The sequence below is a fragment of the Psittacula echo genome, assembly GCF_963264785.1.
Source record: "Psittacula echo genome assembly, chromosome: 18".
Classification (NCBI taxonomy): domain Eukaryota; kingdom Metazoa; phylum Chordata; class Aves; order Psittaciformes; family Psittacidae; genus Psittacula; species Psittacula echo.
In genome coordinates, this window is record NC_137754.1 from 7053651 (window position 1) to 7124833 (window position 71183).

The window sequence follows — 71183 nt, forward strand, 5'->3', positions numbered from 1 at the left end:
TGAAAAGCAAATCAAGCCGAGCTTTTCCTTAGTGGAACCATCCATTTCGGCAGAGCTTCCAATGCAAAAGAAGCAGAGCTCCCAGTTTTGCTTAGCACACAGTAACTTTCTGCTTTCAAAACAGACATCACTTCTGATTCTAAAGTGCAATAAAACACTTCAGAAGTTTCCAAAGTTTGATATCCAGAGATCCTGAAAACACACCAGAATGAAAACATCCCCCTTACAAGCAAAGCACTCACAAGGGCGGCAGCGGATACAGCTCCTGCAAGTGACGCTCAGGCACCAGCTACCCGGGTACCTGGCACTGAAAAGCCCCAAGGACCACAGTTTACAGCCCAACTGTGAACCTGTTGCTTTATGGACAAGCCAATACAACCCCCCTGGCCCTTGCAATGCTGTTTGCACATCCCTGGAATATTCACTGGGAAAACACTTCAAGATTCCACAGCATTTTGGGTTCGGATCCCGAGCAGGAACAAAGGGAAGGAGCTGCTATGAAATGCGGTTCCTGGCTCCTCTGCATTAAAGCAAAGCTCTCCCTTCCCTGCATCCAAAGAGGCAATTCGCTGCCTTTTACAGGCTAAAATGCATGGTGCTTCCCCTGGCTACTGCAGCCCCAACTCAGGGCTGTTGCCAGTGGGAATGGGAGCAGAAATCCACCTGGAATTGTGTGGGCCTGCAAATATCTTATTGTAAGGAACCCTGTGCATGGGAGCAGATGGTGCAGGATGGAGCTGGGGGGTCATCGATATCAGGTTTATGGAAATCAGCTTTATAACAATATCAAGATTTGCAGGGAAAACATCTCATTTCCTTCCAAATATCTCATTTTTGCATGGAAAAGGCAAGCAGGGGCAGTTCCCATTTCTAAAGTCAGTATTTCCTGCAAGGAATTTCAATAGGAATTATTTCCCCCTCCCCAAAAGAGCTTTTCTAACCAAGTTTCCCAGGGGGACAGGCACATTTGTAGCAGGCAACAAAGTGTTGCTAATCTCCTGCACATCCAAAATGGAAAACACCACTTCCTGGTGGGATTTCTGCTGTTTCCACTTTAATCTCCCCATCCCTCCTGCTACTGTTTGTATTTTTGGTGTGTCTATTTGAAAAGCAAACAGCATTGCCTGCTCCTGCAGCTCCCTGCCTTTGGCTTTGCTTTGCGTCTATTTGTTTTGCTCAACAGTTTAAATGATGAGTCCCTCACCCTGCAAATACCTTCTTGCACATGGATGCATGGGGGACGTGCCATGGTGCAAGAAGAGCCCTCGAGACCCTAAATTGCAGCCAAATTCATCTCAACCCCATCTTCAGCCATTGAAGAATGGACCTTCCTGGTACCCCATCCCAGCACAATGACCCATTTGCTCCAGGCCCAAAGGTACCAGTTCACATCAAGGCTGGTGAAGTTGGAAATGGGATGGGGAAGGGATGGGAAGAGGTTCAGCACATCTGGCGGAAGCCAGAGGCTGTTTCCATGCCTGGGAAGGGAAAGGATGCTGACATCAGGGAAGGGGAAGGAAAAATCCCCTCCTGCTCCATCCCAGCTTCCACCCCACCAACCATCACTGGTTTAGGGTCCAGACATGAAAGTGCTGGTTTGCACCAAGCTGAAACACTTCCAAAAGGCAAACACTAAAAGGAATCACCAACCAAACCTCATTTACTTACCTTCAATGGAAACCTAAAGAAAACAGGGCATTCCTGATCCCTGGATTTATAGCGATTAAAGGGCTCCAGTGTGAACCCAAATATAGGATGCTTGGGGTGCGATCCCAAAACCAGAGGGTGACCTATAGCCAAAATGCTGCCACATCACAAAAGGAACACAGGGAACTGGGAGGAAGAGGGGCAAAATCCACCCCACTGTACACCCAGAGCTGACCCGGCAGGGTGCAGTGGGTCACACATAGGACCCTCACAGAGGTAAAAGGCACCCAAAGCCGCACCAGGAGGGATGCTGTGTTGCCGTTTGGGATGCAGCCTTTGTGTGGCTCAGGAAAAACAAAAGGCCTGAAGAAAGGCAATTAAAATATTATAATTATTGGCAGTGGAGTATTTGCTTTTATCGGCTCCTGTTGGAAAAGATGCAAATCGAAGGGATTTTAGCATTCCAGTCAGCCCGGCTCCCTCCTGCAGGGCTGGAAACACTTGCTTCAGTCAACTTAGTGATGCTGGGTCCCTGGTTCCCTCTTATTTTTGCCTTTCTTGATGATGAATATACTCACACTCCTTCCCTGGTAGCTGAGCCCCCTTTGTTTGCCCCATCTTCTCCCCCTTCTCATCCCAAGTCCTGTACTGGGATGGAGATACCCCTTTCTTTGCTCTACCTTCTCCCTGTGCTCATCCCAGGTCCCATACTGGGATGGGGATACCCTTTTCTTTGCTCCATCTTCTCTCCCTGCTCATTCCAAGTCCCATACTGGGATGCGGATACCCCTTCCTTTGCTCCATCTTCTCTCCCTGCTCATTCCAAGTCCCATACTGGGATGGGGATACCCTTTTCTTTGCTCCATCTTCTCCCCCTTCTCATCCCAAGTCCTGTACTGGGATGGGGATACCCCTTCCTTTGCTCCATCTTCTCTCCCTGCTCATCCCAAGTCCCATACTGGGATGGGGATACCCCTTCCTTTGCTCCATCTTCTCTCCCTGCTTATCACAAGCAGAGCCCCATAGTGGAATAGGAACGTTCCCTTCTTTTGCTGTATCGGCTCCCCCTGCTCATCCCATGTAGGGCCCCGTACTGGGATCGGGATGTTCCCTTCATTTGCTTTACCTTCATCCCATGCTCATCCCAAGTCGCACACTGCGATGGGGATGCTGGAGGGGGGGGGGGGGTTACAAGGAGATTGACACCTCCCTTGTCCAAAGCACCCGGGCTGGAGGGAAGGCAGCAGGACCCCTCTGCACCGGGACCTTGTAGGGTGCTGCAAGGTGTTTGCAGCGGAATCAAGGCAGAGGCTGGGGTAATTCTAAGCCGAGAGCACCCTCCTCTGGCCAAATCGTGGCTGGTGATGCCCAGATCCCCCATTCTATGTAAGGAGCGATGACACCGTGTGGTACAGCCCAGCCAGGGGTGGGATGGGTGCTCGGGGATGATGAACACGGATGCAGCTCATTGCCGTTATCACCATGTCTATTAAACCGAGATTAATGCGCTTTGTGGACGGAGTGATGCAGTACGAGCGGCGTAAGCTCTGAGCAAGGCAGTGTATGTGATCCAAAACACATTCTGCTGCAAATCACTGCAGCTTTCCTACTATTTCATTTCCCTGCACCTCTTAACCCAGGTGGGACATCACCCCTATCCCTGCAGGAATACAGACCCCCCTAGCACTAAGGCAAGGGCCCTGGGACATCCCAAACTGGGGTTGCACAACACTTCACCCATGTAAATGAGGCAAATTGGTGCGAAATTCTGCTCTTTGGAGCTCAAAAAGTAGAAAAAATATATATTAAAGGAATCAGCAAAAAGAAAGGACTTTGTCCTTTATTACGCTCCCAAAACAGCTTCATCCCATGTCCAAGCACCCCTCACAAGGCAGTACAGAGCTACAGAGGTTTATTAAACTCTGAGTAAGGATTAGAGCACTGTTGGTGGTGTCTTTTCCCCCTTTTCCCTGTCTTTAAAACAGGGACAGTCTTAAATGCAACCTTGTTAAGCATTCTACAAAGTCATAGTAGTGACTTCAGACGCTGGGTTTGGGTTTAGGAAGAGCATCGCGAATACGGCGAATGGGCACACACTCCTATTCCTTGCTTTTAGCGCTTGTTTTGGGAAAGCAGGGAGCAAACGGAAGGCAAAAGACAGGGAAAATAGTTGTGTGGTCCATGGGGAAAAATCCTGGCTGCATCATTCCCAAGCTGTAGCTTAGGGAGAAAAAGGGGCAGCACAGCCTGGCTCCAGTGGGTCCCAGCAGCACCTCCCCATGCCCCACAGTGCTCCCCCAGCCCCTATATCCTTGCATAGCCTCAGGGCAGCACTGAATAAGGCTCTTGTCCCACATTCAGTTTACTTTGACTGTATATGATCAAAATGCAAAGAAAACCCATTTGCTCTTCACCTCCTTCTTCCTTTAGGTCGCATTTTCCATCACTTTCCACAAGAGCCGATTCATTTCCCTTGTTTCTAACCCATTTCGCTGCTGGGCTCTCTGCAGGAAGAGCCAACCCTGACCTTCGAATTGGGGGAGCCCACCCCAAACCCCACTTTCCTCCTCAAACTAACCCCTATATTAGGGCAGAAGCACCGGGTTGAGGATGCTTTCCCAGCAGAAGCAGCCCAACTCAAGCCCTAAGAGCTACCAAAGCAGCAGGCTGCTGGAAATGAACCAAACCAAGTCTTTCTTATTATTATTTCTCTATTGTTTGCCCTTGTTGTGGAGAAATCTCTATTTTAACCCTAATTGTCTCCCGGTGGTCGTGATTAAGGCATGGCTGGGTGATTTGCATTACAAATGCCATAGGGCTTTTGGTCCAGCCCTGATGAAGCCCATTAACACACACTTAGCTTGTGAATGTCTCACTGCAGACAGCTTCTTGCTCCTCCTGTGGTCACCAGCTCACCTTCCCCATCAGAGCAGCAGTGAAAAGGGGCAAGGCAGACACTCATGGGGGTTTATTTAGCCCTCGGGGCAAAATGAAGCAGCCTGGAGCTGTTTTCTTATCCTGGGAGTGGAAACGGGGATGGCTCAGCCCATCCTCAGCTGGCTTTGGTCATTGTTCCAAGTGTTCTCACAGGTTGGAAGCAGCTGTAGTAATTCAGGAGCTGAATCTCTATTTAGGGAACAAAGCAGCTAACACAGAGTGAGGTGATGTGCTCTGAAGTCACCCCCATCGACTTCTTCCTTCATCCCCAACCCCATTATTCATCCCAATTCATATCGGAGCATAATGCCAGCTAGCTACAAGCCCTCTTAGCATCACCTATAAAGAACCATCAGCATCACCTGTGAGGAGCCATCAGCTCTCAACTACAGCTTGCAGAGGGCTGGAAGCACAGCAGCGCCTGCATGCAGGTCTCACACATAGCTGTGATTAATACAACCACCCCGGTAGGGAAAACCCAAAATACAGCCATAGTTTGGGGAATTTAAAAGTTATATTTGGCCTTAAACACAATAGAAAGGGATAATTACACAGCCAAAATACCCACCTTTGAAATATTTTAGATGAAATCTGCATATTAAAAGAATCCCCACGAGAAATCACATAAAATGGCAAAAATTCAAGTGGAAACAAGTTGGTAAATAATGAATATGTATTAGAAAACATGAAATATAGTTTCACTTCCAAAGTAAAGGAGTTGCTAGGCTGGTAAATACCAGCCTATAAAGAGCACATCGCAGCGGAGCCTTAGTGTATTTAGTCTTAGGTGAGGTTTCGTGAAGGCTCAATCCAACCCACTCAGAAGCTCCATAAATGGCCTTTTCCATGGTTGTTTTGCAGATTAAAACACAGGGATAAGGACATCACCCTTATTTTCCTTATTACTTTGTATAAAGCTGCATTACCAGTTGCATTATAGCCTCAAACCTTGATGAAATGAGCAGTTTCAGTGGGATTCCCCCATTCCTCTTGCAGCATAGGGAACTTGGTGTGGTTATAGGTTATGAGAGCCCAGCACCAAGTGTCAGAGCAGGTTTAGCTCTTTTCTTTTGTCCAAAAGACATATTTACCCCCAGAAACCATGAAAAGCAGTACACACATACAAGAAAACATGGGAGTTGGAATGAGCTAAAGAGGGTGATGCAAATCCCGCTGCAAATCACCAGTTGGAAAAGCAAGGGGGGAAAAATGATGTCTTCATGGCATTAAGAGCTGAAAACTCATCCCCACCTCTAATTCATCTTGGATTCACTGCCTCGCACACATGCAGGGCTGCCTAAAGCCTGTATCCCCCCAAGTCACGTTGCCTGCTGCAGCCCTGAAGCTCTCCTGACGCCCCCTTCCCACATGGAAGCAAATCTCAGCTCTCACCAAAAACACCCATTCCCACCAGTAAATACCATCAGCACCCAACCCAAGCGAGCCTTAAGGCTTGCTAAAACCAGCGAGGAAAGGCAAACGCATACATACATTTTAAATAACATGAGTCTGGGGCTATTTTCTCACACCAACAGCCTCTCCAGCACAACTCACCACATCCCCCCTGCCTCCCCAGCAATCCTCCCCGAGCCAAGCTCTGCCTGGCAAAGAAACACCTCCCAAAAGTTGGTTTTCTTGCCCGAACAGAGCCAAAAACACCAAAGATCCAAGCCAAAGCACTGCAGCAGCAAGGAGCAAGATCCCCTGCACACAACCATGCCTAAGAGCATCCCACCCAGAAAGGTGAAGAGGAGCTTCCACCATTCCCAAATGCAGCTGGTGAGTGTGAGCCCTCTGAATAGCCAATGGGCCCCTGCCTGCACCTGGGTTGGGTCTCTGCCTATTGCTCCAATGGTGATTTGGGCTCACCCAAGTCCTGGTTTGGGATAGTGGAGAAGCAAAGCATCACCCAAAGAGCTAGAGGGGAGCAGCGAGTGCAGGATGCGAGGAGATTTGCACCCCTCCATTGGTTCACCACACTTTCTGCTCTTTTTTACCCTAAAATACAGAGCCTTTGGGACCACAGGGAATAAAGGGACGTAGTTTTGGGTTCATGGGTTTCATAAGTGGACAAAATCTCCCCTCTGACCCCAGGGCTCCAAAATGAAATGGAGCTTGGTTTCATCAAAGGTCTGAGCATCCAGAGCCCTGAACAGGGAGGGAATAGGGGAAAACAGGGCTCTGATGTGTATTTCTTGATTGTATTTCAAACAACATCTCATAGTTAGCATAGTAATGAAGTTCAGACCTCTCTGAGCCCATGGAGAGGAGCTGGCTCTTCCCACTGCTGGTAGCAAGAGGCAGAAGAAGCGATAGCTCTGCACAGGGAGCATCCATGCAGACACATCTGGAAGTGAAGCATCACTGGAGAAAGCAGGAGGCCGAGCCAAGCCCATCTCATGCCACAGCTTTAGGGCTTGGTGTGTTGTTGGTGGTGAGTGTTAAGGGCAGGTCTGATATCCATAAATCACCATATTACTCATTTCGAAGCATTGCAGGCTGACAGCTGTTACATGAGCACATTGTTAGGAGCTGTCAGGCAGTGATACATAGTGCCTTTTACAACATATGTTGACTCTTATCTAATGTTGTTCCATAATTAGCCCCAGGGAGCAGGAATCTGGGCTGGGTGATCTCGGTTTAACCTTTCCTGCCTTGGGGAAAAGGGCAGAGCCGGGAGGGACAGGGACAGTTCCATGGATGCAGGAGGAAGCGGGTGGAGTGCGGATGTGAGTGGTACCCACAACCCATCCACCTGCAGATGGAGCAGCTCCCAGTGTGTTCCCATGTCCCTGAGCATTCCAGAGCCATCAGAAGAGGTAAAATAAAGCTCCCAGGGACATGGGAGCTTTCCTCCTGAATTCCAAGCTCAAAACATGGTCCTGGGGGTCCGGGATGAGAAAGAAACCCAAAGGTACTCCCATGCATGAATGGAAGGGGAAGGCAGGGGTGATTTATTGCTGGGGATAGCAGATGAATGAAGGAGCAGATGGTGGAGTTAATGAGTTGAAAGGGTAGACGGATGGACACAGAGACCATAACAGATGGTTGTGCTTCTACCCGGATGAGGACAAACACACTCATGTGTCCTCTCAGCCATGATGATGCCACCCATGGTTCTCAGAGCAAACTACTGGGAAAATGGGGAATGGGACCCCTCCAGCTGAGTGGGAGCAGGGTTTGGTCCCCCTGCCTCAGCACAGCCGTGCCCAGCATCTCCTCTTGGTCCAAGCATGGTGCAATAAGACTGGAGACAGGGACAGCTCCAGCTTCCCAACCCAGCTGCAACGATTCTCCTGCATCCCATGGCTGCGTTGCTCATACACGCACAAAGAACCACCAGTCACCAGCCTGTTCACACCCCCTCCATCCAAATCACCCTTCATGAGCATCTTTGCTGTCACCAACCATGACAAACCCCTCTCTTTGAACCATTCCCAGCCTCCTGCTCCACCAAACCAAGCCTCAGAGTACTCCGAAGACGCTCTCAGCACTCAGCTTGGTGGTTTCATCCTGCAAGGAGTCAAACCCAAAGGGACCCTTGGCTCCAATGGGGACATGATCCGACTGCAGCAGCCTCTTGGACTGTTTTCCCTCCCTTGCTGCAGCTGCTGGAGCTTGAAATGCAGGAGAGAGGAAATAAATCAATAAGACAACGAAGTCAAAGGCACTTTTCAGTGCTCGCATGTCGCAGCCGGTCCTCTGGTCGTGCATAAACTCACCAGTAACATGCGAATGGTGCTGGTCCTGCCACATTGGCCTCAGTGGCATCTCCTATGGATTGTTTTGGGGGTGTTGCAGGAGACACTGCTCCCCCTGACATCCAGAAGGATGCTTATTCCCACTCAGGATGCAGAAATCCGCCTTTTGGGGTGCGAAGCATTCATGGACCCACGAGAGAGTGAAAGCTGAGGTCTGGAGACCTCAAGTGCCCATCAGAATCGCTCCCTGGGGATTATAATCCTGGCAGCCCCATGGCTGAGCACAGACCTCTCCTGTTCCTCCATCACCCACTTCCACATCTTCATCTCCACCCCACACATCCATGGATGTCTCTGGGAAGAAACCCCAGCCAGGCTTGGATAAGCTCTTACAAAGCAAAGGAGCAAAGCCTGGAGAAATAGATTTTTCCCAGTGTTTTTTCTCCCTGCAAACACCATGGACGGGTTTGAGCTGGGATTTTACAAAGGGAGATTTGAGGCCCATTATCTTCCCATCTCTCAGACGAACACAACAGTGAAGGAAAGCACCGGGCTAAGATCTGCTTTTATGAGAGATTAGGGCAAACTTAGTTGTGTTTTAAGCTACTAAAAGCTTATAAAGCCCCCAAAGAACAGACTGTACGCCTTGGAGCAACCTCCCAGGGCTCTGCTAAGAGAAAGTCAATGTGAAGTTAATGTGCAGCTTGCTTGGCTTTGTAAACAGCAAGACTGGACTGCCTGGAGAGGAGAGTTTAGGGGAGAGAAAAGGGGTTTGGGTCCTCTGCATGGAGCCATGGTGCAGCTCTGCTCACCCAGGAGTAAATCCCATCCATTGTTGAATATAAACCACCGGCTTCTCAGCTGGAAAAATACTTTATGAGGCATCACAGAGCCATCAAGGACTTGTTTCAGGCGGTGTGTGGAAGCCAAGGAGCTGGCTGGCAGCAGCCCCATTAAGGATGCTGCGGTTGGTACCCTCCTCACTCAGACCCAGCTGAGCTTCTCCTCATCCCAGGGGCTGCCAACAGCCTTTCCTTGTCCCTCCTTCATCCTGACATCCGTGTTTCCTAGGATAACACCGTAGAAGCGGCTGCTTTTCCCACATAAATAGCTTAATTTCTGTTCTATTGACTCCAGCAAACACAGTCCTCAGGCAGCGGCTGGTAGAGGAAAAGCAGTGAGGCCTCAGAGACCAGATCCTGCACCCAGCAGTACAGTGAGAAGGGCTCCAAGCTGCCACCCTGGGGGGGTTAGAAAAGGTCTTTGCCTCGTCTTGCCCCATGGAATCATAGTTGGACCAAGAAGGGCAGATCCAGCCCCGGGCGGGGGGGGGGTTCTGTTCTGCACATGAGCATCCATGCGAGCATCCATCCCTCGAGTTAACTCCATCCTGTATCCACCCCGCAAAGGGTGAGATGTGGCAGGAGCAGCATCTGCCCTGAGCAAAGCTTCTGGTTTGTGGTCCAAGGCCCCTGTGCTGCTCGCTGATCAGCGGCCCTCCCCAGTGAACCCCATGGGCAAACCTTTTTCCCTGCCAGGTTTGATGCCACCCACAGGGAATGACAAACAACAATCTCCCATGAGCAACAAGCCCCAAAGATGTGCACCAGCCCCATCCATTAAAGCGATGGAGGATGCTGTCCACCTCAACCAGGCACCAGCTCCAGTGCAGGGGAGGGATTCCAGGAGCTCAATTTGTGTTTGCTTGAGCCAAGGAGGACAATGTAATTAAACATGGTGCTGGGGCTTGAAGGAGCTGGGGATGGGGCTGGAATATAAAGCATGGCTGCTTCCTGCAGATCAGAGGGCAATATTAATAAACCCACTGAGGGGGACTGGAGGATCAGCTGGTAATATTGATGAGTGTAAAGCAAAGACAAAGCAGACGGGGAATATTGGATGCTAAAGCTGATAACAAAGCAAAAGGGATCACCTTGAGCAGGCTGCACACAGCCTTGTGTCCTGCGTCCCAGGCATGGGGTGGCCTCAAGAGCTCCACAGCTTAGAATGAGGTGGATTTGGGCCTGATGGGCTGCTACCCCCATTGCTGCACACCCAAACCTGCGCAACACAGAGCCAGGTCATGATCTGGCATCAAGCTGGGGCTAGGAGCAAAGGGATGTGCATGGGATGGGGATGCACAGGAGATAAGGATGCACAGGGCATGGGGATGTGCAGGAGATGGGGAACAGGAACAGCAACAGTCAGCGGCTGTGTGGGATAGCAAAGCAGGGTACCCTGGGGTACATAGCACTGGAGATGCCCACTGCTTGCTCCATCAGCTGCAGGGATGGAGTGGACAGAGTTGGAGGGCAGAAGGACAGGGACCCCTCAGAGCCTGCCTGGGTGCTTGGTTTAGAGCTACTCCCTCCCAGACACAGAAAGAGTCCCCAAGTGCATGTTAAATGAAAGACCATGTCTTCTGGAGTGACTGGAGTGACGGTTTCAACATGAAACACCAGGAATGGTGCCAGAGTGTTAATTCCAGTCAGGAATTCAGTGCTAGGCAGTAACTGCTTCCAGCCAGACCTACCTGCGAAAGGCAGGGTGCTTCCCCCTGGGGTGGGAGCTACATCCCCATCCCCCTGCCATCACCACCAAGGCTACCCAGGAGCATCCCTCATCCCGGGACCCTCCCACCCTTAATGAGCTCCTGCAGCTACACAAGCACCAGAACATCCCAACAGCTTCATCCCTAAACACCCCCCAACCCCACTGTAACCTCAGAGTGACACCATCACACAGGACCCCTATTACACTCCATGCGATGCTCAGGGCAGACAGAAGCCCGGCGTCCTTCCCGCATCCCAAGGAAGCAGCATCCTCTCCGCAACCATCTCCACAGGCAAATCCAAACCAATGACAGCAAAAAAAGCCTCATTTTTTTTTTTTTTTAGCAAATGTTTATTTATATCAAAATACAAAACATTTCTGAAGCAGGGTAATGTTACATGAGGAGCAAGTTAATCGATTCCAAAACCCATCGTTCTCCTACAGCATGGCTACTTGTACGTAACATTGCAACACTGCCAGAACTTCTCTCATCGTGGGGACATTGAAAGAAAACCAACGTAAAAAGTCAGTCTAGGAACATGCAATGGGACCGGCGAGAAAATCAAGTGCTCAGGAGGCCTTAAAATGCCAACAGGCAGAGACCGAGGGACCAGTATTCCCAGTAAGGCAGGGCTTCAAACTCACGTTGTCCAATTGGTGTTGGCTTTGAGCCTTTACTCATTAACTGACAACAGTCCAAGAGCCAAAGGGACCCAACTTTCTTGGCAGAGTGGGATTATTGCTTAGAGCTATCAAAGCAGCCCCAGCTCCCCGTCCATCCCCAAGGGAAGATGGGGAAGGGCAGGGATAGGGCTCGCAGGGCGAGAGCAAGGAGAAGATCTGCCTTGGCCAAGCCCTGCTTAGGTTGGGCTGAGCTGGAAGATGTAAAACCCCCATGGCAAAGGGTCTCGATGGGTTGTTATCCCCTTGGAGATGAGCTCGGAGGTTGCCCAGGAGGAGCCATCAGTGCTCCCAGCGAGGTCTCAGTTACCTGCCCAGGGCAGGCTTAGCACCCAGTGGGAAAGAGAGTTTGGGGTGAGGGACCCCCACTTGTGCCCCTCATCACGTACCTGGGGAGTGATGCTGCAATTTGGCTTCCCCTCCCTGCGGTCCCAGCCCAGCTCCAGGTAGGAAGCCGGGTATTCCCGGGAATGCTGAGCATGCCGCTGCCGTCGGTCCCTCCTGCTAGCATTTTAGTGGCCTCCGTGAGCACAGAGGCCGAGAGCAACAATTACAGATACAGAGAGATTATATAGAGCACGGAATAAGTTTCATATAAGGCTTTGGTACAGCACCATCATGTCAGATTTCTTTGTAAATCCTTTACAGAAAAAAAAAGCTGACTGAAAAAATAGTGGTTTGTTTCTCTATTTTATTATTATTCTTTTTATTATTATTAATTATTATTATTTTTCTCTTGAGGAACATACCTGAAAGTTCAACAATTAACCCCCTAGTTGCCATCCGGGCTCCCCTCCAATGCTCTTTTTGCTGTGTGCAATTGCAAACCGAAGCGACTCGACCCCAACTCCTCCATGGAGTCTCCTTGGGATCCTCTTGCATCCCAAGGGGTGATACAGCCCACCCGGCTCGCAGCATCCATCCTGCCCATGCAGGCAGCAGGTCGCAGTGCACAAGGCAGTAGAATCAACACCACAAAGCTCCAGCTGCTGAGAGCTACTCATTGTTTAGTAAAAACCCAAAAGAACCCCCCCAAAAGAGCTAACAAAGAGGAAAGAAAAGTCACGACGACGAACAGGATGGAACCAGCGGTCCTAAAGATTCCTTTATTGTTATGGGGCGAAAAAAAAAGGCAGTTCCACTGGTTCCCATTGAAACAGCACCAAAGAGCACCCTAATGTGTGTTATAGATCGGAACACTGGACATTCAAGAAATGGGAATGAGGTTGGATGGTCTTAGTCTTTCTATCCACAGGCAAGAAGTTCTTCCTAAAGAAGAGGGAAAAGATGTTGCAAGCAACCAGAGACCTGGTGGGTCCAGAAGAAAATCCTGCCTTAGGGAAAACACCATGGAGTTAGGAGGGAATGAAATCAAGAGCTACCTAAGGGAGGTCTATGAGGGTTCAGAGACTCTACAAACCTAGCAAAGGGGAATAAAGAGTCTGGGCTCTCCAGGAGAGACAGGGATGCACCTCCGGGAGAGGTGGAGATGTTCCCCATGGGACCCAGGGATGCTCCCCTTGGAGAGCTGGAGATGCTCCCCTGGAGCTCCAAGGATGCTCCCCAGGAGATCCAAGGATGCTCTCCTTGGAGAGCTGGAGATGCTCGCCAGGGGAGCCAAGGATGCTCCCCTGGGAGAGGTGAAGATGCTTCCCTGGAGATCCAGGGATGCTCCCCCAGGATCCAGGGACGCTCCCCCAGGATCCAGGGACTGCACATGTGCTATCTCTGAAAGCCCAAAAGGATGGCTCGAGTAACTTAGGGCAACCTAGATGTGTCCAGAAGGATTTCTATTTCTATGGGGCTTTTCCAAGCAGGAGAGGCAAAGGAACCAGAGCCTGCACAGCCTAGGGAAGGTCCTGCAGCCCCTCAGGACCACAGGAGCATCCTCTGCCTGCTCTCTACCAGCCCCATAGATAAGAAAAAGGAGGAGTTTGGCCTTAAAGTGCATCTGGGAGGGCAGGAAGCAGGTCCAGCGCCTCCCGCCGAGCCAAAACCTCCCCGAGTGGAGACAGGCGCTTTCCCACTGCTCCCAAAGCCGAGCAGGAAGAGCCTGGAAAGGGGGCAGGAACCAAACCCCCCCCCCCCCCCAAAAAAAAAGCAAGCTCCTGCCAGCAGATGGATGGAGGAAGCAGGGTTGAGTGTACCAAAGGAAAAGATACGATCAGAGTAAATGATCCCAAGGGAAGCAGGACGATGGCGTTGGCGCGGCCACCCCTCCATCCCACGGCACGTGGGGAGGAGCAGCTCTTGACGTGTCTGTTTGGCATCCAGAGGGTTAACGGTGGCAAATGTGCTTTGTAAACATCTGAGTTTTGTGTTTCCTTCTTCTTTTTCCTGTTTTTTTTCTGTAAGTGATTCCAGGGGAAACAGGGAAAGGAGAAAGCTGCCCCCCCCCCCCCCCCAACCCACCCCAGCACTACCCCAAAGCCCCACTGCTTGGAGGTGACGCAGCCCCTCGAACCAGTGAGAAATCTCATTCCTCCTCTTCCTCCTCCCATCCTTTGCCTTGTTTTAACATAGAAAATACTCACTTATGTATTTACCTCTAATAAATGCAAGTTAGTCCCATCAAACATGCTTTTGCTTCGATATCAAGAATTGGTGCTGAACAACTCTTGGCTTGATATTAGAAACATCCCAATCCCCCCTCCCAAACCCTCCCCATCCCCATCCCGACAAAGAAGACAGAAATATCATGGAAAATACAGGTGACACCTACGGAGGACATGAGGGGACCAGCTCCTGGGCATTACATTCGTGCCTCAGCCCGTGACAACAGTGAGGGGTCCTCTGCCTGGTCCCAGAGGCATGAAGCACCCAGGGTCTGCCCCACCATCCCCTGTCTCCATGCAGAGACATCTGAGCCCCCAAAACAGCATCTGGGTCCCCCCCATAGTGCTAAGGACCATGGGACCAAGCTGGAGGGGAGCAGAAGCACCGCTGCCCCAAGGCAATCCCCAAATGCTGCCCTAAAGGAGGCAGAGGGGATGGTTTGCTGCTCCTTGGCATCGCTCAGTCCCAAAACTGGCTCTTCTTCCCCTCACCACACAGGGAAAGAGGATGGCGGGTCCATACAGCTTTGCAGGAAGGGCCCTGAGCACCCCAGCACCTTCTCCATGGTGCCTGCTACCCACCGAGCCGGGGCTCCATGCCATTCCACACACTGGGAATGGAGCTTCGCATCCCGCCCCGGGTACCAGCAGCCTGCACGGCACCAGTAAAACCCTGATGCTTGGAGATGTTTAGTTTGTGATAGAGGTATTGACGTGCCTACAGAGAAGGTGCCCTGCTCCAGCCGGGCATGGGGACCTATGGGGACCTCACCACGGCCACCCGGGCAGCTCCATAAACCATGGGATCCATAAGGATTAACTCCAAGGCGGCGAGGATGGGTGCCCAATGGCACCCAGCGAGGTAGCGGTGTGGGGAGCCTGTCCCCACAGCGTGGCCCCCTGTCCTGTGCCACCCTACGGGCCTCATCCTTCCCATTGAAAACAGCACCCCTGGAGCTGGAATTCAGCTGGAAAAGCAATAAAATCCAAGCAAGACACAGCCCTCAGTGGGAAAACCACTTCCTTACTGGCAAGCCGGCAGCAAACGGGGTGCCCAGGCTCCCCCCATCCCAGGGATTTTTCCCTTTTCCCTCCCTTTTCCATGTTTTTCCCTATCGAAACAGCAAACAGCAGCGATGCTGGGACGGCAGCCAGAGCCAATGGAGCCCTCTGAGCCCCCCCCAGCCTTACCCAACCCTCCTCTCCTTGGCCACCGTATTGCTCAAACAGCACTAGGCATGGATACAAAAATAAAACAGCTATGTGACTTAGATATATAGAATTTATATATATATATATAGATAGATAGATTTGTATATATATCTTTTTGTCTATTTATAGGTGGATGGAGAAGCAGAGAAGCCAAAGCGCAAGAGGATGGCAAACTACTCGCTCTGCTCCCGCTGTCCCCACTCTCCCCACCTCTGCCAGCCTCTCTCCCACTGCACAGAGGTTTCCGACACCTATGTCTGAGGAATTCACTTAAATATTCCCTCTTCCCCCCCTTCTAAAATAGAAAGCAACTATTTATTTGTTTCAGGTTTGTATATACAATGCAGGTTCCAGACACCAATATCGTTTCTTTAGATTAAGAGATACTGGGGCTCAGTAGTTCTTCTGGTTTATAATAGAAGTGCTGAGGGGAAGGGGTGGAAATCAGAGGAGCTTCCAGACCACAGGAATGCCTTATCCTGGCAAGATGGACACCCCCTTTGCGGCCCTCTTGGTCCCCTGGAACCTCAGGAGAACAAGAATAAAAGCCTCCCCTAGGAGAGAAATTGGTATTTTTGATGGTAAAGCAAAAATCTGGGCAAAGTCCCCTCCATAGCACGTGTCCCACCCCATTCCAACCAGTATAAATCCTTAGCTACCACTACAGCACCTGCTTTCCATGTCCAACCCCCCCTGCAGCCTGGACCAGTCCGCCTGCGCCTGTTTCTCCTGCCCATCCCCTCCCCAGTATGGTCCTTTATCCATCCATGCATGTATCAAAAAGCAGCAAGAGCCTTGGGATTGGGGACGCAGCCCTGGGATTGGGGATGCTCACTGGCGCACGGCCCCGAGGTCACCCAGCAAGATGCTCACTGCCAACACGAGTGATGAGGAACTGCCAGCTTAGCAGAAACCTGCCCAGTCAAAGCACATATAAATAGGGAAAAACAGGGAAACACGGCACTGGGAGGCCCCCACTCATCCCAGTTGCTTGGGAAGGGGAACAGGCTCCCACCTCCAACCTTTTCCCGGGAAGCAGCAGCTCCACATCACTGACGGGAATGGAGTTTAACATCAAGGTTCCTCTTTTGCTGCCAGATTGGAGGTGATATCCCTGCTCCTGCAGCCTCCAGCTCAGGGAGGAGCAAACTGCACTTCCCAGCCAACCCAGGCAGGGAGGAGTAAAGATACTCAGCCAAAAAGACAACCAAGGTGAAGAGGGGTAATGGGAGCAAGCATCTCATTGTCTTTAACAGCCCACACAGCACGGGGATGGGCTCCCGCAGAGCATCCAGCCTGAATTCAGCCAGCCCCGTGGTGCCAGTACAGGCTCTGCTCTCATTACAGAACAGATATTAACAGTCCTGCTCATGAGGTTTAAAAAAGCAAAAAGGAAAGAAAAGCCACCGATAAGAACATCTTGTGCCAGCGAGGAGCCGCTGCCGGGCCCGCCTGGCACCGCGTTCCTCATCCCGAGTGACAAATTTAGCCGTATCCCTTCTCATCCCTTCTGACTCATGCTTTTTCTGGGAAGAACAGATGCTTCCGCATCAGTAACCGGAGAGCAGCATCTAGAGGGACTTAAGGGAAGGGTTCCTGTGTGGTGCTGCCTCTGCTTCAAGGGTCTGCATCAACGTGATGGCCCTTCCCCATGCCATGCACACGCAGAGGGGAGGACCTGGCACTCCTGATTCTCAATGTCACGGCCTGGGGCGAGCCACATACAACGAATAAAGCACCAAAAACAAACGGGGAGGGGGGTAATGAATATTAAAAGCAGGATTTGGTTGTGTGCAGCAGGGCTGCAGTGCCTGGTCCATTCCCAAATCCCATTGCTCCCAACCCCTCCACCCAGCTTTGCCCATCCCGATCCCCCCCATCTAGCACGGCTCTAAACACTCTCCCCTAAAGACAAACATACCCCAACATGCAAATCTACTGGACTTCTGCATACATCTACCTTTGTCCTACGCTTCTCTATGTATTTATAGCTCATATATACAGTGTGTTTGACTCCAGCTCCTTGGAAAGATTTCCTGCCACAAAAAGCATCGACTCCGCCACATGGGACATGTGGAAATGCCTGAAGGCAGCCAGCAGCTGGTCCAGCCCCGCTGAAGAACACCCCAAACCAAGAACCACAGCTGAAACCAGCCCAGAACTCCAGAGAACTCCCAAATCTGCATCACTGCCAAGGACAGGCTGCAGGGGACAAGCACATCTCAAATGCATGTGTCATGCCCAGATGCCGTCACTAAGCCCTGCAGGACTATGCCTACTGTGACAGCACACCTCCACCCCCGGAGGTAGGTCCAGCAAAGTTGATATTCCCTTTATATTCCCTATACATCCATATATCCAAACACCATCACCTCCAAAGGAAGGGCTGAACCTCCAAAGGGTGGCACTGAGGAGACAGCACCAGATCAGCAACCTGGAGCCCATCAGCGACCAAACCCAGCCTCCAAATCACATGCGACCAACGTACGGCAGCAGCAGTGAGTAACCTGCCCTGGGAAAACCATCACCTGAGCTCACGGGGACCACTCTGCTCAGGGAGCATCTACACATGGACCCAGTGAGGCCACAAACCATGCCTCCTGCCACGGTCTCCATCCCAGGCCCATGGCAGGGCTGGGAACAGACCCTGAGACCTTCCATCCTACAACCCCATCACTCCTGTGGAGGCAGTTAATGGCAGGCACAGAAACAGGGCCCCATAAGCGGGCCATAAACGTCCCCTCTCTCCCATTTACACCAACGTGCATTTCCCTTCACAACAATGCTGCAAAACCAAGACCACCAGTGGGTTTGCATAGCAAAGTCAACTTAAAAATCCATGGCTGATTGCTCAGCAGCTCCTGCTGGAAAAGCAATGGGACAGCACGGGATTGATGGAGAGGGTGTGAGGAACAGCATCCCATAACTACCCCCTCTTCCCGAGGGATCTCAGCGACATTCCCGTACCTACCTCTCAGTGTGACCCGGCAGCTGAATCCTGCACCCCGATGGTGATGGAGAACAGCACCGGAGCATCCCCACCATGGCCACCTCGCAGCAAGAACCACCTAAAGCCAGGTTGGTGCCCACTGCAGTGACACCTTGATGGAGCCCGGGGCCAAATATTCCTGTGATTCAGAGGCATCTCTTCACTTTTGGCCCAGGATTTGCCAAAGGACCTAATGAAATGCATCAAGTTCAGAACGTGCAAGGAGGAATCGAGTGCTTACTGCTAAAGGAAGAGCCGTCTACCTCAGACAAGCTTAGCAAATAAGAGAGTTGGGCCCAGGGAGATAAAAAACATGATATATTTTGCAGCATGAAGGAGAAAAATGAAAGGAAGGAGATGAAGCAGCAGCAGCAGCAGCTGTGTTTGCAAACCACCAAAGCGAAACGGAGTTCAAACGGGGATGAAATGGGGGAAGCGTTTGGCATCGTCTGACACAGCTTCGATGTCCCAGGTCCACGGGAGGAGAGAGGGGAAACCAGAGGGCTGGGAGAAGCCAGGAGGTTGCCAAAGCAAGAGGTGAGCCCATCTGCCAAAGCACAGCCCGAGTCTATCGGAAGGTAGCTCGGTCTAGCAGGGAAAGGAGTTAAGGATGGTTTTTAGGGAAGAGCCGCTTCCATGAGGCGCCCGGGCGGGATTTCCCACTCCAGCAGCATGGCTGAAAGAGAGAGGGCTGCAGCTCCAGCCTCTAAAGGTCGAAGACCATGAAAAGCAGGGGGCCCAGTGGCTCAAAACACCTGCAAAAGGAAAACAACTCTCAAAAAGACTGACCCAGCAAGCCGGCGCGCTCCATCAACCTTCCAAAGCCTCTAGAGCTCCTTAAGACGGGACAGGGGCGCAGTCCCGAGGTAGCGACCTCAAGAGCCCGAAGACATCACCTTGCCCATAGGAACGGGCGTCATAAACAGCTTGGAAAGCACTCAAAGGATAAAAACACCCCAACCTTCTGTTAGAGAGGTTGAGGCAACAAGAGCAAAAGGAAGAGCAAGTCAGCACGAAGCCTCCCCCCGGCCCCCATTGTCACCTGTCCATCAGGAGCAGCCCACTGACGTTGCCGGCGAGCTGAAGTTACCCAGGCAGAGTGTTCCCGCTGGCGAGCGGGTGAATGGCATTAAATCAATTCAGATCCGAGCGGATTCTAGGGAAAACCCCCTAAAAACACACTCAAAGCAAAGCAATTGGCAGTCATACCGTTAGCGAGGTTGAATTCTCACTCTGATCGTTGAGGTTCTTAACATCACGTACTCAATAGGAAGCCCTGGTGGAGGCTGGAAGGAGAGGGGCATTCCTACAACACCCTCCCTCCTTCCCAAGACAAACCTGCTCACGGTTTGAAGACCACCTACACGATGTTAAAGCTCCGAGATATCACGTTATCGAGTTAGAGGATTCATTGTCAAGTGGTTCAAACCTAAGTGAGGGCTTTGAGACCGGAAAAGACACAGCGCTCTGCTTTCTGGGGTCGCAGGGAGCCGAGTGTCCTGCTGGAAGAGGAAGCACAACCTCCGAACCCAGGTATTTCTAGGCAGGAGGATCAGTGCACTCCAACCTAAAAGCTCCCGGGGAGTGTGGCGTGGTTGGAGTGCTGTAGCCCAGCTGAGAGCTCACGTCTTTGTCCAAACATCTAAGCCCTTGGAGGTTCAACCAGCAGCAAGAGCAATAACCAAGGCAAAGCAGAATTAAAGGCGAGATTGTGGAGAATCTCTTGGCAATTCTACCTGGGAATAAACAAAAGTTTCGGATGCAAATGGAGAGCCTGGGGCATAAAAACCATGCCTAAAGGCTCTTGGATTCTCCCAATGCTTCTTCTAGACAGCCCGAATCCGCTGGAAGCAAGAATATCCACATGAAACACTCGGTGGTTTATTCCCAGGCAGGCTGGAGGGTTTAGCACTCAGAGGAAGAAGTGTGCAAATCTGGATGCAGTGGTTGATTTTACCACTTCAAAACCCCCAAAACCTCTAAATCTCTTGAAGGGAGGGATCACTTGGTACTAGCACTCGGCATCTAGGCAGCACTTGCAGTCTGGAGGTGACCAAAGTGCTTGTTCAAAGTGCTCAAATATGACTTATCCCCATTTTACAGATGGGAGAACTGAGGCACAGAAAGGTTGAGTGACTTGCCCAAGGCCACGCAGTCAGAGAGTGGAGGCAGAGCAGGAAAGGGAGCCTGGTTGTTCTCGGAGTCAGGCTACGCCTTGCCTGCTAAAGGGAAAACAAAAGGCCTATGCAATCCAGAAAACCACCAGCCGCCAAACCTACCCTACGTGTGGTGAAATACATTCTGGTGAAGAGAGACAACAGCATTACCAAGAGGGGAACAGCAGGTCTCCTCGGATGGAGCAAAGGGAGGGACACAACCCTGGTGGGGCTCACAGCCTCCACGGCCAGGCTGGAGCAGGAGAAAGAAGTGGGAAAAGAGTGAAACCAGCAGCAATGTGTTTCAAGCCAACGCGAAAGGCCGGGCTTAGCTTCGCACAGATGCTCCAAGGAGCCATCATCCATCTCCATCTGCAGAGCTGGGGGTTTTCCAGCTGCTTGCACTGGGTTCAGCATCTGCTGATGGAGGCTTTTGGGGACCCCGTGGCCAAACCCCCTTGGTCTGCATGCCTGCGTCCCCCCCGTTTGGCAGTTGTGAGTCAGGATTACAGACGTTACCGCAGGAAGAAATGACATTACTACATAGCTCTGAGTGCACCAGTGATAACACAAAGTGTCAGGAAGAATAAATCAAAACCGCCCTCATCAAAGCTGAGGGACACCAGACCTGGGGGGCAAAGACCCTTGGCTGACAGCAGTCCCATACCTGCGCGCTCACACACGTTAACAGCGTTCAGACACACAGAGAAATGGTGATTCCTCACATCTGGAACAGGCTGCCAAAGGAAGCCGTGGCTGCCCCATCCCTGGCAATGTCCAAGGCCAGGCTGGACAAGGCTTGGAGCAACCTGCTCTAGTGGAACGTGTCCCTGCTCATGGCAGGGGGTTGGAACTGGATGAGCTTTCTTTCCAACCCAAACCAGTCTGGGATTCTATCTCAGACCAGTTCAAAGGCTCAGGGTCTTTCTGGTTTTCCCTTTCAGAGACAGGTAAGGAAAGATGTCACGGATGGTTTTGTTGCTGTTATCTTCACACAAAAGGAGGCTGGGAAGGGGGAGGCAGGGCGATTTTCACAATTCCAGCTTTCCTGGGATTATCTGGTCATGGTTTTATCATAATCAGATTCATGGGATTACCAGTTCCCGGCCGGGTTCTTGGCTTCTTGTCAACTAATTACACTCTGTGCCATATAATTTCTTCCAGCAACCGAGCTGCTCAGTCCCACACTTCCTCCCTAACCTCACACTATGGAAGCGATGTCAAAAGCTCCATCGATGCCTTTTAAGCCTAAAGAATCTTTCCTGAAACCGAGGTGCAACGCCTCCCCCTTCCCATCCTACCAAAGCCATCCGGAGCAGTGGGGGAAAAGCAGATCCCAGGCATCCTCTCCACTCCCCCAACCTGCCCCAAGACGCCCCCAGCTCGTCCCCACCACAAGCCACCAGCATAGGGGCGTCCCCCCACCATGTCCCCCATCACCTCCATCCCCCGGCGGCGCGATGTTGGCTCCCTCCACCCCGTCCTGTTTAACCACGTGGGGCCGGCGCTAGGCTAAAGCAAGGTGGCGTGGCCGCTGGTGTCGTCGTGGTCCACGCTGTTGAGGATGGCTGTCTGGTCTTCGGGGAGCTGCCGGTGGCAGAGGTCGTCCTTCAGCGCCGAGAGGCGGGCGAAGGGGTCCTGACGAGGGTGTCTCTTCTTCTTGCGGAGGCAGACAGCTTCGTCAGGCCACAGTACCTGAGAGTTGGGAAGGTGCTGAACCTGGGAGGCAGAGCCGTCTGTGGGGGAAGAGAAGCATGGAATCATAGAAGCATGGAATCAACGGGGTTGGAAAAGACCCTTAAGATCAAGTCCAACTGCATCACTAACCCATAGGGCCTTGTCTACATGGTTTGTGAACGCTTCCAGGGATGGTGATTCCACCACTTCCCTGGAAGCCTGTTCCAGTGCCTGACACCCAAGATGGATGGGACCAGAGGCAGCACCAGCAGCAAGAGGAGTGCTTTGCATGCTGTAAAAGAGAGGTTACAACAAGCCCGGCCCTGAATCTAGTCACTTGGTGAGAAGGGCATCATGGAAAATTAACACTCAGAATCCAAACCAGACCGGAGATGTATGGAAGGGGAACTCGGTTTGGAGGTAGGGAGGAGCAGCGGAGGGACCGTGTGAGCATGGGAGCCATCCCTGTAGGGACAAGGGGTGAGGGCATCATCCAGGGACGGGTTTGGAGCCAGCAGGGACCTGCCTGGGCTTTGCCCATGAGAGCACAGAGGGGATGCTGATGGGGACCGCGGCGCCCTCGCACTCACTGGATTGTTTCCTGGATTTCGAGGAGCCCTTGGATGACTTTTTGGGCTTCTTTATCCGCTGGTATTTCAGAGCTTCAAGCCTCTCAGGTGCAGCAGCGTCCCCGGGCGGAGATGGACAGTTTCTAGGGAGCAAAAAGCAGACAGGCACTGTCAGTGGCTCTCGGCCACGCTCCGGCCTCTGGATGTCCCCGGTGGGGGATCGGTTGACCCCAGCCAGCTGTGCCATGGAAAAGGAAAAGGTGAGAAACCTGGGGCCTCGCCGGCCCCCGACATCTCGTCCACGTTGCGTGTTGCCAGTCCCACCGGCACCGTCCAGCAAGAGCGTTGCCAGCACCCCCAGCTCACCTGCCTGCCATGCCAGCACAGCTAAACCAAAAAGGACGGGGCAGATCCTATGTCCGATAAGGTATTGCTGGGAAGCGGTGGGGGAAACCCCTTGGGATGGAAAGAGAGGAAGAAGACAGGCAGAAGCGGCACGGCAGCATCGAGACGGGCACCACGAGCCACCCGGGGTGGACAACACCAGCGCCACGAGCAGCAGGGATGCTGCTCCCATGGCCGGGATAACTGAGTGCCACACGACAGACAGGGACACGAAGGGCACACGCTGACAGCCGGGAACCTCATTCCCAGGTCCCTGCTATAAGCGACAACAGAAACGCAACAGCACAGGAGCATCTACTCCTTTCCCAGCCAGAGCTGGGTTTTCCTGCCCTGTGGGACAGGATGTTGGAATGGTAAGGTTTTACCGTCAGGGACAAGGAGGGGATTTGCAAATAGGTATTTCCTGCAGGACAGCAAGAAGCTGTAAGTGATAGTTTTCCAGCTCCAGCCCCTGAGTAACTCTCCTACAGGAACCAGCTCAAGGTTAAGTGGTCTCCCCTTTGCAAAGGGATCTTCTGCTCTATTTTCTTCACTGTACCTGTTTTCCCACCCAAGGGCTGCAAAGCTCACTGCTGTCAGCAGGGTAGCGAGGAAAACCTTTCCCTTTGGACAATAGTCAGCCCAGCTCTTTCCTATAACACATCCCAGCATCCCCCCCCCCTCGCTGCTTTCCCATTTCCCTCTTTTATTTTACTTCCAGGACCCTCCATGTTGCACCAGCACCTGCAGAAGGAGAAGCCTGAGGCCACAGGTAACAACCTGGGATCAACTCGAGTCGTCACAGAGCAACCTGCATGCAAGGTGTCCAGAGATGACAGGGAAAGCACCCGCAAAGCACCCTTCATCGCAATAGAGCCAGTGCTCAAAGCCAGGCTCCAGAGAGGAGATTTAAACCAGCGTGCATCAAGCAAGCCTGTCCTACCCTGCAAAGGAAGAGATAACACTCTGCTGCTCTCACAACTGGAGGTCAGCGACCAAACCTTTTCCAAACAGCCACGCAGAGCATGGCAACTCCTGCATCTTCAGGTGTCTGTGATGGGGTTGGGATGAGCAGACCCCACAAGGCACATGCCCTGCACCCAGCACCATGTGGAGGAGCTGCCTCGGTGTATCCAGACTCCTGCTCTGTCCCCAAGAAGCTGTAGATGAAATCCTCCTGGTGGGTCATAATGATGGGACCCATCCAGCATCGCCAAAACACTGTGTGTGCCAGCGGCAGGGAATGGGTAAGCACAGAGCCCCAGCACAAGCTGTGGTACAAGAACACATCCCCCTGCGATGGGTTTGAAGCTTCTCATCTCCATTAGATTTCAGGAGGAGCCTGAAAACACCCCGCAGGACTTCCTCCGCAAGCCTTCCGCTGCTGTGGAGCCCGATGTGCCAGCAACACTTCATGTCTGAGATCCCAAGAGACTGATGCTTCAGCTGGAGCGGCACAGGCAGAGAGCTCCCAAGGGATTTTTCCCCTTGAGGAGCAGGAGGGGTTGGTTTTGAAGCTGGTTTCTGAAGGTACGTGTGATTGCAAAGCCTCTCAGATCTTCCAGCCGCGTTGGAGAGCAGTGAGAAAAGCGCAGTGCGAATTGATGCAGCAGCTGGGGCACAGCAGATGCAACAGAAACCCAAACACTGGGTATGAAGAGCTGCTTTTCATGTTTCCCATCAACATCAAGGCACGGAATGCTCCTGGAGAGCCTCTGTTCCAGCTCCCAGCAGAGCAGCACGTCAACAGAAGATGAAGCAACTTGTCAGACAAGCTGGTAGTGCTGCTGGCTGGATCCAAGTGAGAGCTTTCCCTCATAGGAAAGATGACATTTACGAGCCCAGAGAGTTGTAGTTCTTCAACATCATCTTCCCAAGGGCAACCAGATGCTGCAAGTGGCAGCTCCAAGCTCCACTGGGGCATTACCCACTGAGCTGCACTAACACCAACAGCCATTGGGCTGTACACCACACACATAGGATGGTTCAGAGTAACACCACATTGACCCAGAAGGCCAACAACATGGGACTGCCTGCAGTAATTCCCCCCTGAATAGTCAATAAGAGGCTTTTCTCACTTATATCCACCATTCTCTGGTTTGCACAATACATTCATGCAGGTACTTGGCTAATGGCGACCTCAATTCCTCCGGCCCCACTCCATCTCCCATGAACTCATGTGTGCCACCATCCTGCCCATCAGCATCTCTACCTTGTACTGCCTGTTCCCACCACCCGAATAACTTTGCTGCTTCTAGTAATGCCCAACTTATAAAAGGCTCTTGCTCTTTCCATGCTCTTTTTCCTTCTAGGAAGATGTTCCTGTGGCACGTTGACAAAATGAGACAGATTTACGCGAGGGATTAGGAGGAAATTGCCTGAAGCTCATTTCCACTTTCTCTCCATAATTGGGCTTGTATTTATACACACAAACATAAGCAACTGAACCCATGTGTCACCATAAATAGTCTGACCTCTGGCAAGGAAGAGATACAGAGGAGGACGAGACGATGCTACTCACCAGCCAAATTGTATCTGCTCTACCCACCCTCTATTTCTTCCAAGGACTCCAATTCTTTCACATTCATTTGCATTTTAAGCTCAGCCAAAAGTCTGTTCCTGCCCACAGAGTTCATATCTTGGGCAGCTGCCCATGCACCAGAAGTCTCTTGAACACATGATGATGAGGTTCAGGAAGGTGGGTGAAATTCTCCACTGCAGAGCCAAGGAAAGGAGCTTCAAGAAGCCCACGTGAATTCCAGGTCAAGGCACCACAAACACCCAGAGCAGAAGCTTTCTCAAGTCTTCAAAGGACAACCCTTCTGAATGAGCAAGGGTCTGAACTGCATAGGCAGGGAAGTACTGGAGAGACCAGAAAGGTACTGAGGGACCTCAGAGAGCCCCAGGACAGGAGGAGGTAGCTAAGGGAAAAGAGCTATCCAACCCAACACACAGCTGCTCTTCTTCAAACCTCCTTCCACATACGAAGCAAAGACACAAGGGAAAAGGCCCATGAAAGCATCACTAAGCTCTTTCCACCCAAAAAGGGGAACCCATATAAAGGAAGAGTCCAGCAGATTCAAGGCACAATACATGTATTTCACCTGGGGGAGGTCTCAATACACATTCCCTGTCTCCTCCTCTCCTTAAGTCAAGACGTTGACATCCAGGAATAGTTTGGACATGTTAGAGCATCCACTTGGACCAGAGCGAGCATCCACTTGGACCAGAGCGAGCAACCACTTGGACCAGAGCCCACCACGTTCTTCAACCCTTCAGCCTCCTCAGATGAAGAGCTCAATTCAAGGCTCCATCTCACGCCCAAAGTCCAGCATGATCCAATAAGATGTCCTGCAAGTTGGAATGCCCCCTCTGTCCCGAGGCTGCTGCCTCCATCCCGGAATGCCATCATGCAACACTTGAGATCCTTCGGCACAAGAGGCGCTAGAGAAACACAGCGGTGACGGCCCCTTGCCAAGGCACCACAATGAGGGAGGAAGAGGCTGGGAACACACCAGAGAAGGGTGTCCCCTTCTCCAGGTCTGCAGACACCACAACTCATCTACACAACGGACTTCACCATGCTGACGGGAGAGGAGAGAGGGTGAGGGAAAGGGGGCCGGACTGGAGAGGAAGAGGAGGGAATAAAGTCACGGGGCAAGGGAAGAGAGGAAGAGAAATGAAAAACGGGAGTGAGAAAATATAGAAGGAACTTAAAAGAGACTGAAAAGAAGGAAATCATAGTAATAATCCAGAAAGAAAAGAGAAAAAAAACGCACTCAGACAAGCGGACTCACAACTTCTCCAAGCGGGAGGAGGCATGGAACACATGCAGAGGAGCAGCACATGGACAGTCTTTAAAGGGGAACCTGGTTTCTTTCAAGCGGGGAGCGAGGGGTGACCTCCTCCCGCACGCCTGGCACCCACGTCCCTTCGTCACTCAACGCTACGCCATGGCCGAGCCTCCCAAATCCTGGCATCAGCAGCACTGCCCTGGAAAAGGGGGGGCCTGAGGGGATCAGCCAGGGCAGGCTGTGGTGCTGAGGGGCATGGGTGCTTGGTGCTTTGTCTGTGGTTTTTGGGTTTCCCTCTGCATGGAGGCGACAGCCCCGCTTTAGCCCATTAGGAGATGCATCCGGAGAGAAGAGGATGGGAAAACTGCTTGTGCTGACTCGGGAATGGCATTGTTTATCCCTGCCCTTCACCCAGGGAAAAGCCACTCGTGCTGCAACCACCACCGAGCCCACAAACCATAGAATCCCAGCCTGGTTTGGGTTGGAAGGGACCTTAAAGCTCATCCAGTTCCAATGTCCACGGTCACCTTCCACTAGAGCAGCTTGCTCCAAGCCCCGGCGTCCAACCTGGCCTTGAACACTGCCAGGGATGAGGCATCCCCAAGGAATGGCCTCTCCCTCTCCTTCCCTCAGCTTTTATTACTGCAGCACAGCCATCCGGCTGGTCTGGTGAGAAATCCCTGTGCTCTGCACGCACTGACAATTTTATGACCCCAAATCGTCAAGAAATTACTTGGCTGGGCTCTTTACAGGATTCCTTGCTTATTAAAGGGAGATTTATCCTTCTGGCTTCCCCTTTTGGGGGAATAACGACTCTGGAGTCGCTCCTGCAGCTCCAGTCCCCTGCAGCATCTTGGAATAAGATGCATGGCTGCTCCTCAGGAAGCATCCTGCTCGGCAATGTGACCCTGCTCCTAAAAACCCATCAGCCCACAGCATCTGGAGACAGGAGCCCACCAGGATCTGTGCAAGAGCCACACCAAACCAGCCTGGATCCATCTCTGCTGTATTAAAGCCGTGTTACTTGTGTCCCTAATGCTCCCGGAGCAGGAGAAGGAAGAGTGGAAACAGCCACGTCCTCACTGAGGGCTTCTTTATTACTCCAGAAGCCTGGCACAGCCCAGATCTCACCAAGGCTTGGTCTCAGCTTTGTTCCTCATGGGATACCCTGCTCTGGGATCAGCAGGGGAAAACAGAAGAAGGTGGCCAAGCACTCCAGAGCTTTGGAAGCTGCAAGGCTCAAACTAGAGAATGGTTCCTCCATGGAGCACATATGCTGTACGTGCTCCCCTCACCGTGCCCAGATACTCCTCCCTCACCTCTCCTGCTCTGCCCACCCCACAACAACCCTCCAGGTCAGCTAGAGGAATTCTCCTCTCCTGGAAACATGTCCCCGATCCCATCTCTCTCTCACGAGGCTCTTTTCCAGCCCAACAAGGCTCCTCAGCCTGTTTGAAGAGCGTCAGCCAAGACCTTGACTCTGCCAATCCAAGGCAGAAAAGCTTTGTAAGACCTGTGCTAAAGAAGCCTGGGCACAGCCAAGCCCTAGAACCTGACCCACCATGTGCAATCCAACCTCTCCTTTCACAACCAGGCTGGGTGACAGCCAAAGGGGTCAGCATTCCCAGTCCTTGTGGTCAGGAATATTATCCCATCTGCCTTTAGCAGCTTTAGTGACATTCTCTGCTTCTAAGGTCTGAAAGCCATCTCCCAATTACTCCATCCCAGTTCCAGGGGTGCCCACGGTCATCCAGGAAACAGGGCCCATGAAGGCAGCCTCTCTCTTGGGAGAGTCTTCCAAGGTCTGCTTAGGGCTGTTTAATTACAGCTGGATCAGAAGAAGTCATCAAGGTTTCCCAATGGGAATGAGGAACCACCTCCCCAGCAGCCTGAAACTGCAGTCACGCTGCTGCCAACCACACAGCCCATCTCAGCTTCTCCTCTTCTCCGTGACTGAGGGGACTTCAGGAAAGCAAAACAGGTCCAGGTACTGATGGGAACAGAATTCCCCATGTCCTGGACTGCAACTGGAGACTGCCTTGTGGAACCCTATTCCAGGAGCGCTGTCTGCTCCAGCTGTGCCTTCTACCTGGCTTCAGGAGGTGGCCCTGAGCTCCTCTTGGTTCGGATCATCCGGACAACCTCACCTCAGCACACACCTCCCTAACACTGCACAACCAACACCGGGGTCGAGGGTGCCATCCTCCAGGAAAGGAACGGTGGCCATGGGAAGACAACAGCTTGGCTCATCCCGAACCCCACCGTGAAGATATTGCTGCCACCACCGGGTTCTCCAGCCCAAAGGCAGGGGAGCAGCGGCGTGCTGCTCGAGGGGAAACCCAAAAGCCACAGAGACTGTGTGTCCAGAGGTGTTTCCTAGTGATTTCGGATTCCTTATTCCCCTTTAAAGGAAGAGATGGTATTGGAAAAGCCCCTTCCGTGTCCCCCTTCTCATGCCCCGCTCCCAGCCACCCTCCACAGCGCCCACACCATCCTTTCGGACATGGATCACCCTTACCTATTGAGCTGAGGAGAAGCTTGTCTCGACAACACTGCCCAGATAGCTGAGATTAATCAAAAACAAAGCAGTTATCAACACCCGCAAGGAGCCGAGCTCCGCAACACATCAGCACGTCAACAACTCCAAAGGAAAAAAGGAGGGAAAGAAACCAAACGGAAACCACAAACGAAACGAGGCTGGAGAATAAAGGGGGAAAGAAACAGAAGAAGAAAGGAAACAAAGAAGAAACCAAAACAATACTCAACGAAGCGAATGGATACACTGCGTAAAAGCACGGACAACAGTGCTGGCTCTAACACGGATCTGTCCTGGAGCTGGCTCTCCTTAGGGCGGCCCTGGCTTGGAGACGTGGACCTATATATGCTTAACTGCATCACTCCGGAGCTGTGCTTCCCAGAAGGCACACAGAAGTCATTTCAGGCTCGTTGAGCTCCTCTCCCTCCCCATCCTCTCCCCCGAGCCCTCCATCCTTCCCCCTGCGCAGTGCCAGAGGGGTTTTCTAAGGCCATAACGCTTCCAGGTACCAGAGGGAGGGAGTGAAATGTGGGAAGTGGTGGAACGCTGCCTCCCCCCTCCCCAAAACACATTCCTCTTCTCCGTACGCCTCCGACCGCGTCGGCTCCGTGGGGCTGGGTGCCCCGGCCCCCCAAGTCCTCTCTGCCACAAGAGGAAGGGGGTTCAAACCCCACCAGACAACAAGCCAAAATGAAGCGAGACGAAAGGATGGGACGAAAGCACGGCTACGGGGTCTGAGGAGCTGGGAAAGACGGAGGGAAAGAGGAGGAATACAGAGAGGAAAGGAGAAAGAGAGAGACGCTTTTTGCCTGGAGCAACCCTGGTACCTGGAAAACCAGCCGCTACTGTCTAGTGCAGCCACATCCCTCTCTTAGGGCAGGATCTGAGCGTGCCGGCAGCCTCCCGATCTCCGCTGGGGTTACTTTACTGTTTCTATGTCCTCCTCTCCTGACATGCTGCTGCTGCGGCTAAAAGTCCTCGAGCTCTCCCTGCCCGCGTCCTGGGGCTGCAGCATCCCTTTTGCAGGTGGGGCGGTGACCGTGTCATGCATTAAAGCTCTCTAGACTCCGCGGGGAGGAAGAGGAAGAGGAAGGAAGACAGAGGCGCGGCGGCGGCGGCCCTAACGTTCGAAGAAAGCCAAGAGCCAGCAGCTAGAAGAGGAAACAACCGCCAGTGACACCAGGACACTTACCTATGCGAGCCGGGAGCCAGGTCATTGCACGCCTGGGAGACAGCCCATAGTCCTCACGGCGCTCCCACATTCCCAAGGGAGCAGCCAGGGAGGAGGAAGGTCGCCTAAACCCCAGCTCTCTTGGGCAGTGGCCATGCAACCCCTCGGTGCCACCAAGCTTCTTCCTAGCAAAGCCCGCGAGACGCCATCTCCAAAAGGGATGCTGCAGCACGCCCAAGAGAGTCCCTACGAGTTGGGATGGTGATGGCGGGGAGGGAATCAGAGGGAATGGGTGAGGCAGGGTCAGGGAAGCAGGGAAGGGGCTGGGGGCAGGCACCACGGGGCTCACACACTTACCCCGTGGCGGCTACCGTGGTGGATGTCGGCTCCGGTTGGAGGATCTCCTCGCCGGCCCTCCTCGGAGAAGGGATGTCTCCGAAAACATCCATGGTATCCACGGGCAAGGAGGAGCCTTGGGAAGCGGAGTAGCCGGCGGTGGCCAGGGAGGTGAAGGCAGTGGTAGGTCGGAAGCTGGGGCTGTCGCCCCGGCTGCTTGGCGCCGGGGATCCCGTCGATGATGGTGTGGACTTGCGGGAGAAGCTCACGGCCGTGGGGGGCTGCAGGGTGATCTCCGACACCTCAGCCTGCTGGATGAGACCCGGCCGGGGCCGGGCACGGGCGGTCAGCTCCGGGGAGCTGTTCCGGGAGCTGAGGGGGCTTTGGGTCAGAGGAGAAAGCCTCGAAGGTTGTAGCACCACCTGATGTAAACTGGGCTCGGCCCTCCTGACCTGCCGAGGGCTTGGCCGAGGTCGGGGTTGGGGCTCGTACCACCTGGTATCCAGGCTGAATGTGCTTGTGCCGCTGGGAACGCCGGGCTCGGACGGTTCGTGGTAAGGCAACACGGGTATGCCCATACCTTGGCTGGTATGTCTTAGCTGCCCTTGACATCCCATGGGTTGCATAGGTTTGTCCTGCCACTTGGTGGTGGTGGGCACAGAAGGCTGTCCCCTGCCCGGTGACTTGCCGGTCCAGCTCTTTGGTGCCTCCAAGGGCAAGATGCCCGGGTAGGATGCGGGGACCACCTGAAGGGAGGAAGGGGGTGGCCCCCGAGGAAGGCAACCGGTGGGCTGGGTGCCCTCGCCCCCCTCGCAGGGCTGGAGCTGGTGGGGGAACGGCGCAGGGGCCAGCTCCAGGCTGCCGAAGGGGAACTCAGCCCTGCCCCACGACTCAGGGGACCGGCCCCCCGTAGGTGTCTGGGCCAGGGGCAGCGTGCTGTTGGAGGCGTTCTCGCCGTTCTCCTCGGGGATGGTGGGGTGTCCGAAGGGCCCCTCGGGGGGCAGCGGTGGGGAGGACATGACCGAGCTCAACGGGCTGACTTCTGGCATGTAGAAGGGTGGTGGGTCCACCTCCCCGGGGCTGCTGCTGCTGAGGTAACCGTAAAACTGGTGGTGGAAAGCCCGTGGGGCTGGCGGGCGAGCCTGGCCGGTGGGCTGCAGGGCGCCGGGCCCCTCCAGCGCCCGGTGGAACCGGGGGCTGTATGCTGGTGGCTGAAGGTAGGACTCTTGGCTGGAGGACAGAGGGGTGAGCTGGGTTTTCAGGGCGCTGACGGAGGTGGGGACGACGGGGTCGTCGTTCTCCTCGTCCGACTGCCTGAACTCGGGGTACATGTCCGTCTCCTCCACGAAGGGGAAGCCCTCGATGCGCCGCGTCTTCAAGGAGGGCTCCATCTCCGATGGGTCCATGACGAAGCGGCCGTCCGGCCCGCGGCTGATGAGCTCGATGGGGGTGGTGGCCTCGGCTTCGGCCTCCGCCTTGGAGACGCTGTACTTCTTGCTGCTGATGGCTCGCTTGGTCTTCTTGTAAAGGGAAAGCTCCTTCTCCTTGGTGGGGCTCAGCATCCGCTTGGCCTGCGGGCCCTGGTCATCAGAGGACTCCGAAGGGGGACGGAGAGTGCGGATGCTCTCGGGACTCACCTTGCCGGAAGACAACCTGGACCACAAGGGAGAAAAACCAAGAGGGGACTGTCACCTGGAGGGGAAAGGAGGTCTTCTCGCACAGAAGAACCACCAGCTGGATCCAGAGAACAAAGTGCTACCAGCTCTCCAAAGAGGAACCGCTGGGAGAAACCAGGATGGCAAAGTCTTGCCCTGCCACAGGACCAGCAGCAATGCCCATCATCCTGCTTCGCTGTAACAGAGCTCAGCACCCTCGCCAAGGCAACCATCTCCACCAACACCCTGCAACCATCTCCACCAACACCCTGCAACCATCTCCACCAACACCCTGCAACCATCTCCACCAACACCCTGCAACCATCTCCACCAACACCCTGCAACCATCTCCACCAACACCCTGCAACCATCTCCACCAACACCCTGCAACCAGCTCCACCAACACCCTGCAACCAGCTCCACCAACACCCTGCAACCAGCTCCACCAACACCCTGCAACCAGCTCCACCAACACCCTGCAACCAGCTCCACCAACACCCTACAACCATCTCCACCAACACCCTGCAACCAGTTCCACCAACACCCTGCAACCATCTCCACCAACACCCTGCAACCGGCTCCACCAACACCCTGCAACCGGCTCCACCAACACCCTGCAACCGGCTCCATAGCCCCAGAAGGACAAAAGACAGATCCAGAGCTCACTTCCAACTCCTCCAAAGGTTTCCTATGTCCACCTGAGCTATCAACACAGAGAAAGCCCCTGAGAGGGACATCAGGCAAACGTTCCCCTCCTGCAGAACTCATTATCTCACTTGCAGATGTTGATGGATCATTTCAGACCAACCTTCTACCCCATTCTCAACACTCCAACTTAAGGCTGAGAGCCTCAAAGGCAGAGAGCATCAGAATAGTTCACTCATCCCTATCCAGAAAGCCTCAGACGAACAGGATTGAAAGGCAAAAGGCAGCAGATCCAACAAAGCCAGCCCAGGCATGGTTATTCCAGTGCAGTGGATGAACCAAAATAAAGCAAGATTAAGATCCACCAGCACTGGGACATTTTACAGCGATCCAGGAGCCAAAGCATGAGGCGTCCACATCTGACTCCCATGAAGATGCTCCTGCTGATTAGCAGCTATACATGCTTTTGATGGCTCTGCAAGGAGCTGTGGCTGCTGCAAGCACCACAATCCACCACCTTGGGGCACGTGTGGGAAGAGGCTTCAGCGGGGCACTCCTGATGGGAAAAGAAAGGATGCAGGTGGAAGATTCCCTGAATTTCCCAAGTAAAACCATAATCAACAGAGAGTCACCCAAAAACTACACCGGGCTTGCATGAAGGACTCATATGCAGCAGGATAACCCTTCTCCTAAGGAGCCCCTCCAAGCTGGGTGTGAAATTGAGTTCCATCAGTCAACTCCAGCTTTGGTCAGTGTTCACAGATCCAACGGGGTCATCACTTAGCTGCATTTGTCCCTCTTTTCTGCTCCAAAGCCCATTTGTCTCTTGTTGCATTCCCACAAGTTCAGGGAACACCCAAAACCACTCGTCAGGAGCAAGCAAGCAAGGTGAGACATTTCCATTTGAGCTTTGCAACAACTTGTAGGAAGGAGGCACCTTGAAGACCCACAGCCTGGTGCCGCATCTAAGACAGATACTTACGGGGACTCCAAACTCTTCCTGCAGTGGGTTATCGAGAGAGGAGGGTCTGGAAGAGAATAAAAAGGGGAAAGAAGAGAGAACGCTGAGGAGGCGCAACACGGCAGAGACAACACAAACTCAACATCAAGACAACAGAAGACACTCAACAAGAGGCCAAGGTTTCATTGCTCCAGCACTTTAATGGTTGCTGACAACACACAGCTCCCGTCACAGGGTCCTGCCCCATCCTGCTGCCGCATCTTAGCTCATAGAATCATATGGGTTGGAAGGGACCTTCCAAGGTCATCTAATCTTCCAGGACAGAGGAGCTGCTGCCCTTCCTGGCTCTCCAGCCACCATTTTCCCTGTGAGCCACTCCTGCATGGTGGCTGCAGCCCCAGCTTTTGGGAAGCAGAGCAGCAGGGTCTCCATTGCGGGGGTCTTCTCTAGTGTAATGTGGCTGTGGGGCACTGGGGCTAGGCAGAAAGGAGCTAGAGAGCCCAGCTCCATGGGACCTTGAGGAGGAGAGGGGCTCAACACCCCAACCCTAAACCCCATCCTCTAGGAGTTATCACCAGGCTAGTTCCTCTGTCTCCTCTTCACCCACCCTGCCTCTCCCGCTCCCGACCACGGGCTCTTTCAGGCACAGACGAGGGATGAAGTCAGGGCTTCACCTGAGGACGCGCACGCACGGAAGAAGAGACAGACAGGGAAGATGGTTACCACCACAACACGACATAGGAGGAGGAGCGAGGAGGAGGAGGAGGAGGAGGAGGAGGGAGGAAGCGCACGAGAGGGGATGGGCTCACCTTTCTTGCGCTTGAGCTTGCGTTTGCGTTGCTTGTTGACGAAGCAGGCGGCGAGTGTGCTGAAGAGGATGGCAGCAGCCAGGAAGCAGATGGTGGCAACGATGCCAGCCAGCACCGGGCGGGCTAGACCTTCATCCGTCAGGTCAGGCTGAGGGAATACGTCTGGGGGGAAACCACGGCAACTGGGTGTCATGCACAATCACTGCTGTCTTCTCCAGGGACCCATCACAGCAACTGTGAAGGCGACTGGTACTAGGGATGATAATCCCAGACTGGTTTGGGTTGAAAGGGACCTTAAAGCTCATCGAGTTCCAACCCCTGCCACGGGCACAGACACCTTCCACTAGAGCAGCTTGCTCCAAGCCCCGTCCAACCCGTGGGGTGTCGCCAGAGCAGAGGAGAGGGGCAGGATCACCTCCTTGGCCATTCAGCCCACCTAGGGAGAGCATCCAGTGCTGCTGCAGGACACTGCCAAGGGATCTGGTGACCTTGCACCATAAATGCATGAAGATGCTGCGAGGGCTGGAGCAGCTCTGCTCTGGAGCCAGGCTGAGAGAGCTGGGCTGGGGCAGCCTGGACAAGAGAAGGCTCCTGAAGGGGAGACCTGAGAGCAGCTCCAGTGCCTAAAGGGGCTGCAGGAAACCTGGAGAGGGGCTTGGGACAAGGGCCTGTAGGGACAGGCCAAGGGGAATGGCTTGAACCTGCCAGAGGGGAGACTGAGATGAGCTCTTAGGCAGAAGCTCTTCCCTGTGAGGGTGCTGAGGCGCTGGCACAGGGTGCCCAGAGAAGCAAAAAGCCTTTTTGCCTTGGCTGACAGATACCCAGGGAAGAGGCCACAAACCCTGGTGCTTCTGCAGCGCGCTCCTGCCTGGAGCACCCGCTTCCAGCCGGGAAGAGCACACACACATTCTGCAGGCACTGCCAAACCCCATGGGGAAGCTTCTGGGAGAGGAGCAGGGAAGCAGGCAGGCTGCAGCAGGCAGGCTCTCACTGTGCCAGCACCACTTGGGGGCAGAGGAAGACCGCAGCAGAGCTGTGCTGCTCCTCGGCTTTTCCATCAGAGCCGTAAACCCAGGGCTCTCTGCATCCCCATCTCCCCCTTGCCTTTCCCATCGCCATCACCTCCCCTGCCCCTTGCTCCAGAAGCACCATCTGAGCTGGACTGGGATGCAGGTCCATGCACAAGCTGCAGCATGCTGCAGTCTCCAGCTCCAAAGCTTTTTTATCACTTGGATCTCTGCACTGCAGTGGTACATTTCCCTCTCTGCACCTTCCATTCCCATTTCCAGGCTGCGCTGTGCCCGGTCTTTGTCCTCTAAGCACCCTGCAGAGCTGCCACACTGCAACAGAGTGCTCTTTGGGAAGGACTAACCCTCTCCAGTGCTGCTCCATTTGCATCCAAACGCGGATGAGGCCAGCAGCATTCCCGGGACACTGACCACAACCATGCAGCCAGCCCACAGCAAAAGCACACAACCAGCCTTCAGTGTCATAAGCAAGTTCTGCTGCGTGACCTGAGCACTACCTGTAGAAGCAGAGATGCTTGTGGTAGAAGAAGAAACCACCCCTTACCTGTACTGGAGACACCAGCAACGTTGCTGGGTTCGCTGATGAGATCCTGCATGACCGCCAGGACACGGAACTCGTACCAGGTATCCTGAAACACCAAGAACATCCATCAGGTCCCTCACCGCAGCCTCCAACCTGGCCCAGCTCCCTCAGGACCCTGAGCCACCCCTAAAGCATCCCCAGAGCTGCAGCACACGGAGCAACACCATACCTATGGGGTGGGCAGCCCCTGCTTACCTGGGACAAGTCCTTGGCAAAGAATTCGTTCTCGGTCCCCAGGATACCATCATCCAAGATCTCCCACCTCTCCGCGACGCGGAATTCCATGATGTAGCGGTCGATGGGGAAGCTGTGGTTAGCAGGAGGAAGCCATGACAAGAGGACGCCTTGCTGTGTGCGGTTGGCTGTTAGGCACCTCGGTGGGGTAACCAACACCAGAGGCTCTGGAGTTGTTACAGGGAATGCTGCGGACAGAGCAGATGGGGCAGGGACACCGTTGAGATGGGGCGAGATGAAGGATGCTCTCCCATCAGGGCAGACAGAGCACTGTGGCAGCAGCAGTTCCCGGCTTGCTGGAGTTTCAGGCCTATCTGAGGCATCTCATCTCAGTGTCTTTCCAAAAAGCAGGATCCAAGAGAAGGGCTTTAGAAAACCTCCTGCTTCCCCCCACCTCCGCCCGAGACAGCTCCAAAGCAGGTACCAGCAGGTGAGAGCTCCAACTGAGCTGCACACAAGTGGTTTGGGGCTCCATTAATCCCTCCTGACCCCAGCTGAACTTAAGAGAGATCCGAAAGCGGACTGGTGCAGCACAGCTCTCCAGCACTGCCTGTTAGGGCAAGCTTTAAAGAGCCCCATGCATCCCACAAAGTCCAAAAGCTTCATTCAGGAGCCTCCATGAACCATCAAACTACAGCTGCTGATCACCATCAGACAGGACATCCCCACGGCCCTCCCGAATCCCTCCCCTCGTGCCCATGGAGGACCTACCTAGAGTGTTCACAGTGACCACCTCACTGAAGGAGCTGGTGCCCAGCTTGTTTTGAGCCAAGACACTGAACTGGTACGCGGTCTCCGGTTCCAAGGTGTCCACCAGTAGCCAACTGGAACCAGCTGGCACAGGGAGAGAGAGCCAGTCATGGGGGCCAAACTGGGCTCTCTTCATCCTGCCGAGAGAGAAGGGAGCATCCTCAGGGAAAGGGGTCTTTGACAGGGAGGACCAAAAGGCAGCATTAACTTCTGGAGTGAATATGGAGCTTTCCTGAGCGATGGTTTGGTTTGAGAGCAGTGATGTGTATGGACATGGGGCAGCCACTCGCCACCCAAGAGCTGGCTTGGTGATAACCAGGGTCAGCATCCCGCTGTGCCACACCAGCTCAATATGGACACTGCCGTTAGCCCCCCCCCCTGCCCTGCATCCCCCTGAGCAGGGTCAGCACCAACAGCCCTGCTCGGAGGTTGTCTCCATCAGATTCCCATGTAGAAGCTGGAACATTTTGCCTCCGGTGGGTGCTGCGAAGGGATGGAGATGGGCCCTGTTCCCATTTATACCTCGACAGCTGAGTCTTCCCTCGGCTCTATCCCTGTCCATGCAACCCCACAAGAGACATTCAACTAAATCACCACCATTGCCACATCTACACAAATCGGGGGCTGCCAGCACAGCCCAGGGCATCAGTTGGGCTTTAGCATCACAGCACTCGTGGGGCACACAGGACACAGCCCTTCTGCTGGGGTCTAACCCACAAACCCAGGGTGAAGAGAGCTCCCAGAGCCATCCCAGGGCAACCCAGCATAGACAAGCGTGCAGCCACCTCCACAAGCCATCACCCTGCTGGGAAGAACCATGTCCCAGAGGAGCATCACTGTGCTGCAGGTACTGGTGCTCATGTTAGAGGGATGCTCTAGCGAGTCCCAGCCCTTGGCTGCAGGTTTTGGTGGTGTCCAATAGAGGATTTGGGAAGGATTGCTGCGGATGGTCTATTCTGAATAGATCTGTAACCACCAGTTTACAGCCAGGTAAACCCACCGAGTGGGAAGTAAAAGATGGAGCAAGGACAAGTGATGCTGCTGTAAAGGGAGCAAAAGGTGAGGCAGGAGAAGCAGCAGCAAGCTATGGAAACAACAAAATCGGTGGAGAGCCATGCACCTGCAGCGTGCTCCACCAAACCCAGTGGGAAAGCCTCTGTCCCACCACTGCTCGAGCTGGGAATACACCTCTCAGGATCCCCACTGCCACCGCAGTGGAGCAGCCAGTGCCTGGAGCAGGTTTCCATGTGGCATTCAACTCCATCACCTCCCTCATCCCTTCTGCGTGGGGACACGCAACAGCAAGGAGCTGAGTTGGGGCGAGAGGAGGGTAAATGCAGCACTAACCCCCCCAGGGATGTGAGACCATCCTTGCTAAGGGACGGTGTGTACGCAAGGAGGGATGCTGCGGTGGCCCTGGCTACCTCTGGGGAGCAGGGTTTGCATTTCCAGCATCGATAACCATGGAAGAGGGAGGAAGCATCAGCTCCACCGAGGATGAAGCTGTGTTTTGCTTGAGCACCCCATAGCCACAGCAGGGAGGAAAGCACAGGGATGGCCAAGCTCTCCACGTGGCACTAGATGACTCAGCACCATCCCAGATCCCTGGTCCCAAGGAGCAGCACAGCACTCAAGGCTCACACCCTTGCAATCAGGGCAAGACAGGCCTCCGGCTCCCCATCCCCACAGCACCCTGTAAATTCCCTATGGAAAGCTTGGTGTAAGCACCCTTCCTGATGCTGGCTGCTCTCCCCAGGGGTCTGGAAGAGCCTGGATGAGGCAGGAAACCAGCAGCAGGTTGCAGAGCAGGAATAGCAGCGGCTGCCACATCTCTCCAGAGCAGAGAGGTTTAACTGCTCCTTCCCAAGGGCATTTTCATCACAGCAAGGTCTGCCCTGCTCTGCTTGCTCCATTCCTTCCTCTCCCCACCTCCCAACAGATCGGAGGAGCAGAGCAGGAATCGCTGCAGGTGACATCTGCCCTATCTCCACTCTCAGCAGCCTTCATCAGGGCAAATTAAGGGAGGGAAGGAAAGAAAGAGCAAGAAGAAAGGCTGAAGAACACCAGCCTGGGAAGGGAAGGCATCACCTCACCTCCCCGTTTCCAAGGACATGCAAGACAAGAGCAAGTGCAGAGCCCCAACCTCACTGCAGCTACACTGCTCCCTCCCCTGTTCCAAGGGATGCACCCCCTGGCTTTGGGTACCAGGTAGCACAGGAGTGATGGGAGCACAGCCCCACGAGGCTCAGACCCAGCCCTCATCTCGCAGTGGCTGGTTGTGAAGTGAGCTGGGATTTAATCACCTCCAGAGAGCCAGAGAGCAAGGAGAGATCATTTCTGCTTAGTCACAGCTCTTCCAGGACGCGCTCTCTAAAGGCTGCATTTCCCATCCCCTCCCTGCCTGTTAAGCTCCATAAACAGTTTATCTTGAAATGAGATGCCAGGGGCAAAGTTACGTGAATGCAAAGCATCTCCCTTGTACCATCATCAGCAGAACAAAACCTGCTGGGCCGCACGGATCCCACCACCACCACCACCACCCAACCCCTCCGGATGGGAACCCAGCCCTAACGACACCCATGGGTGCAGAGCCACCCTCACCACCCTCCTCCCCGCCGGCTGCTGGAAGCTCTGGTCAGCTGGAAAGGAAAAGAAGCAGAGAGCAAAGCATGCCAGGATGACTCACAGAGGGCCGTACCAAACTGAGAATGTCTGCTCGTATCCACCGTCGTAGCCGGGCTCCCAGGAGACGTTGGCTGAGGTCATGGCCACCACCACGTGCACGCTGGTTGGGGCATGAGGGCTTGTGCCTGCAAGGGACAAAGGCATGGGGTCAATGGGAGCGAAACCAGAGAAGCTGGGGCTGCCCCAGCCCTGGAAGTGCTCAAAGCCGGGTTGGACGGGGCTTGGAGCGACCTGGGCTAGTGGAAGGCATCCCTGTCCCTTCCAAACCAAACATTCCATGATTCTTTGCCAGCTGGCAAAGGCAAGAGGGCTGGAAGCCCCCATGATTCCACAAGGAATGATTCCCATGAACCATTCCAGCTCCCAGCCATGATTCCACAAGGACTCCTCTTGCCCCAACCGAAGGCCACCTGGAATTCCAGCGGCAGGACAAAACAGGAGCAGAAAAAGGCAGCTCCATCAGTAAACAGCACGGAGGAGCCGCCCTGCTCTCAGTGGCGAGCATCCCCACCTTCTTTACTCCACTTACGTACCTACAACAGTGAGGTGGGTGCTGGCAGTAATGCTTGCGACGATGTTGGTGGCGACGCATTCCCACTCGCCGTGGTCATCCTTGCCGAGGGAGCGGATCTGCAGGGTGCCACCGGGCAGTGTGTTGTGCTTGCTCCTGCTGGGCTTCCCTACCTTGGGCAAGGAGCCGGGCAAAGAGAGAAAGAGACAGGACTCAGCAGCGGGTTGCGGCGCAGGGCGAGGCGGCAGCGGGGTCACACTAAGCTACCTGCGTGGCCCAGGGGACACCGCCGGCCACCGGCAAGGGAGCTGGTCTCTCCGGTCGCGGCAGGGCAGCCGGTTCCCCGGCTTGCGAGAGGACCTGGCGGGGCAACGCGAGAGGAAGGTGTGAGGGAGGTTGGTGCTCGGCGCCCGCACGGACACCGCAGCCGCAGCTGAGACCGGTGCCGAGGAAGGGGCAAAGCAGCAAACACCGTTCCAGGCTGTCCCCAGGTGCCCAACCTGCCCCTGAACCAGCAGCAGGACCCTTCGCGTCTGATGGGTGGGCAGAGAGGGCCCCATGGGGACACGGGAGGATGGAGGGAGGTGCCTGGAAGATGGATCTTGTTACAGCTCCTTTCTAGGCTCGTAAGCCCGAATGATGCAAATCCCACATTGTCCTGAGTCTTCTTCAGCTGTTCTTCACGCAGAGGGCTCTGCTGATCCATGCCAGGACACACAGGATGAGCACAAAGCACATGGGATTACCAGTGCCAAGCCCAAGTCTTCAGGAGTTCTTCAAGGGACTGGTCAGCGCTGGTGGGCTGATGGGGAGCTTGCTTCTGGCACTGAGAAACTGAGCCCAAGCCAGCCCCAACTGCACTTGGAGGGGATAAGGCCAGAGTCATGACGGTAGGAGGATGGCCAGAAGGCACAAGAAGGGCTGAAAAGAGACCTGAATAAGAATGGTGAGGGGCAGGAAAGAGAAAAATAAGATGGAGAAAAAGACTAAAGGGCCAGCAAGTTTTAGATGGGTCCATGTGCTCCATGGTCCTCCTCGTGCAGGTCAAAGGAACTCAAAGAGATCCAGCATCTCACACCATAAGGACTGAAGATGCTGCTGCCACCAGGTGACACAAGGGACCCCATCACTCTCAGGAGCTCTGAGAAGGGGACACGAAGCTTGGCAAGAAGATTCTGACAGGGGGACAAAGAGCGCAGGAGGTCCCTGCATGGTGGCTTTCATGGGAGCAGCAGGGTTGGGAAGCAAAGGGAAGGCTCAGGAGGGCACTGCTCTCAGGCTGTGCCACCACCGCCTGCGTGGCACAGAAAGGGACACCCTGGAATCATTATGTTGAGTCCAGCATCATCAAAACAGCTTCTTCTCAAGGTCGTCAAAGCCACAGGGCTGCTGACAGGTCCAGCCCCTTAGCAAAACACAGCCAAGGGTCCTCTGGTAGCACAAGAGATGGGAGATGTTCCACCATGGGAGATCCACATGGGAATGGTGGCCACGTCCTGCCAGTGACCACCTCATCAGCAGCCAGAGGAGGAAGAGGAGGGAGACAGGGGCAGGGCTCAGCTTGGCGGATGCTTTTCCCGTGCTGGTTTCATGGGATTCAAGGACTTGGTGGCCACAAACTGGGCTTCCCCCACCCACCTGCGGGACAGGACGGCAGTGGCTCAGCCCAAAGCGAAGCAGCTGTACCTGCAGTTTGTTCTTACCGGGACAGAGTGTGGCTTCTCTGTCTGCAATAGTCACCAAAAGCCAAAGGCACTGCAGATTTGTCTGGCAGGCCGGGTACCTTTCTCCAGGCGATGATGGGAAAGGGGTCTCCGGCAGCAGCACAAGGAATCAACAGCTCCCTCCCTGCCTCCTGTCTGTACTCCCAGCCTGGTAGCACCGTGAAATAGGGGGGGTCCTGCAGCCAAGGGGAAAGGTATCCATCAATCTTTGCCAACTCCCACCAAAGAGCATCAGCCCACTGACAACTCCTACCAAGGAGCACCAACCCATTGCCAACTCCCACCAAAGAGCGTCAACCCATTGATGACTCCCACCAAGGAGCATCAACCCATTGACAACTCCCACCAAGGAGCATCAACCCATTGCCAACTCCACCAAGGAGCATTAACCCATTGCCAACTCCACCAAAGAGCATCAACCCATTGACAACTCCCACCAAGGAGCATCAACCCATTGACAACTCCCACCAAGGAGCATCAACCCATTGACAACTCCCACCAAGGAGCATCAACCCATTGACAACTCCACCAAGGAGCATCAACCCATTGACAACTCCCACCAAGGAGCATCAACCCATTGCCAACTCCACCAAGGAGCATCAACCCATTGATGACTCCCCCCAAGGAGCATCAACCCATTGACAGTTCCCACCAAGGAGCATCAACCCATTGCCAACTCCACCAAGGAGCATCAACCCATTGACAGTTCCCACCAAGGAGCATTGATGACTCCCACCAAGGAGCATCAACCCATTGACGACTCCCACCAAGGAGCATCAACCCATTGACGACTCCCACCAAGGAGCATCAACCCATTGACAACTCCCACCAAAAAGCATCAACCCATTGACAACTCCCACCAAAGAGCATCAACCCATTGCCAACTCCACCATGTGCAAGCAGCTGCCCACCACCAAAACAAACCCTTCTGCAACACAAATCAATTTGGTTTGGGTAAGGTTGAGGCATTGCAAGGAAAGCCACAGCAGAGCGTGTTTCCTCTGAAGAGCCACCGTACTACGGTATCTTGTTTAAGTTTTAAGGAGGTCAACAGGGGGAAAAGCCCCATCCACATTACATCAGATTCCATCAACAGCCACTCTAGTGGATGTGTGTTTGCGATACACAAAGCGTTATCAGATGAATCTCAACAAGACACCAGAAATCACTGCTGCCCACAAGCATGGACTTGGTGTTCAGGGAAGGAAGAGGCAGCAAATCCCACCCCAGCCACAGTGGGAACCGCACTGGGTGCCCAGTACACCTCAGGCTCTGCATGCAGCAAGAGCACATGGAGCATCTCTAGAGCTCAAATCATCCCTTTAATAAAGTCCTCCATGAATCCAAGCCCAGGACAGCACGGCCCAAGTGTTTTGTTGCAAAAAGGCCATCCCAGGAACACATTTCCTGGTCCAGCACTACCAAAGCCTCACACTCATACACTGGCTGTGTCCCAACCTGTGCCACTGCTCCAGTGGGATATTATCCAGCTACACCTGCCTGGTGTTCCAGGATGCTCATGAGGCTCCATATCCACCTTTCTCAGCGCAGGTAAGAGCTACAAGGCTCAAAGCAGAGGTTTTTGCTACAGTGAGTAATGGTCCAGGTTTGGGGGCACAAAGCCCTTCTTGAGCTCTCTTCACAGAGAAGCACTCAGAGAAGCAAAGTAAATCCTCAATCCCTGCACTGAATTAACAACCAAATAAGCACCATGGATTAGAAACCCCACCTCATCCATCCCTGCAGTGCTGTGCTGAACAGGAAGGCAGAATGAGTCACATGCACAATGCAATTCCACATTAAGAAAGCCTGGCTACAGCAGGAGATATCTCCACAAAGCACACACGGATTCAGTGCAGCACAACCCTGGGAGCATCACTTGGCAGAAGACACGATCCATGGCTGCAGAGCAAGGGTTTGAGCAGGCAAATTTACCTTCAGTACCAGTCGGGCAGGGGGAGACTGGCCCATCGTACCCAGGGCGTTATAAGGCACACAGGTGTAAGTGCCGAGAGCATCTTCAGTTGCCTCCTCGATCCGGATTGACCCGTCTTCCAGCAGGTTCCAGCCGGAATACTGCAGCAGTGAGAAAGAGGGAGCTGGTTTATCCCACACCCACCACTGCTGCTTATTCTCCCTTCAGCCAAACCGCTCCCAGCTATGTCCCAGGAGATGCCCGATTCCATTCCAAGCACACAAGTACCCCAAAAGACTTAACATCGATCACCCCCTAAAATAAAACTCATCCTGGTGGCACCAAGGAGACAACTTCACCCGAGGGGCTGAGGGCACCAAGGAGCAGGAACCCACAGGTTTAAATGGAATTAAAACTTTGGATCATTAATATTTAAGGAAATTTAAGATCCTGAGCGTTTCCTTTAAATAATTAATGGCTCATATCCTTTTTCAGCCGATCAAACTGTGATTATAGGATGGCAGAGACCTATTAAAAGGGTCTTTTAACCACCCATTCCCATTGGAGAAACCGAAACAGGGCCATCAAGATGTGACTTGGGACGGCAGCAGGCACAAGGTCTGGGAGATGCAGACATCACGTCTACACAAGAACCCAAATTCACTCTGCCCACAGCTGATAAGGAACAGCAGCAGCATCCCACCCATGGGATGGATGAGTGCACTTGGCAGGGTAAAGGTTGGACTTGATGATCTTAAAGGTCTTTTCCAGCCCTGCTGATCCTATGGGGTTTCTTCTCTCCTGATGGACACATGGTGATGCTCTCTGGCCTATGCAGAGGACACAGGGTCCGAACCCCTCTGTGTCCCCACACGTCCCTCCCCGGGGGCTTCCTTACCTTCTCGATCCTCAGGGGACGTCCGTCTTTGTTCCACTTGACCAGCGTAACCGGGGGCTCTGCCTCCACCGGGCAGCGGATGTACCCGTGTATCCCAATGGGGACGTAGATGACGGGGGGCATGTTCACCACGCGGGCAGGATCTGGGAGAGCAGGAGCACCGTGTCAGTGCGGGGAAAGAGCCCATCTCTCCTCCACCACCCGGCTTCAGAGGATCCCCATCGCTTTGATAATGAATTCCAAGCCCAGACACCACCTTGGCTCCCGGAGGCTGTTATCTCCAGGCTGCCTGCGCACAAATCCACTGTAATACCTGGTATTTCTGAGGGGCTTTACTCGTGCCTAGGGTGTTCCTACCTGGGGCTCATTAAGCGATGCACTTAGGAAGCAGCATTAAATCCATCTGCTGGCACATCCACATTGAGTCATGCCCTGCTCAGCATGCTCCATCACACCCAGCCTGCCTGGTTCTGCACAGCACCAGTGAAAACTACCCCAGCTCCCAGCTGCAGCAATAGGGACGGGAGAAGGGATTCATGACTGGGCTACAGCGAGTCCTTTACCTCCTGTCTGTGTGTACTCGCGGCTCATCGAGCCTGGGTCACGTTGAGCATCAGCCACCTCCTGCCTTCCCAACAGGATGCAAGAAGCTTAAAATATGCACCTTAACCCCCCCACGCTGCATCACCCACACAGTCTCGCGATGCTCCAGTCTAAGATGTGTCATTACCAGTGCTTCTAAGAGCTTTTTAATTAAGTGTGAGTGGGCTGGAGCGAATCGAGGCTTTCTTTAATAAGCAGCTTGATAAAAAAAGGAGGAAAAAAGAAGTTACTTTTAATAAGAAGAGTATTTCCACAACCTTGTCTAGACACCGGCAGCGTGAGGTTAGGGGGGAATCCTGACAGTGCTTACACTGCCATAAGGGATGGATGCGTTTTGGGGCTGCAGCATCCCTGTGCTGCGGATACAGAAACGCAAAGCTGGGGCTAAGGGTGAGGTGGTTGGGAGGAAGGGATGGAAGATGCGCTTCCTTGGGGTAAAAACTACCCAGTTTGGGAATGCTGCTCCCTCCCTGCCTGCCAAAACACGGAACCCCGAGCTGGTGCCCCCGGCAATGGCACCGTAACCCAGATTTGCCAAGCGCTGCATATGGAATGGGCTTTACCCCCCCTCTGCTTCACTCCACCTCTTAGGAAATGTAATCAAGGGCTCTGGCAGCATGGGAGAGGGTAATGGGATCGAGCCTTTCACTACTAGGTCACTGGCGAGGGGCCAGCCCAGCTCAGTAATGCCCCACAGCCGTGTCCCCATCCGAGGGCTGCTTCAGGGGGTGGGAATTCTCCCTCCCGAGGGGTCAGCCGGGGTCTGGATGAGGTTTGCTGTGGGCGAAAGGGGTTTGCAGGACAAGCAGCCCCCCTTGCAGGGCTGTCTGGAGGGCAGGCTGTCCAAAGGCCGGTTTTCCTGCCATTAGAGCTATTTTTAACAGCCTTCAGCCCTGATGAAGGTCCTGGATTAGCAGCAGGGCAGATTTAATGGCCTGAGGCCACAGGCTCTCCCAGCCAGGCATATCCAAGCACCTCTGCCTGGTCACCCCTTCATCCGTCCCCACAGGGAGACCACTGGACCTACCAGCCCTTCTCATAGCAGCTCCCCACCAGTGTGGGGCTTCCCACTAACCAGCATTATTGAGTTAAAACACTCAGATCAGGAGCCCACTTTGCTCAAGCCTATCTATCATTATAAAATAAACCTCTCACAGCACAGTAATATTGCCATTGAGAGCAGCAGCAATTGAGGCCATTACTGTCAAATGCCACAGGACACGGGTAGCACACTACCCATTACTGCCTGGGGAGCCCAGAGAACAAGCGTGGGAAGCAACACTCCTGCTCCAGCCCCTTCTCCTCTGCTTGTTTAGATCGGTTACAGCCTGAAGAATACAACATGCAAAGCAGAAAACTCCTCCATAGGAACATGCCCCCATAATAAACACTGGGGAACACAAGCAGGCACCTGAGTCTGAGAGCCCTGAGCTGGTGTTTCCCTGCCCAACACGATGCAGATGAGGACAGCGTGGTGGGGAGATGCCCGCCCAGTCAAAACCCACTTGTATCAAAGGTGGAAGCTACCCAGGATGCTCAGGCTCTTCGCTTTCCTGTAGCCCGCACCCTATAAGCACATGTGGGATGCAATCTAGGATTCCCAGAAGCTGTGGCTGCCCCATCCCTGGCAGTGTTCAAGGCCAGGTTGGACACAGGGGCTTGGAGCAAGCTGCTCCAGTGGAAGGGGTCCCTGTCCATGGCAGGGGTTGGAGCTGGATGAGCTTTAAGGCCTCTTCCAACACAAACCGGTCTGTGATAGGATTCAGGGATAACAGAGCCGCTTGGGCTGCCTCAGAGCCCGGTACTACCAATCCCAGCACCATCCCTTAGGATACCCACACTCACACTGCACCGTCAGGTAGGCAGAGGCCGATGGCGAGCGGCCCAGGCTGTTACTGGGGATACAGGTGTATTTTCCAGCATCCTCTGGCTTGACACGGAAAATGATCAGCGTCCCATCGATCAGGATCCGCACCCTCAGCTTCAGGTCACTGCGAGACAAGAGAGGAGGAGGAGGATCATGGGGACACCACGACCCGGGAGCGGGAGGAGGAGGATGAGGACACGCAGCCAGCTCCAACTCACTTCTTGAAGTAGACGTTCTCCTCCTCCCAGTACCACAGGTAGGTGAGGTTCCCGGGATACGCCTCGGCTTGGCAGGTGAAGAGCGCATCCTGGGAGATGTTGACCGTGATGTTCTCCGGAGGGGAAACAATAAATGGAGGTCCTGGAAGCAGGGAGAGAAAGGTGTTACCCCCCCACACCTGCACATGGCCTTGCAGAGGCTGCGCAGGCTCAGCTCCATCCCAGCATCATTGGTTTGGAGTTCCCCTGGGATCATGGAGCGCAGGGGTTCCTCTCCAGGAGCACGCTGGCCCTGTTATTCCCAATGTTTTCCCCCTAATGCCAGAGAGGGAGTCTTCATCAGGACAATGCAGTGATAGGACAAGGGGCAGTTCAGGTTGGATCTAAGGCAGAAGCTCTTCCCTCTGAGGGTGCTGAGGCGCTGGCACAGGGTGCCCAGAGAAGCTGTGGCTGCCCCATCCCTGGCAGTGTTCAAGGCCAGGTTGGACACAGGGGCTTGGAGCAACCTGGTCCATCGGAAAGTGTCCCTGTCCCTGGCACGGGGCTGGAACGAGATGATCGTAAGGTCCTTTCCAACCCAAACCAGTCTGGGATGCTATACTCTCTACAACTTTAGGGAGCGGGCCCTGCACCCATGGCACACAGCTCTGCTCCTCCCAGGCCAGATGAGCTCATGCATCCCTTTATCCTGAGCACTTCCACATCACCCACAGGGAAAACCAGAGGGATGTGCAGCTCGGCACCATGGCTAAAGCAGAGCAGAGGACGCCCCGTGCTCCTCTCTCTGCTGGTAGCTGTTGACCTAATTAAAGATTTATTTAATCAAAGAGGGAGCAGGAGGCCCTGCCATGCATCACCGCTGTCTGACGAGGTGCTTTGTGACAGCCTCAAGCTTTTCCCTGCTTCCCAAACAAAAGGGGCCCGGCACGGCCACTGCATGCCCCAGTTAAGCAGATTCCTCCATCCCACAAACGGGATGCGGAGCTGGCAGGATGCTGAAGCAGATTCCTCCATCCTACAGCTTGCAGGATGCTGAGTCCATGAGGCTTGCGGGTCACTTCAGGACAGCGCCGCAGCCCATGGAGTTTTCCCTATGGAATAAACCAGTGGCTGAGGAGGAGCTGGAGGGTCTGAGCTGGAAGATCTCACCTTGAACGAGCAGGCGCGTTGTGTGCACAGCTTCCCCCTGGATGCTGTATGCCCGGCAGGTATAGGCACCCCGGTCCTCCCGGCTCACAGAGAGCACCGTAAGGCTCCCGTCGCTCACCTGGGAATGACAAGGGGAAACCCTGGAGCACAGGGAAGGAGCCCTGGGAGAGGGATGCATCCTATAGCCGCAGCTCAGCATCCTCCCTCCCTGCAGCACTGCGCTACCAGCGCTTTAAGGGCTGGATGAGAAATGGGTTTCCCCGGCTCGGCAAGGCTTTGGATATTAATAAACCAACACAGATTCCTGCTGGATGCCAAGGGGAAGGGAAATAAATAAATAAATGAATAAATAAACCATCACAACGCATTCATCTCCTGCAGAAGTGACTGGCAGGAGGCAGGCTCCAAACCGCTCCTGCCAGGTGCCCCCGGCACCATCAGCCCTGCACAAGGATCCACCCCTGGGGTGGGATACAAGGGGGAGAACCCGGCTCGGCCGCCATCCTTCCCATGGGGCCACCCTGCAGCTGCAAGGAGAAGCCAAATTCCTCCTTGGGGACACAGCAGAGGAAGGATGGGTGAGGGATTGCCACCCTCAGGGCAGCAGCACCCCCAAGCACAGAGAGCCCTGCTCCCAGCCAGGCTTCCCCCCGCCCCATCCTGCCTCATCTTTCTATTTCAATTAGTAACAAATGATTCCTAATTACTCTCATTAGTGCCTGCGCTGATTCCAATGCCTGATTTACCAATTACAGCTCGGGGGGGGGAATCTCTGCTTGGGAACCTCCGGGATGCAAAGATATCCTCCCTGCCCAAACCTCCCCTTGTCTCCATCCCTGCCTGAAGATACAGCATTCCCAGGCTACAGCCCTACTGGAGTCCCCAGGGAGCAGTCTGCATGTGGAAATAGGGATGTCCTAAAGCCTGGGGGGCTCTCTAGCCTGTACCAAAGGGATGCAGCATGAGAGGATGGGGTGGGAAGAAACATGGGGGGAAACGGGCATCACAGCAAGGAGATGCTGAGAAAGAACACCTGGTTCTGCAGCCACCGGGGTCCCATTGACACCATCCCCAGCAGTGGGATGTCCAGGACCCCCCATGACAGCTCCCACCGCCCATCAACCTACCTGGTACTTGCCATTAGCACCCAAAAGGTCTCCTTCTCGCAGCCAGGTGACGATGGGCTTGGGGTTCCCGAACGCCATGCAGGTCAGGGTGACGCTGCTGCCTTCCTTCGCCTCTACGTACTGCGGCGGTGTCTCCGTGAAGGTGGGGGGAGCTGGGGGGCAGAGGACACCACTGTGACCCCCCCACGGCCGCTGTGGGTCAGCGGAAGGCACAGGGACAGAGGGAACACACTGCACATCCCTATGGAGGGGGCTGGAGCACCCCAAAAGCGAGCAGGGCTGCAGGGATGGGGATAACACCCACCGAGGGTATCCCCTTTCCCTGCCACACGCACCCCAGCCCTGTCCCTTCTCCTCCCCAGCAGCTCCGGGCTTGCACCACAGCCTCCCCCCCGGCTGCACATTAACTTCCTATTGTCAAAACATGGGAAAACACCGCAGTGCAGATCGAAATGCTCCTTCCTGATTCCAGAGGCTGGCAGGATTACAGCCCGCCCCCAATTACCAGCACTTGTTAAAGCTCACTTTGGAGGAAGACAGGTTGGCAATTTAAGCTGCTTGGGGATGAAAAAGAAGAATTACACTTTGTTTCTCCCCAGATGATTCCTATTTTCCCCCTAAGAAAAGGAAACATTATAATGCACTGAGAGGGAAGCCACAGCCTTCCCCTTGAAAGCAGCTCCTCAAGCCGGGAGGATTATGATTGTTATTAAGCCCCTATATGCCCCTTACTGCATACCTCCCCCCCCTAAAAACACCCCATTTTGCAAAGGGAGTCGAGCTCGTGGAGAGTCAGAGGTGCTGACAACCACTTCCAGCCCATCGGGATGCGGGTTTGCACCATCCTGCTCCTCCTGCTTCCCTCTACCCTGTGAGCTCATTAGCAGGGGAAAGGAGGCAGCAGCAGCGCAGGGCCAGGCTGGGGCAGCGCAAGGCTTGCAAAGCTCCTGCTCACTAATTGGGCTCAATTAGGTGGCTCTGGTCCATGCTGCAGCCCAGCACCCCCCTGAAAGGTTGAATTAGTCACCCAAGGTCAGGCAAGACCAAGGAGCTGCCGGTGGTGGCCACATCTCCTCTGCAGCAGGAGAGGCAGAGCCCTGCTGCTGGGCTCAACATCAAGCCCTCTCCCGATGCAGAGAACAGTTTGTGATGGCTTTAAGACGCAGCCTTCATAAGATGGAGAAGCCATTTGAGTAAATCTGAATTTCAAGAGAACAAAGCTGGGATGCTCTGAGCCGCTTGTTCAGAGCAGATCCGTTCCCAGCCCCGCTCCTTGATGTCTGCCCTTTCAACAAGCACCTCATAATTACACTGCTGAATCCCTCATAAAAGTGTGTCCCTTTGTTAAGGCACACCCTGGCTGGAGCAGCCACCCTCCATGGCTCCAGCCTTGTCTGCAAGGTGTGTGCTCTCTGAGACCCCACTGGGAGCACTGTGTGCAGTGCTGGTGTCCTCAGCTTAAGGACACGGAGCTGTTGGAGCAAGGGCAGAGGAGGCCATGAGGATGCTCAGGGCTGGAGCACCTCCTGTATGGAGACAGGCTGAGAACATTGGGGCTGTTCAGCCTGGAGAAGAGAAGCTGCGTGGAGACCTCAGAGCAGCCTTCCAGTATCTGAAGGGGGCTGCAAGGATGCTGGAGAGGGGCTCTGCATCAGGGACTGCAGTGACAGGACAAGAGGTGATGGGTTCAGACTGAAACAGGGGAAGTTCAGGTTGGATCTAAGGCAGAAGCTCTTCCCTGTGAGGGTGCTGAGGCGCTGGCACAGGGTGCCCAGAGAAGCTGTGGCTGCCCCATCCCTGGCAGTGTTCAAGGCCAGGTTGGACACAGGGGCTTGGAGCAAGCTGCTCCAGTGGAAGGGGTCCCTGCCCTTGGAACTGGGTGAGCTTTAAGGTCCCTTCAACCCAAACCAGTCTGGGATTCCAAGATACCATCAAGGCTCAGCATCCATCGGGAACCAAAGGGAAGCCCCCATGCAGCCCATCCTGCCCGGCTCACCATTGACCGTGAGGTGGACCCAGCTGCCGTTGTGGAAGGTGTCGTACTGCTGGTCCAACATGAGCACTTTGCACTCGTACCAGCCCTGGTCCTCGGAGCGGACCTGCTCAATGCGCAGCGAGGCTTTGTCGTGCAGGCTGGCCCGGCCTGTGGGGACAGCACAGCCGTCAGCATCAGCGCGATGCCCACCCGCACCAGAGCATCACCACTGGGGACACCCAAAGCATCTTCTTTGGGGCCAAAAGCACCCAAAATCCATGGGTTTGAGCCTCATAGCATGGTGCTGCTGGCTCCCGCCTGGGGAGCACAGAGGCCACTGGGCTCATCCATGAGCTGAGTGTGGCAGAGCTCAGCCCAAGACAAGGCGCATCCTCCCTCAGGGGAGCAATGTGGGCAGAGGAAGCCCCACAGGGTAAAGGCCCAAGGAAGGTCCCCAGGGGAATGAGACACTGCAATGGGTCTCCCCCACCACATCAACCACGTCAGGGCTTATCCCCACCGGCCACGTGGGGCTGGCAGCACATCGGCAAGTGGCCACATGGGCTCTGCAAGCTCCAACCTGGTACTTCCACCTAGCACGTGGGGCTGGCTCCATCCCCACAGCATCCCAGCATCCCTCCTCCCGGCTCACAGATGCTCTGGAGCGCAGCGGCAGCAGCAGCAGCAGCCGCCGCCGCCACCACGTGTCACCCTGGGTTTCTCTGCCTCGCTTGCTCCTGTCCCACGCAGCCCAGCTGGCTTCCCAGTGCTGCTGCTTAATTAAAACCAACTGGGTGGAAAGCAAGCGAGGAGAGGCAGAGCCCGCGCGGTTCCCGGCGGAGGAGCGCACGGAGCGGATCCGTGCACCCCTGCCGCATCCCCCTCGCCACCCCTACACTCACCAGCATATTCCGGGTCGACATGGGGAGGGTAAAACCCAAACTTGATGAAGATGGGGATGGGGACGCCGAACTTGAACCACTCCACGACATAGGGAGGGGGCTGCCCCGTGAGCGGGTGGATCACGTCGCATCCCAGGATCACGCTCTCGCCAGCGCGAGCGGTCACAAACTCGGGCTCTTCCCTTGAGCCGAGGGCACCTGCAAGGGGCAAAGGATGAAACTGGGGCTGATCCCACCACTGGACCCCAGCACCAGTGATAGATGGAGGATGGGACCCCGAGGTGAGCCGCAGTGACAGCTTCTGCACCAGGGCAAGGTGATGCCCAGTGACCCTACATGGGGCAGACCTCCTGCTCTCAACAGAGGAGGTGCATGGAGCACACTCAGTGCTGCTCCCCACTTCGCAGCACCATCAGGGCTGCCCCACATCCCCATGGCGGGTTAAAGGCTGCTTCTGCTGTCCTGTTTGTACCCTTACATCCTCTGGGACCACTGACCCACAGATCTTTGCCAGCCTGGAGATCTGGCTTTCCCACAGGAGCAGGCTCAAAGCATTGACATTCCAGCCAAGCTCATCCATCCTGGGGCATTCCCAAGAGCCCCAAGGCCTGAAACCTGGTGATCAAGCCTGGCACCATGCTGGGGTAATTAAAGAGAGCTTTGGTGTCCCCATCAAAGGCAGGGACTGCTCCACCCCAGCCATGCCTTCCTGCTCAGCTGCAGCCTGGCATCACTCAGCCAGCAAAGCTGCATCCTCAGCACGGCCTTTCAGAGAGGGAAACCCAGGGCTGGAGCCAAGGCCCAGAACTGCAGGCACAGGGGTCTCCTTGATGGAAAGGACTCCTTTTTCCTTTCCCTGGCACATGTGGCATGGAGTGGGGGGACACTGGGGAAGGGGGATGCTGCTGGGGAAGGGGAATGCTCAGGAAGGGGGATGCTGGGTATGGGGGGTGCTCAGGCAGGGGGATGCAGGGGAAGGAGGATGCTCAGGCAGGGGGATACTCAGGATGGGGGATGCTGGAGAAGGGGGATGCAGGGGAAGGGAGATGCAGGGGAAGGAGGATGCTCAGGAAGGGGGATGCAGGGGAAGGGGGATGCTCAGGAAGGGGGATGCTGGAGAAGGGGGATGCTGGAGAAGGGGGATGCAGGGGAAGGGGGATGCAGGGGAAGGGGGATGCAGGGGAAGGGGGATGCTCAGGATGGGGGATGCAGGGGAAGGGGGATGCTCAGGAAGGGGGATGCTGGAGAAGGGGGATGCTGGAGAAGGGGGATGCAGGGGAAGGGGGATGCTCGGGGAAGCACGTTCCCACTCCTCCGCGCTACTCCTCGGGGCCGCCGGTGATTGGCGGCGAGTGACATCACCGCATCCCCGCCGCGGGAGCCGAGCATCACCGGCTATTTTTGGCTCTGGCACAAGCTCACTCCGGCGAGAGGCGCGCACTGTGCCACCCCATGGGCTCCCCAGCCCAGTCCCACCATGGCAAAGAGGAGCATGAAGCTCCCCATAGCCAAAACCCCTTCCGTGGTGCAAGGTGCAGCACAGCAGGGATGCACAGCCCGATGGGCAGCCAGGCATCCCGACATCAATCCCTGCATCCAGGCATCATTGCCTGCATCCAGGCATCCTCAGTCCCTGCGTCACCAGCTAGCCAGGTACAGGGACTGGCTATAGTGGCTGTTCAACCAGGAGGGCTGGCTGGTGGCTATGGGGAGGGTAATGCTCTGAACCATCTGCAAGGAGCAGATGCTGCATTGCACACCCACTACAGGGGTCCTGCACAGCCTGGACCCCATCTAGGTGGAGGGGATTGCTACACACACGTGTGTTATGCATGCACATGTGTGCAATAGGCATGCACACGCATGCAATAGGCATGCACACATGCAGCCTGCTCCTGCCCACCCTGACACCACTCTTTGCACCTCTCTCCCCATCCCTCCTTATCGCTGCATCGCTGATGAGCTCAGGCATTCGCACCCTGTCAGCAGGGACGGTGTCAGCCCTCCCCTGCCACCCCAGCAAGGAGCTGTGAGGACCCAGCCCAAGCCCAATGCACCCATTTAGGGGGCTGCAGTGCAGGGCTGGGACCCCCCCTTCCCTGCTCACCGTGCTCCTGTGCCCATAGGGGACAAGCTGCCATCACGTGCCGCTCAAGAGCATCCAAGGACACACACAGGTCCCCAGCACCTTGCTGCCTTCCCAGGGACAGTCCTGCTTCCTAAGGATGGAGCCCCTCAGCTCCTGGGGTACCAAGGTGGGATCTTACATCAAGCCAAGCAGAACCTGGGATGCTGATGCTTGCCCAGCTATTGAAGCACGAGGCCGCTCTGATGCCCCAGGGATGGGCACCGGGCAGTGACACTCACACATAGCCCCCGCCCCGCCAGTGAACCTATGGGTGATGTCCCAGGGGAGGGCGATGGATCCATGCCTGGGTGTAGGGAAAAATAGGTCATTCCCTGGAGCTGGCAGCGCCGGTGTCTGACCGCGATGCCGGTGGGGAATGGCACGCACGGCTGAGCATCACCTCCCCACGCACCACAGCAGAGAACCAGCCCCTGGCTCTGCCCAGCTGCCACCAGCCCCACCACCAGCCCCCTGCTCTCCTATTCCCACTGCTAGAGACAGCAGGAAAGCATCAGGGAGATGCCTTGCAGCCCTTTGATGGCCCCACTTCCCAAGCTGCCAACCCAGCGCTCCCAACCCTGACCAGGTTTTCCTTCCCAACGCCGATCCGCTGAAGGCACGCGAGCCCTGGAGGCTGCAGCTCCACTCAAAGCAGCGTTTCTCACCCCCACATTGATGGGGAAATGCTTGGAAACAACCTGCAGACGCCAGCAGAAACAGAGCGCAAACAGACGGGGTATTTTTAAACCCCACTCGGTTTTCCCCAGCCAAGGGGTTTCAAGGCTCAACGTGCAGCTTGGGAAGAGGGATAACAGAGGGGATGCGATCCCCAAATCCCACCTCGGGCCAGGAGCTCACGTGGAGCCAGGGGATGCCTCATAAAGGAAAACAAGTAAATCAACAGGCTCCGTCATCCGAGCAAATCCAGGAGAAATAAAAGCACGCTGCGTGCCAGGAGGCGAGAATACAAGCTGCGGAGGTGGAGTTGAACAGCATCCCAATGGGAGAGGAGGGAACGCACGCTGCTGCCGATGCGCTCCAAGGGAGGATGCTGAGGCTGGGGAGACCCCCACCCGGGTCTGGGCACGCAGTTCCTCCCATCCCAAGAGCAGAGATTTAAGGTGACACAGGGGCTCGGTGAAGCTGAGATCAGGAGTGGGACCCTTCCTGAGGATGTGGCCATGGCAGAGCCGGTTTCCAGATAGGAATGCTGCCCTGCCTGTGCCATGGTCAGAGAAGGGAGCCCTCCCTGTCCCACCACCACCTTGCTACGGGCAAGCAGGTCCCACAATCTGCTTGCAATGAGCCTAAGGCTCTCATCCCCATCCCTATCCCCCCCATGGGGACATGTGACGGAGCAGGAGCGAGGACCTCTTCTCCCTGCCGAGCAGAGACAAGATCTGCTCTGACACATCAGTGGAGTCGGGATACGGCAGGGATCTCCGAGGACAAGGCCACCAGCATGGCATATGGAGGCCAGCAGGGAAGCAGAGCAAGCAACCCCACACTGCAACCCCAGTTCCCCCCCGGGGGTCCCCACAGCCCCCATCCTTAGCGAGGAGCAGGTCTGGGGGTTGGGAGCGCAGCCCTCGCTCCTTCCCCCAGCTGGAAAAGCAGCATCTGGGCTTTGAGCGCAATTCCTGCGTTTTAAACCCGATTTTCCAGCTGGATGGAGGGCAGAGCGCAGGTCAAGTGACAGCCTCAAGGTTACCCGGGGCCACGGAGGAGCAGGATTAGCTGGGAGGGGTGGCTCAAGGTCCCATCCACAGTGACTCTGAACCCCATCCCCAGGAACAAGGGATGCGCTGAGGGACCACATGGCCATCCCAGCAGCTCCCCACAAGCTCCCTCCGCATGCTATAGAGGGAGGCTGGAGCCAAAACTGCTCCCAAGGGAGACCTCCTGCACCCAGCGAGCACCGTGCCCCCCAACCAGACCCATAGCACGTCGGTACCCGCATCGCCTTCCCCGTAGAGCAGCGTGTGCCACCCTGATGATGCCTTCATAACTGGGATGCAGGCAGCGCTCTGAGCTGCCCGCCAGCAGCTCCTGAATCACGCTGTTCCTGGCTCTCAGGCAGCCCTCCCACCAACGCCAGCTTCTCCATCGGGAAGCGGGAGGATGGGAGTTGTTTTTCCAAAGGCCAGCTGGCCCCAGCTTGGGAGATGCCTACTGCAGGGGAAGGGAAAGGGAAAGGCTCCGGCACAAGGTTGGACCCACTGCTCACCCACCCATCTGTGGGGCTTCTCTTCCAGCCATGACCTCCAAGACAGAGAACTGGAGGAGAATGGGAACTAACCCATCCTGCTGCAGATCCAGAAGGGGATTTGCAGGGTTCACTCGTCACCAGCAAAGCCAAAAGGCGACCGAGCAGGGAAAGCATCACCACAAAACCCCTCTGGCAAGCCAAGTCAGCGACTGAGACACATCCCTCCCATCCAACAGGTCCAGGAGAGCAAAAAACCTCCAGGGAAGGATGGAACTGGGAGCTGAGCCAACCCCTTGGCCGCTCCCAGTGCCAAACCGTCCCCTTGCCAGAGGAGAACGGAGCCAAAGCTGGTGGCTGCTGGTCCAAACCCCTCCATGGCCAAAGAGGCATCAACCCTCATGTGCCACGGCTCTGCACCAGGAGCGAGTCAGGGATGCAGCTCCGGCAGCCCCGCAGCGAGCCGCTCCGACCATCAAGGTCACCATCACCTGCCATGATATCCAGAGGGATCTCTTCCATGGGAACCTTCACCAGGCGCTGGCGAAGTCGAATCCTCCTTCCCGATGGATCCATGAGCATCCCCGCTCGCCCTGACGGCGCGGCTCCGCGTCACTCTCGTGGGAGAGGGAGGAAAAGCCCCTCGGCACCACGGCACGGCTGGGAATGCCAGGAGGCCAGATCCCTCCTCCAACACCCACTCCCGGCGCGGTCACATCCCGGCTCTCCTCCCCCATGCCGTAAGAAGGGATAACGCGCCCTCCATCCCTCCCTTGAGCCGATTAACGCATGGGAAGCCCTCGGAGAGCCAGGCCAGGCAGGAGGGCTGAGGAAAGGAGGATGCAGTGCAGGAGAAAGGCCATGGAAAGGGGGAAAAACCCTGTTGAGGGCATCACCCCATGGCGAGCCCCAGCCCTGCTCCGAAGCCTTGTCCCTGAGTGATGCAGGGTGGGAGCATCACTGTGGCCATGGGGCTGCAGCAGCAAGTCCTCATCCCCACGCAGCACCCACTCGGGCATCACTCATGGCACACTCATTCATCACGTATACGCCGCTCCGTACGCGCGGCACCCCCGCACCCGGGCTTCCCGGCGCCCACCCACCCTGGCACCGGTTCCGGAGCCCCCATCCAAGGTATTCCCAAGTTCCCCAGCGCTGAACTCGCCGCTCTGCTCCTCTCCCAAGCAGAGGATCCCTCTGCTGCAAACCACCGCCTCGCCACGCTGCAGCACGCATTACAGGCGGCTCGGCACCAAAAGGGCAGCCCCATCCTGAAATCCCCCCCATCCTGACATTGCCCCCGCCTCTAAGGAGCACGCTGCCAGCCAGGAATGCCAAGGGACCGCGGCGAGATGCAGATTTGACCCCACATGCTCAAGGAGCACCGTGATGCAGGGGGGATGCTGCAGTGCCCCCGGTACATGCTGATGTGCCCCATCCCAGCCCACCGAGGCAGCGTTTCCCTGCAGAGAGGGGAGCCAGCAGTTGCTGCATCCCCATGGAAAAGGGCTCGGGGGCACCCAGGGTGCAGATCCCGAGTCTTATCCCGGTTTGGGACCACTGGGATGCAGGGATCACCCCGTGCCCGGCAAGGCAGAGATGGAGACGGTGCTGCACCAGCAGCAAGCAGCTTCCCTTCACCTGCAGGGATGGCTGGGAGGGAGGGAGGAGGCAGCTCAAGGAAAAAGAAGCCGGAGCAGGAAAATCAGGGTTATTCCCTGCTGCTGTCTCCCTCCTGACCTTGGACAACCCTGTGCCTCAGTTTACCCGGCGCAGCAGCCCAGCCTGCAGTGGTGACGGGGGGCATTGGCCACCTCCCCCTGGGCAGCGGGGAGCAAAGTCACCCCCAAACCCAGGCGCTGCAGGAAAAGGCACCGAATCCCTTTCCCGTTTCCCCTTGCAGGGAAGGACAAACGCTGTGGGCTGCTTCCCCAGGCTGGGAGAAGGAACAGGGGAGCCAGCAACGCTTCTCATTCCCTTCCTGTGCTCCGGCCCCATCCAGGGGTGCCCCCAGCAAGGACTCGCACCCGGCTGCCTTCTGCCATAGGGAATTTCGAGCGGAGAACCGGGCTCACGCACCACCTCCTGCCTCCCGAACTTCCCTTGCTGCAGCCGCTGCCCTCCGGGAGGTCACGGCACGAACCACCGGGAGAAGGAGATGCTCTCGGTGAAGGGATAACGGACCCGCCATTCCCCCCCATTCCTTCCCTCCCTCCCCGCTGCAGCGGGGACACGGGCAGCGCCCGGCCGCGCTCCACGGGCACCGGGGAGGATGCGAACCCCGCAGCGCGACGCGCTCCCGGTGCAAGCTGCCCGGTGCATGCATCCCACCCCGGTGCATGCATCCCACCCCGGTGCATGCATCCCAGCCGCAGCCAGCACACCGGGCGGGGGGGGGGAGGAAAGATACCCATGCAGACGCAGCCCCATAGATCCCGGCGGACCCCTCCACCGCGTGGGACCCCCCTTATCCTCACTCACCTTGCACGGGCAGCCCGCGGGCACCGAGCACACTTGCTACCAAAGCGGCCACATACCAAATCATAGTACTACCGGTCCCCGGTGCACAGCATCTTCCGCCCGCCGGGCGGCCCGGCCGGGGCGGGGCAGGGCTTGGCCGGGCCGGGGTGAGGGGCTCGGCTCCCCGGGCCTCCGCGGGGCTGGCGGGGCCGGAGGAGCGGCTGAGGAGCGGCTCAGGACCGGCCGCCGGCCGCTGCGCCCATGCCAGCGCCCATGCCTCCTCCGCCGCACCTGCCCTCCGCCGCACGCTGCGGGGCGCAGCCTAGCCTGCTCCCTTTAGCGGCTCGGTGCCGCCCCCGCCCGCCGCCCATTGGTCAGAGCGCCAGCGGAGTGGGCGGTGATTGGTTAGCGGCGCGGCCCGGGCCCGATTCAAGGTGGGTTGGCGCGCACGGGGCCCCCCTTGCGCCGCAGTAGCATGCGCACTGCCGGGAGCGGCGGGCGGAGCGGCGCGGAGCGGAGCGGGGTCACCTCCGACGAGCGGTCACCTCCCCGCTGCCGCGCCGGCCGGGCCCTACAAGGTGCCCGTTGGCACCGGCGCAGTCACCTTCCAGGCCGGCTCAGCATCACCTCCCTGTCCCCAGATGTGGCCCCTGCGCCGACTCAGCATCACCTCCGTGTACCCAGATGTGGCCCCTGCGCCGGCTCAGCGTCACCTCCGTGTACCCAGATGTGGCCCCTGCGCCGGCTCAGCATCATCTCTCTGTCCCCAGATGCAGCCCTTACAGAGGTGCACAGTCACCTTCCTGTTCCCATGTGTATCATACAATAGCTCAGCATCACTTACCTGCTCCCAGATGTGGCCCCTGCAGTGGCTCAGCATCACCTCTTTGTTCCCAGATGTGGCTCCAGCACCAGCTCAGCATCACCTACCTGTCTCCAGATGTGTCCCCAGCACTGGCAAAGCATCACCTCCCTGTTCCCAGATGTATTGCCCACACCAGTGCAGTCACCGTCCTGTTCCCAGATGTGGCCCCTGCATCAGTGCAGCATCACCTGTCTGTCTCCAGATATGGCCCCTGCACCAGCACAGAGTCATCTGTCCCAAGATGTGGCCCCCACACTGGCAAAGCATCACCAACCTGTCACCAAATGTGCCCTTGTCCCCAGCTGTGTCCCCTGCACCAGTGCAGCATCACCTATCTGTCTCCAGATGTGTCCCTACACCAGGACAGTCACCTTCCTGTTCCCAGGTGAGCCACTGCACAAGTGCAGCATCACCTCCCTGTCACCAGATGTGCCCCCTGCACTGACTCAGCATCACCTCCTTGTCACCAGATGTGTCCCCTGCCCTGGCACAGTGTCACCTCCCTGTCCCCTCCTGTGTCACCTGCCCCTGTTGCCACACACCACCTCTCCATCACAGCAGTGCCACTTTGCTCCCACTCAGGGTCACGTCCCCATCATCTGCCCCAGCTCCACATGACCCCGACCACCAGGAGCTGTGCCAGCTCTCCCTGCCACCCTGCACCACCAGGGCCACATCCCTGCCACCTACTTGGTGCCACTGCAACCTTGTACCCACATCAACACAGAGGAACAGACCTGTGCCCCTGATCAGGGCCATGCACCCTGTGTCCTGTCCACTTGCCCTCATCCTTAGCCTCTTGCACCCTATGACATCTCTGTGTCACCCTGTCCCCTACTGAGCCCACCCCTCCACCTGAAAAGAGAGAATTGGGGGCCAATTCTATTAAAAGAGGTGGAAAATGGGCAGCCCCTCTTGTGCTCCCCATCTCAGCCCACCTCTCATCCCTGCAAAGGCCTCTGCTGATGCCAGATGGGCAAACAGCCTGGCTTCTCCCAAAGGAGCGTGCCAGCAGGAGAAATGGGCCACTGAATATCCCCCAAGTGACAGGCAGCCTGGGAAGGGACAGGCACAGAGGTTGCCCCCAGCACCAGCTCAGCATCACCTACCTGTCCCCAGATGTGCCCCCCTGCACCAGCTCAGTATCACCTCCCTGCCTCCAGATGTGCCCCCCTGCACCAGCTCAGTATCACCTCCCTGCCTCCAGATGTGGCCCCTGCACTGGCACAGCATCACCTCCCTGTGCCCACACCATCGGGAGAGGTCTGAGCAGCTGCTGCTCTTCCCACCTCTTCCCATGCATGTCCAGGAAAGGAACCAAAACCAATCCTTGGAGAGGATGCAGGCATCTGAGGAGCATCCCACACCCTCTGCCCACAACTGGGCTCACTGAGGGTCAGGCCTGGGTGCAGCCCTGGCACAGGAGCATCCCCCAGCCCAGCTCCTGCGAGCTCCCAAGCAGTTTGCTTCCCTAGCAGAATCCAAGGCCTCGGAAAAGCCTGACTCAGCTCCTAGTCCTGAGGTCTGAAGTGAAAGCTTGCAAATCTACAAGGTGGGTTGGCAGAGCCAAGGATGACCCTCGTGCTGGGCTGGTTTTGCTCTCCAGACCTCACATCCTCCCTGCTCCAGTCCTACCAGCTCCAAAGCACCCAAAACCTCCCAGCCATCACCCACGGCCCATGAGGGAGCAAGCCCAAAGCCATCAGACCTCCATTCACCCTCTTCCCAGCCACACAGAGTCGATAGATTCTGGTCCAGCTGGAGTCCATGTTCCCATCTAGATCATCTTCATGCCTTTAGCTGGGGTTTGCCCCATTTTCATACACTCATAGAATCCCAGAATGGTTTGAGTTGGAAAGGACCCTAAGACCATCCTTGCCATGGGCAAGGACACCTCACGCTAGACCAAGGCTCTGTCCAACCTGGCCTTGAACACTGGATGGAGCATTCACCATGTCTCTGGGCAGCCTGCTCAGCACCCTCACAGGAAAGAACTTCCTTATATCCAACCTGAACTGCCCCTGCTCCTGTTTGAACCCATCACCCGCTGTCCTATCGCTGCAGTCCCTGATAAAGAGCCCCTCTCCAGCATCTAAAGAGCAATAGACACCAAACAACACTGATACCTTCAGCCCAGCCTGGGAGGCATCAGGAGCCCGTGGGCAACGGGGAGGACCCAGCCCTGCTCCTGGTGTGTGGCTCCCAAAGCCGACCACGGTGCGGGGGCCACAGCAGCATCCTCCAGAACCCGCAGTTATGGGCTCGGGTTGACGCTCTTGTTTCTCCTGCCTAATTTGCTGGTTTCTGAAATCCATTCCCCACTGCTTTCACACCTCTCTCCCTCTATTTATAGCCGGGTTTATTTACATGAGCAGGGCACTCTATGTACTTACACGTCAGCCTGCGGTGGCAGAGCCGCGAGAGGGTGAAGGCAGCGAGGCGAGGCAAGTCAAGGCCAGGAGCATCCCGGTCCTCAGCCATGTCCATGTGGGAAGCAGGCAGGAAGCCGAGATGGGAGCTGCCAAGGAAAGGAGAAGGAGCTGAATAAGCCGTGGACACCTCAGACCCACATACACCCCAGATCCATCCCCATGGGGCACAGTGGATGCAGCTCCCATGGGATGCAGGTGGCCATGGAGCTGGCACCTTCTCTTTCCAAGGTGGAGCAATTGCTTTTTGGGTTTGTTTCTCCTAAAACTCTGGCAGATGAGGCAGGAATCTGGGCTCTTCAGATGAACACAAGAGCAAGAGACAATGGGGATGCAGCTCTTCCCATTGCAACACAAGGACATCTGGGAGAGATGCAAACTCATAGAGCCCTGGGACTTGGCTCTTGGGATCAGGGACAGAGGTTTGAGACATAAGAAAAGTGGGAATGGAATAGAAATATAGGCTGGAAATGCAGAGATTTCCATAACAAGGTTCTGGTTCAACCTTCACATGGGGCAGCAAAACCACTTCCCATTGGAGAAGGGCTGAAAATGGGGGGTTCCTGAGGTGTGGGTCACCGGTGCTCTCTTCCCAGCCCCTCTCTGCCAGTGATCCAGTCTGGAGAGCAGGAGATCCGGACCCAGCTGCATCCCACCGGGCTGCGGGATGCTCCAGCCCACACGGGGCTGAGTCTCCCTGCACAAGTACATGATTATTCACAGCATTTACATGGTGGAGTCACGAGTCTCACAACACCTGATCTCCTCCTGCAGTGGGGAGGCAACGGCCCACAGCCCAAAAGTGGGACTCGGTGTCTCACAGCATCCCACATCACCCAGCTGCCACCTCCTCCTTGCTCCATGTAGGAAGGGAGCCGGAATGCCCGGCCAGGGAGATGGCTTTAGAGCAGCGAAAGGCAGGAGCGGAGCAGGGAATTGCTGAGGCAGCCTGCAGCATCGCTGCACACAGCCAGGCTGTCATGGGAGAGACCAAGGGAGCCCTTTGGAGCAGGCAGATGGGCTCAGTGCTCAGCTCACGCCGAGCTGGGGTTAGGCTCATTCCCTCTCCCATCACCGGTGGCTCATCACCAGCACGTGACTGGGGCTGGCAAGCGAGGAGGAACATCCTGCCAGGCCTTTCCAGGCTCCACATTCCAAGTCGTGGAATGATCCACCTGTGGTATTTGAGCAGACACACACCAAACCCCAGCACCGAGGGGTCAGCTGAGTCACGTTCACAGCTTCTCCCTCCCATTAGCAGGTCTCCAGCACAGCTGATTACTCATCAAGCCCACTGATAGACTCACTCATAGCACTCTCTGGATCAAGCAGCAGTGATGTCTGTCTTGTCTTATCAACCTCAAAGCAGAGTAATGAGATACCCCATCCTTATCACCTTCTTCTCCAGCCAAAACGTGGCTCTCCATGGTGCAGGGCATCCTCATCCCAGGGGAAGCCAGTGCTGTCAGGCTCAGCCTCGCTGCTCCCTGAGACCTTGGCTGGGACCCTGGTGGAGTGGGAGACCCTGGACCCACATCAGGCACCATGGGGTGGGGTTTGCTCCCCCAAGCAAGGGGCAGCAAGACACCAGCAGGGACTCATTGCCCTTAACATCCCAACCTGGTTTGGGTTGAAGGGACCTCAAAGCTCAGCCAGTTCCATAGGTAGGGACACCTTCCATTGGGCCAGGTTGCTCCAAGCCCCTGTGTCCAACCTGGCCTTGAACACTGCCAGGGATGGGGCAGCCACAGCTTCTCTGGGCACCCTGTGCCAGCGCCTCAGCACCCTCACAGGGAAGAGCTTCCTTATATCCAATCTGAACTACTCCTGTTTCAGCTTAAACCCATCACCCCTTGTCCTATCACTCCCGTTCCTGCTGAAGGGTCCCTCTCCAGCCTCCAGCATGAGTTTAAGTGCTGTAGCCCCCATCTCACTGCCCCACAGTGCAGCACATCCCCTGAGGCCGGTCATGGTCGTCCCCCCCCCCCCAACCCTAAAACGATTCTGGAGCATGTTCTGCTCAGCACCACCAACTGCATCCCCCGGCACTGCCACCCACCCCATTACTCACTGGGGCTCTCTGGCACCGGGAACACACCTCCCTGCGTTGGGAATAGGCACAGCACGTGCTCCTGGGGGCTGGGGGACTTTGTCATCGCTGTGAGTAACGACACTTTGTCTTAGATCACCCTAAAACCGGCCCCAAACAGCCCGGAGCGTGCAGCTCCACTGCTGGCATCCTCAGAGCCACCACCGTGGGGGAAACTGAGGCACGGAGCTCCGGGAGGGGAAGGGAAGAACAGGCTGGACCGCTTCGGCTGCGCTGGGGAGGTGACTCACTGCGGGGCTGAGGCGGCGGTGCTGTCCCTGTGCTGCTCCAACCTCTCGCCCTGGCATCCTTTCCAGCCCCTGCACATGCAGCAGCGTGTCATCGGCGCTGACACACTCTGCTGACGTCCCTGCCGCGTGTGCCATCAACCTGGCTCGCAATTACCGGCTCCAGGAGCGCTTGCAGCCGGCTCCGTGCCCTGCACGGCTGCCCCCGGGGCACCCCATACACAAGCCCTGCTCCCCCAGGAGCCTCAAGGCGGTGGCATCCCCAAAGTGCCACCACCAAGGACGTGCCCTGCTCTGCGGCAATAGCATCCCGAATAACCCCCCAGCTGCAGGAGGGGATGGGCTCATGGAAGGGGTTGCAGCCTGGCCAAGGAAGGGGGGGACCAGGCTCGGGAAGAGCCTTTGCTGCGGAGAGAAGGGCTCTCTTGTAGCGTGCCAAGAGGCAGAGGAGGCTCAGAGCTGCCTTTGTTCAGAGGGCAGCAGATGAAGTCTCACACCTCCCTGCTCAAGCTGCACCAGCCTCTGTGCTTCTCCTCCCTCCAGCCCCGCATCCCTGACTGGGGCTCAGTAGAGGATGAACAGACCATTCCCTGCGGGATCGCTTTCCCAGAAAGCCTTCGGAAGCCAAGCTGCGGGGAGCAAATAGAGGGGGATGTGTGGAAGGGAGAAGCCCAGCTTGGGGCGACCAGCACCCGGTGCTGCTCCCTGCCCCACACTGGATGGGCAAATCCTCACCTCCCTGAGCCCAGGAAGAAGGGAAACAGCCCATGGCTCTTCCATGGGTCCCCTCGGGCCACAGCCCAGAGGCCACAATGAAGCGCTCAAGGAGACACAGAGTGTGCTGCCCCCCCCAACACACAGCCCAGTACAGGAGACTCAGCACCCCATGGCCCGTCCCGAACTCAGAGCATCACAACAACAGCCCCAAACTGGGTCAGTTCACAGGGGATGAAGGGGTGATGCCCTAGGGCCACTGCAGCCATAGGGAGGGAATCCCAAGCCAGATATCGGGAATGCAGTGATGCCAGCCTGCAGCTCCAGGGGGACCCCTCACTCACCCCTTTACACACACAGAAGGCATCGCATGGAGCGGTGACAGCACCCCAGGGCTGGGCTGTGGACACGGGGTTCCTGCCCCACAGGTCACCCAGCATCACTTCAACGGAGCCTGGCACAAACTGGAGACAGGAGCTGGCTCATCCTCAGCTCCATCCAAACTCAGCCCAGCGGCTCCGGCATCGCTTCCCTGCAGCTGGGCTTGGCTCCCAGACAGCTTCCCCCTGCTCCCTCCCTGCCAGCAGCAATCAGCCCTGCATTCAGAGGGCTGCGGGGGGGATGATGAAGCAGCAGTCAGACCGCTCTGGGCACAATGTGCAATCAGCCCCCCGAGGAGCAGGACTTGCTCCCTTGGGAAGGGCGGCGCAGCCCCAAGGGATGCCCTGGAGATGGGCGCTGACTCCATCCCCAAAAGCAAACCCGCACCCAAGGGATGCTCACCCACTCCTGCATCCCATCTGCCCATCCTTTGCTGCTGGCAGGGCTGAGGATGGTCCTGGGACTCAGCTCCTCAGTTTTCCCCCCGTCAGACACAGAGAGCCTGGGTGGCTTGTGGCTGATACATTCCCAACCTTTCTTTCTGCAAGAGCATCCCAGATGACAACCTGTGACACACAGAATGCGGGGAGAACCCCCCCACTGTTGCCCTGGCCCTGATTCCCATGGGTTTGATGCCCTGGATAACCATTCCCTCCCTGTTTCGGGCACTGCTGTGTTGCTCCTGCCGCACACTGACATTTCCTTCCCCGGATGCCACTTATTTATAGCACGCCTGACCTTTTCCCCAAGTTTACATCCTCCTTTCCCTTCCCTTCCTCCCACCCAGCACTGAAATCCAGCCCCCAAGCCTGGCTGTGTGCGGACATCCCCCACAGCCCAGCCGGGATGCGGGATGTGCTTCTCCAGCATCACCATGGACAAAGCTGGGGCTGTCGCTAGGCACGAGCCCCTTTCTTCCTTCTGCAAGGGATAGCTTCCCAAGAAACCTCTTTGGAATCCAGATGGACTCGTAATTCCTGCTGGAGAGGAGCAGAAAGGCCATTGCAGTGTGAAGGCAGAGCTAGGGCAAGCAGCAGGTTTGCTCCCCATGGATGGAAGGACAAGGGGAAGCCGGGAAAGCTTCAGCACACAAGTGCCCGAATCCTGGCTTTTTGGAGCCATTTCCTTGGATTGAAAGGGAAATTCGTCCCATTTTCCCCTACCAAGACCCGATTTCTGCCAGGATCCCCCATCATTGCTCCTTGGGGAGTGCAATGGGTCCCTTGCACCTCCCAGCATCCAGCCTTTAACCTGAATGGGGAAAATCACTTCCCAGGGATGGGGATGCCATTCCAGCAGCAAGAGGGAGGGAAAACATGCTGGGAAAACACCTCACTTCAGGATCAACCCCTTAACAGAGTAACCCCCCTTGTTCCTATCAGCCTGGAGATGTATGGATGCCAGGAAGCAGGAGCCAGCCCCTCGCCCTCCGCGCTGTCTGTCTGTCTGTCCATCCCTCCCCAGGCAATGGGCTCTGCTGCTCCAGTAACTCCTCGTGCACCCAGCACTGGGCCCTCCCATCAAATGACCATCGATTCTTCTCTCCAGCCCAATCAATGCTATTGACTGAGGCATCAGAAAGACAAATCCAGGCTCCCTGTCCTGGGAAGGTGGCATCAGCCCTGGGGGAATGTGGGATGCACAGGGCTGCCTTCACTTCACCATCCCTAAAGCCATATGGATAAGGCAAACGCTTCCAAGGACCTGAAAGCACCAGCTCAGCTGGATACAACTGGCAGCAGGGATCAAATTAACTTGGGAATGGGGAGAGCTCCCTCCAGGCTGCATGGGATGGGGAGGCTGTGGTCCTCTCCTGCCCCAGCACATGGATGAGGTGTCCTTCTCCATTGCACCATGCAAGGAACCAAACCTCAGCAGCCAGAGGGGGGAATAATGCCATCAGAGCCCCAATAAGGGATCACTCAGTCTTATACAGATGGGAAATGGGGGGGCTGCTCCTCCTGCACCTCCCAGCAGTGGATAATGGACCCTGCACGAGGAAATTACAAGGAAATTGCAGCCATCCCATCTAATTCACAGGGGAGACATCTGAATCCTACAAGGAGCATTTGGCTTCTGGGTACAGAAGAGCTTAGAGACATGCAGAGGCATTAAAAACACTCCTGGGGATTAAACTGGGAGCTGGGAAGGGAGAGCACAGCTGGAGACTATGGGTGGATGTGGGAGAAGACTGATGGGGATACCCAAGGACTGTGGGAAGACAGAGTAACACATCTAAGGGTGGCATGCACCAGCCTCGGAGCAGGGACGGAGGTGAGAGTATGGATGGAGGTGAGAGCACATGGGATGCTGCAGGACAAATGGGATGCGACCATGGTGTGCCCCACTGAGATGTCACAAGGTTTGGGGCTCCAACACTTCAGCAGCTGATGTCTAAGCCCCCAGCCAGGTCAGAACAAGCCTGAAGCCTCCCCCACCGCCAGCCCCATGCTGTGGGGTCTTCCAAGGATAGACTTGGGCAACGTCTCTCATCATTTGGGATTTATCCTCATCATTTCTAATCCTCCGCCTTGACTGCTGAGGCCCCAATCTCATTAGCTGGGCTATGCCGGGTCATTACTCATGTGCAGGGGGTGTTTAAAATTGATATTAATCCCACCTCGATAATCTGGCGTTTATTGATGTGTATTTTTAACCTCTTCTTTTATGAAGATGAGCTGAGGAAGCCCCAACCCTGCTCAATAGTGACCCAAAACGCTGCTTGACCCATGGAGGAGATGCCACCTCTGCAGGCTGCGAGCATCACTGGGGATGCTCAGGCCCTGCCATACCCAGAGGCACCAACCCCTGGCTGCTCTCCTTTAAAGCCATTATCACCCTTTTGCTTCATGATGACAGAAAGCAGAAGCTTCCATTCGGTGGGGACGTGGAGCAAGCCCATGATTCCCAATGAGCCATCAGCATCCCGTCAAAACAGCTCCTCCAAACCCAGCTGGCACAGGAGAGCCCTGCACAATTGGACATCATCCTGATAGCTCCCATGGAGGCAACTCCAGGCACCTCTGGGAAATCACCTTCCCATTAAATGCTGCTCAGCAGCCCTGCTCCAGGCAAAGCAGCCACAGGGCAGGATTTGGCCTCGCTGGGGCAAACCAGGGTGCTCACCACTTTGTGCTTGGAAACCTCCATTTCTCCATGCACAAAGTCCTCTCGGCTCCGAGAACAAACGCAGAAGCAACTGATGATGATGATGATGATGATGATGATGATGATGATGATGCAACCTGGATGCTCCAAGCAGGATTTGCTCCAGCCCCAAGCTCCCTCCTAGCTCAAGAACAAGGCACCTCTTTGCTGTGGCCCAGAGTTAGTGGCTGTGTACCCCAGCAGAATGCCAACAGCTTTGGGAACAGCTCGTGTTTAGCTTGGCAGGATGGCTATTGTTCCTATATTGAAATGCATCTATCACCCGGGAGTGCTTTGAGAGAAAGCAAAGTGTTCCCCTTCGTCCTGCTATAGCGTTGTCTAACGGCTGGAGGCACATCAGGATGGGCTTTTTGGGAAGAAACCACCTCCAAAAGGTCCTCAGATTATGGGGTGGGAGAAAACCAGTCCAGCGCCATTGCAAACCCGTTCCTTCATCCCAACTGAGCTGCTCCAGACACATTAGAGCCTGGGACAAGCACAAGCTTGATGGAGCCAAGCCATGGAGCCGAGCACCAGCTCTATCAAGTGCCTTGAGAAGCTAATGGGGAGGAAACCAACACACAGAGGATGGCCCAAAGGAGAGGTGTGGGGCCAGGGAGGTGGCCTTAGCTCCTGGTATTGTTTCAGAGCCAACAGTTTCCTAAGGAGACTGGTTTAGGTGGAACCGCAGTCACCAAGAAGAACACAAGGGCAGTAAATACATAGAAATAGTCCTGATTCTCAAGGTTCTGTAATACTCCCCTAATGAAATGGGGTGTCTTAATTACACAGCAATGGTTAATGCCATTTTCAACCCAAATAACCTGAGGGCATTTGAGGAACCACAGACACTGACTTGGAAAAACAAGTTTGGCACCAAAGCAGGTTGGGAGACAGAGATTTGGAGGCACAGGCACACATTGGCATGGAGAGCAAAGAGGCAGCTCCATCAAGAACATGAAGAGCTGAAGAGGTGCCAGCCTCCCCTCTTCACCGCCAGCACTGAGGAATGCAAGATGCATTGCTTAGGAAAGAGATGGATGTCTTATGGTGGGATGGATTTCCCTCACTGCCTGTGCCAGTGTTGTGGAGTATGGAATATGGTCATTCGCAAAGTCCTGGGTGGAAAGCTGCTTCATTCCACCAGCAGCATTTCTTGGTAGGTGCATGCTCATAGGAGTGAATGGAGACCGGAGGTTTGGGGTCAAAACCCACCTGCATCTCCCAGGGGTCCCTCATATGTTGTTCCAAGCCCATCACTGGAGGTCCTGGTTGTCATCTGGGACCAAAGCAGGAAGCTGCAATCCCCCATCCAGGAGTAAAGGAAGCTGGTGGTACCCAGAGGATGCTCCTCAAAGCCAGACACTCGGAGCCAAGGA

General features: G+C 55.6%; 1 protein-coding gene across 1 annotated transcript; it reads right to left on the reverse strand.

The window, feature by feature from the left end:
- Positions 1 to 21943: 21943 nt before the first annotated feature.
- Positions 21944 to 60016, reverse strand: IGSF9B (immunoglobulin superfamily member 9B; the record flags this gene model as incomplete). Its single annotated transcript, XM_080631622.1, has 20 exons — positions 21944 to 22167; positions 22699 to 22820; positions 30920 to 32551; positions 34181 to 34226; positions 34969 to 35130; positions 36541 to 36625; positions 36775 to 37001; positions 37525 to 37700; positions 40262 to 40373; positions 40782 to 40932; positions 42543 to 42659; positions 44419 to 44559; positions 45297 to 45439; positions 47745 to 47890; positions 47985 to 48126; positions 49134 to 49251; positions 50261 to 50412; positions 52257 to 52403; positions 53138 to 53335; positions 59953 to 60016. The coding sequence occupies 20 exons, from the start codon at positions 60014 to 60016 to the stop codon at positions 21944 to 21946; spliced, it is 4305 nt and encodes a 1434-aa protein (XP_080487748.1).
- Between the last annotated feature and the right edge of the window lie 11167 nt (positions 60017 to 71183).